The 72,089-nt window shown below is 42.3% G+C and overlaps 1 protein-coding gene across 5 annotated transcripts; it reads right to left on the bottom strand.

Moving 5' to 3' along the window:
* Positions 1–539: 539 nt before the first annotated feature.
* Positions 540–28,738, bottom strand: LOC140910424 (uncharacterized). Of its 5 annotated transcripts, none has more exons than XM_073341230.1 (8): positions 28,438–28,724; positions 17,781–18,203; positions 15,342–15,368; positions 12,526–12,702; positions 10,474–10,500; positions 4,071–4,150; positions 3,300–3,375; positions 540–2,854 (listed from the first exon to the last, which is right to left on the bottom strand). In XM_073341230.1, exons 1-7 carry the CDS (start codon positions 28,481–28,483, stop codon positions 3,301–3,303), a joined length of 855 nt encoding a protein of 284 aa, XP_073197331.1. In that variant the 5' UTR covers positions 28,484–28,724; the 3' UTR covers positions 540–2,854; position 3,300. The 5 variants fall into 5 exon arrangements, with proteins under 5 accessions (XP_073197331.1, XP_073197330.1, XP_073197332.1 ...); XM_073341229.1 differs by having other exon boundaries at positions 17,781–18,206; positions 28,438–28,721; XM_073341231.1 differs by lacking the exon at positions 3,300–3,375 and having other exon boundaries at positions 17,781–18,206; positions 28,438–28,730.
* Between the last annotated feature and the right edge of the window lie 43,351 nt (positions 28,739–72,089).

Consider the following 72,089-nt stretch of genomic DNA (forward strand, 5'->3'; position numbering starts at 1 on the left):
ATCACCAGCAGGAGAGTGAATTTGGGGGGGGGGGGGGGGGCGGAGGGTGAGAAAACCTGGATTTGTGCTGGAAATGGCCCACCTGATGATCACTTTAGATAAGCTATTACCAGCAGGACAGTGGGGTGGGAGGAGGTATTTTTTCATATTCTCTGTGTATAAATAAAGTCTGCTGCAGTTTCCACGGCATGCATCCGATGAAGTGAGCTGTAGCTCATGAAAGCTCATGCTCAAATAAATTGGTTAGTCTCTAAGGTGCCACAAGTACTCCTTTTCTTTTTACAAGTATTAATGAACAGCAAATAAAAAAAGGACAGAAATATGGCTGACCTGAACTGCTGGCGCATGAACAAATATCTTTGAGCCTGCTTCTGCAACATTCAACCAGCACTATAGAACCATACAGGGCAATAAAATGTAGTAAAGCATTTAAGCATATGCTTAACTTTCAATTAATCCAAATTAACTATGACATTTCTTTAACAAAATACCCTGAAATCTGCAGACTATGTCTATATCAAGCAAAACAAAATTATAGATTGCTCTTCCAAAATTCAGAGTTTATTATTCTTTTTGTGGAAATGAAAATATAATTATAATTGCAGTTTTTAGCAAGACTGGAATGAAACAGAATTCTTGTAATGAGCTCATCTTTAACTCAGATCATGTGTACACAAAAGCAAGATTTTAGCTCTCATTTGTTAAGCACATAGGAAAAAAAGTGGCCAGCATTTTCAATTACCTTTCTGTGTGATCAGTCTTATCCGGATCCACTGAAGTCAATGGCAAATTCCCTTTTCCCTTAATGGTGCTGAACTAGCTTTCATCTTCTCTTCCCCTCATGCAAGGAACTTCTATACTTAAGATTTTGCATCCTCATAGAATGTTGATTACTGGTTGAAGGCTAATATAACTCAATTCCGTATTATTATTAAGAAGGAAGATATCATGCCTGAGCAGATTTGGAAACAGGCCAAAACCTATGATTAGATTTTCTGGATAAGGTACTTGCAAAAGCACCTGTTACCTGAGCACCTCAATCTTTAATGTATTTATCCTCACAACATCCTTGTAAGGTAAGGAATTGCTATTACTCCTGTTTTACATACCGGGAACTGAGGCCTAGAGAGATTAAACTATAGCTTGACTATAGGCCACACAGGAAGTCTGTGGTAGAACAAGGAATTGAATCCAGGTCTCCCAAATGCTGGGTTAGTACCATACCCACTGGGTCATGCTGCCTCACCTTGCCACTTTATTAATATGCCAACTTTACATAGTATACTGAGACTTAAGTATGCGACTACTAAGTGCTGGATTCTGCACTCACATTGCATAGTACTTACTCACATGAGTTGTTCCATTGATATCAGTAAGTAAATAAGTGCTACCCACTCAGAGTAGAGTAGTGGAACAGGGCCCTTAGACTGTACTATGAAATTCAGGAAATGCAAGATTCCCAACCTTAACTGTCACCTTTTTATTGATTATAGTTATTGTTAAGCACAGGGGCTGAATGAGATAAAAGAAAACCACAATTTCTACTCTAAAGAGTCTCCAATTTAAAGCTTGCACATTTAGTGGTCTGATTATGCATTTATACTAGTTTTTGCACAGGTGTATCTTCATTAGCTCTGGTGAAGAAAATCTTGATTTATATTGGTGTGAGAGGAAAAGCAGACGGGCCTATATATTACAAAAGGGTTTTTCCGTCTAGGATCATACAACCCTGATTGCAGTAACACTAGTTAGCAAATAACTTCATACCACGGAAATAAGCTGCATTGTTTTCTTACATTGTGTTTGTAAAACTGTAAACATGGTATACAGGATCGTAGGCTTCCATGTTAAAACTACACATTATTTTATAACACTTGATGAACAAATATAATGTTTTGTGTTATTGCATATATAAGTGTTATGATTAGATGATAAAAATCCCTATTGTGCAAAAGTGTCTCTGGAAACCTGGGGCCAGATCTTCAGCTGGTGTTAATCAGTATGGCTCCAATGAAGCCAAGGAAGCTATGTCAGTTTGCACCAGCTGAGGCTCTGGTCCCTTAACTTTACATTTTCTGATTTTAGTGAGCATAACATTTCAATCTTAGCAGTACATTAGCATCATTTTTGCATTTAATAGCAATACATTGTGCTGAGACTCACTTTTACTTAGGTCATTTATTAAAAAACAAGCTATGTACAAATAATTAGGGACTAGATTGTCAGAGGCTTTTGGGCAGATGAATCGGTGGGAGCAGGGGGCGTAAGGAGTTTTCTCCGCACTCCTTAGGGGCTCCACATAAGGGCCCAGAAAGACCCCAGTTCCTATACTCAGGGAAGCACAAGGACTGCCCCCCTCTGTGTCTCCCTCCTGCTGTGCACCCTTAGGGCCACGAATCCCCTAAAGGAAGCAGGCAGGGGCAGGAAGAGAAGGGTCATGGCATGCTTCTTCTGCATGCTAGAGAACTGGGAGAGGGATTATGCCTCCCCCCGTTCCTCATATGCTGGTGCAGATTTGTACCTAAATGATGGAATTTGGCCCTTAGAGAACTATATTAAAGTAAGGTGAGCTTTTTTCCACAACCAAAAAGGAACAGGCAATGAATAAAGATTTGTAGCAGCCAGCACCAATGAACATCTGCTTATTACTGTGACTAGATTCAGGAACACACCAAAATGTGCCATTTAAAAAGAAGTTTACACTACTGAGAGTGCCATTTTCTGTGATTAAGTAGATTTCTTTGAATTTTTCCAATCCATTTTAATCTCTCTGAATATTCAGCCATATTAGTTCTCTTTGTGAGATGTTCTTGAATGGCTATTAAGTGAGAGTGCTTTCATTTCTTCTGCCCACCTGAAAATGATACAAAGAAAAACAGGAAACAGTAAAAATTCACATGAATTAAGAATAAGATGGTTAACACACCCCACTATAGTGTATAATATAGTCAAATACAAAATAAGGACCAGAAATCATGGTTCAGAAGTGAAGCTGAGTCCCACAGGCCATGGTATTGCATGGTTTTAATGCTGTAGCAAATGGCTTTGCATGAGTCTTGTTTGGAGATTGAGGGTTTTTTTCATAATGATACTTTTGGGGTGTGAAACTATATATTGGTTGAAACTGAAGAAAATGTTGGCATGGATTCCTGTGAAGCACACAGCTCTAGTGTGTAGGTTCACAGAATCCGAGTAAAGCCGCAAGTAGATTATATATGCTCAATCATAAAGAGTACTCTCCTACACCCTCCATTTTAATGGCCATTCAAAAGAACAGAACAAAACCAAGGACACTCTACCTTAGCTTGGTTCTTTTGTTTCAATGGGATTTAAGGGAATAGTTACTTCTACTGAGTTCAAGTCAAATGAGGTTTTCTGTACAGGAAATAGAAATATGTTAACATCACTGCTGTACACATTCAAGCTGTAGAAACCAAATGGAAATATTATAATAATAAATAATAATAAAAGATCTGCTGGTCTTATTTTTAATCTCTGTAATCTATTTTCCTCATACCGATCAGTTTCAATCATATCATTGCATGTTAAAATTGTTCATTCTTTAACATTTCAGTAAGCATTAATTTATTTTTTAATATTAAGGTTACAGATAGATGACTTGAAATGTTAATGTGCCAACATATTATTAACTTTCCATGCATCTTGCCTATAGTCCTCAGAGAACTAAAGAGCACAATCTAAACTGGATAGGCTATGTTCTCTTAGGGTCAGTGACATTTTCAGATGGACTGTCATCTGCTGGTGCTGAACCTCCTGGTGACAGAAAAGTATCTCAGAAAGAGATAGCATTGCAAACCAGGGACCATCATTACTCCAGAAGTGGCTGGCATTGGCCAGGACTGGAGTATAATCCAGGTATCAGGAAAATATGTATATCCTAAAAGGATTAAGGATGTCGTCCACTGGCAGAATCTCACGGGGAGATCTAACAGTGGGTGAAACCTCATTAAACGATCAGTGCAAATCTGAGAGATCACTGAAGAAATTTAAAAATAATAATATAATTACAAAAATATAAGAATAATAAATATAAAAAAGTTTACACTTACTCTTGACTTTTTCCATATACAGCAATAAATAATGACACCACAAATAAGGAGGATCCCAAAGGAAATGCTGAGTCCTATCACTGAATAAGCAAACAAATAGCATTAGTTACTGTGAGTCATCAATAAAGGGAACAAACAAGTACATCCTTTGGCAGGATATAATGGCACAAGAGATAACAGTTATATATTACAGTGAAATCTCGATCTTCAAAAATGAAACTTCAAAATTAAAAAAAAAATCTTGATGAGCACAAAAATGAACCATACATGGTGGCTATGACTGCCTTTTTCTGGACAATGTGACATAACCTAAACCTTAGCAAATCAGCTCAGGAGAACTAACCCCTAACCTCCCCTAAGTGTCTGTTGAACTTCATGAAGGACAGCACTAAGTTTAGAAACATTTTCCCAAACAATAGGTCTATGTTTTATATGAAGACACTCAATGGGATCCAAACTTTTTGACCTGCCCTTGGAAAATGTTTGGAATACAAATGATTTGTGCAGTTTTATTAGAAGTCTATGAACCCAATCTTGTGACATGGCTAGACTCCTTTTAGAGCAGGGGTCTTTTAGAAGTGGTGTGCCGAGTCTTCATTTATTCACTCTAATTTAAGGTTTTGCATGCCAATAATACATTTTAACATTTTTTAGAAGGTCTCTCTCTATAAGTCTATATATTATATACTAAACTACTGTTGTATGTAAACAAGGTTTTCAAAATGTTTAAGAAGCTTCATTTAAAATTAAATTAAAATGCTGATCTTACACCGCCAGCCCGCTCAGCCCGTTGCCGGCCTGGGGTTCCGTTCACCTAGGCCAGCAGCGGGCTGGGCAGGGCCCGCAGCCCGGACCCCAGCTGGCAAGGGGCAGGCAGGCAGGCAGCCAGAACCCCAGACCGGCAGTGGGCTGAGTGGGGGCGGCGGCCGGGATCCCAGACTGGCAGTGTCAGTCTGGAGTTCTGTTTGCTGGCTCCTGCCAGCCAGGGTCCTGGCTGCCAGCCCCGCTCAGCCCACTGCTGGTTTGGGGTCCCAGCCCTGTCCACACAGAGTAGGTACCTAACTTCTCCCTGGTTCTAGCCATTCTCTTCCTCTCTCTGCACTGAGATGAGGGTGGGAGTGTGCTGAGAACAGGGCTGGGGGTGAAGGAGCAGGTTGGGAGTTGGGGTGCAGGGTCTGGCCAGGAGCTAGAATGAGGGAGGGGGCTCAGGGTTGGGGCAGGAAGTTTGGGTAGTTCCCATTTGGTGCAAGGGGTGCAGGTGGGAATGAGGGTGTGTGTGTGGGCAGGAGCTCCCGTTTGGTGCTCAGGGTGGGGGTGGGGTGGTGGGGGGTGCAAGAGTCAGGGCATGAGGTGTGTGGGGGCTGGGTATGTGTGTGGGGTGCCGGAATCAGGGCTGGGGTTGTGGGGGGGTGCAGGTGTCAGGGCACAGGGTTGGGGTGTGGGGGGGTGCAGGGGTGAAGGCAGAGGGCTGTGTGTGTGTGAGGAGGGTTCAAGGGTCAGGGCAGAGGGCTGGGTGTGTGTGAGGAGGGTGAAGGGGTCAGGGCAGAGGGCTGGGGTCGTAGGGGTGCTCCCAGCCTCCTGCCCTGAGCAGTTCATGGCAGGGGGTTGGAGGGGATATGCCCTGATTCCACCCCTTTCCCCAAGGTCCCTGGAGCAGACAGCACACTGCGGCTCCACTTTTACCTCTGCCCCGCTTTTACCTCTCCCCCTCCATAGCAAGGGCCATCAGCTGATCGGCCCCAGGGAGTTAGAGAAGGAGGGGCAGGAACCCAGCACACTGGGGGAAGAGGTGGGGGGAGGGGGAAGCTTGCCTGCCCTGCAAGGAGAGAGCGGTGGGCGGGAGGCGGAAAAAAGCAGGCCGGGCCGGGCAAGATTTTTAGTGGCATGCTGCTGTCTGCCCAGGTCCAGCAGACAGAAGCGTGCCATTAAAAATTGGCTTGCGTGCCATGTTTGGCACATGTGCCATAGATTGCCCACCCCATTTTAGAGCAAGGTAGCCTTACCAGTACATGCCTTTTGCAGGATTTCAAGCATTAACTTCCTGCAATTTGTTTCATTCCATTTTTTCTTTCAGATTTACTTTCATTTTCACATTGTTTTCAGAAGATAGATGAGATACATGACCCAAGGTGAAGCCATTTAGTAGCCACAGCGTGGCTCTTCCATCCATAGAAAAAACAGGGTGTCATAAAGTTGAGGTGAACTGGTTAAAAATAAAGGTTTCAGAGTGGTAGCCGTGTTAGTCTGTCAGCAAAAACAACGAGGAGTCCTTGTGGCACCTCAGAGACTAACAAATTTATTTGGGCATAAGCTTTCGTGGACTAGAACCCACTTCATCAGATGCATACAGTGGAAAATACAGCAGCAAGTATAAATACATGAAAAGATGTGAATTGCCTTACCAAGTGTGAGGTTAGTCTAATGAGACAATTCAATTGACAGCAGAATACCAAGGGAAGAAAAATAACTTTTGAAGTGGTAATGAGAGTGGCCCATTTCAGACAGTTGACAAGAAGGTGTGAATAACAGTAGGGGAAAATTAGTATTGGGGAAATTAGGTTTAGGTTTTATAATGACCCAATCACTCCCAGTCTTTATTCAGGCCTAATCTGATGGTATCTAGTTTGCAAATTAATTCCAGTTCTGCAATTCCGGTTTTCACGTTGGAGTCTGTTTTTGAAGTTTTGTTGTTGAAGAATTGCCACTTTTAGGTCTGTTATTGAGTGACCAGGGAGATTGAAGTGTTCTCCTACTGGTTTTTGAATGTTATGATTCCTGATGTCAGATTTGTGTCCATTTATTCTTTTGCATAGAGACTGTCTGGTTTGGGCAATGTACATTGCAGAGGGGCATTGTTGGCACATATCACATTGGTAGATGTGCAGGTGAACAAGCCCCTGATGGTGTGGCTGATGTGGTTAGGTCCTATGATGGTGTCCCTTGAATAGATATTTGGATAGAGTTGGCACCGGGGTTTGTTGCAGGGTTTGGTTCCTGTGTTGGTTTTTTTGTGGTGTGGTGTGTAGTTGCTGGTGAGTTTTTGCTTCAGGGTGGTGGGCTGTCTGTAAGCGAGGACTGGCCTGTCCCCCAAGGTCTGTGAGAGTGAGGGATCATCCTTCAGGATATGATGTAGATCCTTGATGATGCGCTGGAGAGGTTTTAGTTGGGGGTTGTAGGTGACAGCTAGAATGTCACTTAAAGACTTAAAGTTACAGAGACGCCATCACTTACACTAGTTTAAATCTGCAAGTGGCCCATGCCCCATGCTGCAGAAGATGGCAAAAAATAACAAAACCCAAAAGCAAACAAAACAAAACAGGGTTTCTGCCAATCTGACCCAAGGGAAAATTTCTTCCCAACCCCAGATATGCTGGTCAGTTGGACCCTGAGCATTTTGGCAAGACCCAGTGGCCAGACACCTGGGAAAGAATTCTCTGTAGTAACTTAGATCCCTCCCAATCTAGTGCCTCGTCATCAGCCGTTGGGTATATTTGCTGCTAGCAGTCATAGACAGGCTACATACCATTGTAGGCAGTCTCATCACAGGATCCCCTCTACAAATTTATCAAACTCAGTCTCGAAGCCAGTTAGGTTTTTCTCCCCCACTGCTCCCCTTGGAAGGCTGTTCCAGAACTTCACTCCTCTGATAGTTAGAAACCTTCATCTAATTTCAAACTTAAACTTATTGATGGCCAGTTTATAGCCATTTGTTTTTGTGTCAACATTGGCCCTTAACTTAAATAACTCCCTCACGGTATTTATCCCCCTTGTGAAGTGCTGGGAGTGGAAGGTGCTTAGTACCACCTCATGGGATCTGACCCCCCCAAATCCATCAGAATAGATGTTTCTTTAAAAGCCAATAATTCAGGTCCTGTAATTAAATGGTATAATTTTGACTGAGTGTTTGTCTTTTCAATAAATTCCTGAATGTAACCACTTACAGAAGGTTTACAATTCAAGGCAGAGATTCCCTACTCTTGGACCATAGAGAGAGCTGGCTAGTCTCATATTGTTGGCTCCTCTTCCTCGCTTCAGCCAGAGTCCTGCACTTAGGATGGAAGAATCCCATGCACCGCTACAGACTAGGGACCGAATGGCTAGGCAGCAGTTCTGCAAAAAAGGACCTAGGGGTTACAGTGGACGAGAAGCTGAATATGAGTCAACAGTGTGCCCCTGTTGCCAAGAAGGCTAACGGCACTTTGGGCTGTATAAGTAGGGGCATTGCCAGCAGATCGAGGGACGTGATCGTTCCCCTCTATTCGACACTGGTGAGGCCTCATTGGAGTACTGTGTTCAGTTTTGGGCCCCACACTACAAGAAGGATGTGGAAAAATTGGAAAACATCCAGCGGAGGGCAACAAAAATAATTAGGGGACTGGAATACATGACTTATGAGAAGAGGCTGAGGGAACTGGGATTGTTTAGTCTGAGGAAGAGAAGAATGAGGGGGGATTTGATAGCTGCTTTCAACTACCTGAAAGAGGGTTCCAAAGAAGATGGAACTAGACTGTTCTCAATGGTAGCGGATGACAGAACGAGGAGTAATGGTCTCAAGTTGCAGTGGGGGAGGTTTAGGTTGGATATTAGGAAAAACTTTTTCACTAGGAGGGTGGTGAAGCACTGGAATGCGTTACCCAGGGAGGTGGTGGAATCTCCTTCCTTAGGAGTTTTTAAGGTCAGGCTTGACAAAGCCCTGGCTGGGATGATTTAGTTGGGGATTGGCCCTGCTTTGAGCAGGGGGTTGGACTATATGACCTCCTGAGGTCCTTTCTAACCCTGATATTCTATGATTCTATGATAAGACAACTACAATACATAAAACCCTTGTTTAATTTCTGTAGAAGCAACTGCTGTAGTAGCCACAGAGATGTTATGTAATTGTGGAGGGGAGAGGTTCCATGAAACAATTCCTCTGTTAAAAGGTGGTCCACACTATGAAAAAAGCTTATGAACCTTTGCTTAAGGCATCTGAGTACTGTAAAACCTCAGCAAAAAGTTCTGTTTAAGGAGTTAAATGAGAAAACATCACATAGTAGGGGAAAAACACACTAATAAGTGGTTTCTGAGGAGCAGCCGTGTTAGTCTGTATTCGCAAAAAGGAAAGGAGTACTTGTGGCACCTTAGAGACTAACCAATTTATTTGAGCATAAGCTTTCGTGAGCCATCCAATGAAGCGAGCTGTAGCTCACGAAAGCTTATGCTCAGATAAATTGGTTAGTCTCTAAGGTGCCACAAGACCTCCTTTTCTTTTTACACTAATAACTATAGCTAGTCACAAAACCAAAAAGTATGTTTGAAAAGTAATAGTAACATTTTCCTTTGTTTTGTCTCTCCTAGCCACTCACCACACTCTCCCATACTGAACCCCAGCCTTGGCATACAAGGAGTAATTGGAATTAGGGTAGTCAGTGAGAAAAAAAAGATACTGAAGTTATTATTAAAATAAAAATAAATCAATAGTACTTCAGTGGATACTAACTACTAATATAGCACAATGCATTATTATTAGTCAGATGAATATACAACAATAATATTAAGGTTTGCACTTAAAGAAAAAGTCCTCTAAAATTTCCTTTATAGATACAGTTCTTTTCAGGCTATTCTGGGCATGCAATATAATGTCTATTCTTCAAAACTTGCAATGGTAAATGACTTAGGCACCTAAAGAGGCAGATCAGTGCCTAAAGACCTTTGATCTGGACCTCTGGGATCAGATCCCCATCCCTGAACTGGGGAACTTTTTATCTTAGATACTATGGTGATAGGCAGCAGTATAAAAACTAAGTGCCTACCACGTGAAATCAATCGCCGTAACAAAGCCCCTATAGATTTCATGGAGTCATTGACACTTCTCGCTTTTGGGGTCAAAACTGCTTGGGACAGATTAAGAGTACATAAGGGGATTAGTGTCGTGAGCATTCTTATTCATAGATTCTAAGGCCAGAAGGGACCACTGTGAACATCTAGTCCAGGGGTTCTCAAACTGCGGGGTCAGGACCCCTCAGGGGGTCGTGAGGTTATTACATGGGGGGTCATGAGCTGTCAGCCTCCACCACGAACTCCGCTTTGGCTCCAGCATTTATAATGGTGTTTAAAATATAAAGAAGTGTTTTTAATTTATAAGGGGGTGGGTCTCACTCAGAGGCTTGCTATGTGAAAAGGGGTCACCAGTACAATAGTTTGAGAACCACTGATCTAGTCTGATCTCCTGTGTAACACAGGCCATAGAAATCCTCCCCGCTCCCGCCAAAAATCCTTTTGAACTAAAACATAACTTTTAAAAAACATCCAGTCTTAATGTCTGTTCTTCAAAACTTGCAATGGTAAAAGAAACCCAGCAGTGAGAAAGACATGGGAAGCCTATTGGAAAGTCGAAATATACATATTAAAGTTGTTGACATACCTAGTCCAGATAATTGCTGTTCTTTCTCTATGGAAAAAAAACAAAAAAAACAACAAATTTAATTTTGAGGGGAAAAATAGGCTCTTTGGAGGCAGGGGCCTCGCTTTCTTTTGTGCTTGTACAGCATCTAGCATGATGTGGGTGCTACCAGAAACAAATAATAACATGCAACTTCTCTGTCACAGTTAGTAAGTTCCCTTCCAGCTATTAATTACTGCGTGCTTATATTCACGCTGAGCACTTTGCTTGTATGCTGCATCCCATTTCACCCTCCCTACATCTTTCTTTTGTCTAGACTATAAGCTCTCTGGGGCAGGGACTGTTTCTCCTTACATGTTCATACAGCACTTAGTGCAATGAGGCCCCAATCCTGACAGTAGCCTTCAGCTCCACTGTAATACAAAAAACTATTAATAATACTCTGTTACTAATGAGGTAAGGTGGATCCTGACAATGGGGGTTCAGGTGGAGAGGAGCATGAGGGTGCGGCCTGATGTCACTTCTCCTTCCTGACTTTCTTCTGGTTATTCCACTCTCTGCCTCAGGTATGGTGCAGTGAGAAGCACAGAGCAGACAGCTGGGATGGGGGAAGGAAATCCAGCAGCCATCTGCAGGGCAAGCAGAACAGCTCTAATAGCTGCTGGAGGAGAATAATACACCTCAAAAAACCCATCTAACTCTGGCTTTGAGGCCCTACCATGACAAGAGCATAGCTCTCAAGCTTCGTGAAGCTCTGTGATTTTAGGTAAATTGTTACTTAAGTTAATTTGCATAGATATACATAGTTTGCATACAGGCACAAACTTCCATACAAATTGTGGCATTAGTGCTTGTGAAAGGCATTGGTTTGACACCAGATTTCCCTTACAAGATTCCCTCTAAAGCAGCAGGAGCAGGTTTGGGGAGGCAGGACTTTATTTCTTACATCACTCAGAAGACGGGGGAGGTCTTGTGGGGACCTCAGAAACAGCTTTGTGGAGAGCCAAGGATAACCAAGGGATCACAGTTCATTGGAAGGATGGAGTCTGTGAGTTATTGGAGTGAAGCTGGGGGAGAGGGGGTAACGACACAGTGACATTAGCCCCATTCCCCCATATTCTGTTCTCCCGTTAGGTCATTTCCCACACAGCAACTCCTACTCCTCCCGCAGCTCATATCCCCTCTGAGCTCACTTCATATCTCCTGTCCTCAATGGTTTCTGCTCCCCATCATTCCTGCTCCCTCTCAACAGCTCCTGCTTCCTCTCCTTAGTTCCCCTCAGTAACCCATCTGTTCCTCACAAATAGCTCCAGCTGCTTTCCATAGCTCCCCTGTCTCCTCCACTTACCCTGACAGTTGGGTTCTGCTGCTACCTCCTGCCTTCTGTGAGCCAGATTAAGGGCTAGACACAAGAGGCACAGGCTGAGGGCTCATTACTAAAATCCTGTGTTGTCTTAGAGTCTACATTTTTATTTTTAAAATTGATGATTGCAAAGAAAAGCTTGAAGATGTGACGAGAGTATAATCAATGTCTCAATGAGGTTTATAATACTGCAGTTACTTCCTCAAATCAAATCACTGAGGCATTATTAGCTCTTTGGCCAGCAAGTACACTCTGGCCAAAATTACCTTGATATAACAGAAGCTGCATCAGGCCGCAAAGGACTGCTTAGCTTAAACCTGGACTGAGCCCTGCACTTTCTGAAACTGGGGATAGCAAGATCTTTGCTGAATCTCTAAGACTGTAGTGCAGGCATTTTAAGGGCACCTTCACGGCACCTTCTTGAATGGTGATTTAAGGAGCAGGTCTTAACAGCAGTTAAGAAAAGGAGCCTTATACCATCTCATTGCACTAGGAAGGATGAATGGGCAAAGAAAACCCTTAGTTCTTTTCTGTCTATGCAATGTGACTTTGATGAAGAAATCTGATTTGAGGGGGAAATTTGAAAGAGTCCATCACTGCAGGAGTGGCAGGAAGAGCAGAAAATAGTGACTTAACAGGACTAGAGTGTGCATAGTGAGGGGAGAACGGATTCAACATTGTAAGGAAATAATGAGTTAAAAAAAACAGACCTGGCCCCAAAGGCAGGTTGACTAAATTGTTGTCCTTATGCACTATGGCCACCGTCGTTTCCCCCGTCGTGTCTGGGACGGTCACCTCCATGACGGGCGCTACCGTCGTCTTCCCCGTCGTGTCTGGGACGGTCGCCTCAATGATGTTCTCTTCCACTGCCATCACATCTCCTAAATCTTGTGCACACATAATATTAAAGGAAAAAAATTATCACTGGTGGGGCTGATAGCAGTGCCTTTTATTAACTCTATCAGACACTTTCCTTAGAAGACTCTGGTTTCAGCTGCTTATAACTTTGCCCAACTTTAATGATTCAGGCTGAGCTTTTTGGAAAGTTTCAGCTAAAGTGGTTTGCCCATTTAAGCAACATTTTACCCCTGTGAAAAATATTCTTACATCCTTTTCTTCTACATGGGCTAGCCCCCTATGCTTTGGAGCAAAGACTTGATATTTGAATAGAGTCACACTGGTACTGGGATTGTGCCTTTTGCCCTCGCTGTGAAAATCTGCCTAAATCTGGCTAAGTTATAAACCTCTGAAAAATCTCAGTTTGCACACATTCAGCAGCGTGCACTGAATGCCCAGGGATATAGGAACTGAGCAGGATTTGCGCTGCACTTGCTCCTCCTGCCCACTGAGAGCTGCTGTGGTGCCTGACGCCAAAACTAAGAGCAGAGAGACTGTCTGCAATTACTCAGTGCTGGCACTACTCCCCCTGCTGGCCCCCAGGAAAGGTGAAAGCTGCCTGACTCAAATCCTGAAGGGCCAGAGCTGGGCTGGGAAGAAGTCAGAACAGAGGAGCAGAGATGGGCTGTGGGAAGGGGTAGGGAATAAGATGAGGGTGGGGAGGAGACAAACTGTGGGATACATGCTAAAGGACAGGGACAGACAGAACTGCAGAAAGGCCTGTAACCACTGCAGCACACTCCCTTCCAGAACCTGGACTGCAACCCAGGATTTCCTTATGTCATCATTCCATCGCTGTCTAGCAAATAACTGCAAAACCCACTGGCAAAGTGCATGTCTGATCCCATCTAGTGGCTGGTTCACATAGCAGATAACAACCTATTACTGCTAGCAGTTATCCCATTAGTTCGTATTTTAGAGTTCTATGCTGTGGCCCTAAAGGTTACAATCCTGCTAATGACAAATAGGAGGGTCAGTATTGTTCCACATGATAGTTTTGTTGAGGTTTGTTTGTGCTTTTAAAAGTATAGGAAAGTACCTACAAAAATCTATGTTAAAAGAATGTTAAAGGTGCAAAGTCAAGCTTGTAAAAGTTAGGAAATACCAGAAGTCAGGTTGAATTCATCTTCCTTGCATGTAAGCAGCATTATACACACTTTAATCACACATTACTATTTCCACAAGACCTCTGCCTCATTCAGTGTATGCACAAGGGGGCTCCTCTTTATGAAGAACGGAAAGGGGATGAAAGAAGAGAGAAATTTAGATAAGTAGAAGGAAGGAAAAGTTAACCAGAGGGACAACAAACACTGGATTACACTGAAAGAGAGAGAGACAGAGACAGAACCCAAAATGTAATGAGGGAAAAGAAGTAGAAAAAGAATGTCATGGTAAATTATTATATTTTATTATTGAAATGGCAGTCAAATATAAATGATACTGTACAGGAAGACAAGTAAAACAATTCATATATAATGTACATCAAATACAATTTTATCTATAGCGTTATCTATAGTGAGTAATGCGATGAGAAAGATTCACCTGGCATCACTGCATGAAAAATTAAATCAATCTATGTTTGAAATAGTTAAATGTCTACCTTGGGTAAAATCCTGCCCCTAGTAAAGTCAACAGGAGTTTTGTCATTGATTATCTTCAACTGTCCCCATGTATTTTACTTATAAATATGAAAAAAATGTATTTGGCAATGTCTTCTTCCACCTTCTGCCACTACCAGCAGATCTGCATTGATAAAGGCAGAAGCACATGCTAGCCCCTTTCGAAGGCTGTAGCTGGAGCCAATCTGCCTTACTGTCTCCAAGGAGCATTGTGCCCCAGTGCTGCTAGACCCAGCTATATGCTATGGTGCCTACATGACTTAGGCACCTAAAGAGGCAGATCAGTGCCTAAAGACCTTTGATCTGGACCTCTGGGATCAGATCCCCATCCCTGAACTGGGGAACTTTTTATCTTAGATACTATGGTGATAGGCAGCAGTATAAAAACTAAGTGCCTACCACGTGAAATCAATCGCCGTAACAAAGCCCCTATAGATTTCATGGAGTCATTGACACTTCTCGCTTTTGGGGTCAAAACTGCTTGGGACAGATTAAGAGTACATAAGGGGATTAGTGTCGTGAGCATTCTTATTCATAGATTCTAAGGCCAGAAGGGACCACTGTGAACATCTAGTCCAGGGGTTCTCAAACTGCGGGGTCAGGACCCCTCAGGGGGTCGTGAGGTTATTACATGGGGGGTCATGAGCTGTCAGCCTCCACCACGAACTCCGCTTTGGCTCCAGCATTTATAATGGTGTTTAAAATATAAAGAAGTGTTTTTAATTTATAAGGGGGTGGGTCTCACTCAGAGGCTTGCTATGTGAAAAGGGGTCACCAGTACAATAGTTTGAGAACCACTGATCTAGTCTGATCTCCTGTGTAACACAGGCCATAGAAATCCTCCCCGCTCCCGCCAAAAATCCTTTTGAACTAAAACATAACTTTTAAAAAACATCCAGTCTTAATGTCTGTTCTTCAAAACTTGCAATGGTAAAAGAAACCCAGCAGTGAGAAAGACATGGGAAGCCTATTGGAAAGTCGAAATATACATATTAAAGTTGTTGACATACCTAGTCCAGATAATTGCTGTTCTTTCTCTATGGAAAAAAAACAAAAAAAACAACAAATTTAATTTTGAGGGGAAAAATAGGCTCTTTGGAGGCAGGGGCCTCGCTTTCTTTTGTGCTTGTACAGCATCTAGCATGATGTGGGTGCTACCAGAAACAAATAATAACATGCAACTTCTCTGTCACAGTTAGTAAATTCCCTTCCAGCTATTAATTACTGCGTGCTTATATTCACGCTGAGCATTTTGCTTGTATGCTGCATCCCATTTCACCCTCCCTACATCTTTCTTTTGTCTAGACTATAAGCTCTCTGGGGCAGGGACTGTTTCTCCTTACATGTTCATACAGCACTTAGCGCAATGAGGCCCCAATCCTGACAGTAGCCTTCAGCTCCACTGTAATACAAAAAACTATTAATAATACTCTGTTACTAATGAGGTAAGGTGGATCCTGACAGTGTGGGTTCAGGTGGAGAGGAGCACGAGGGTGCGGCCTGATGTCACTTCTCCTTCCTGACTTTCTTCTGGTTACTCCACTCTCTGCCTCAGGTATGGTGCAGTGAGAAGCACAGAGCAGACAGCTGGGATGGGGGAAGGAAATCCAGCAGCCATCTGCAGGGCAAGCAGAACAGCTCTAATAGCTGCTGGAGGAGAATAATACACCTCAAAAAACCCATCTAACTCTGGCTTTGAGGCCCTACCATGACAAGAGCATAGCTCTCAAGCTTCGTGAAGCTCTGTGATTTTAGGTAAATTGTTACTTAAGTTAATTTGCATAGATATACATAGTTTGCATACAGGCACAAACTTCCATACAAATTGTGGCATTAGTGCTTGTGAAAGGCATTGGTTTGACACCAGATTTCCCTTACAAGATTCCCTCTAAAGCAGCAGGAGCAGGTTTGGGGAGGCAGGACTTTATTTCTTACATCACTCAGAAGACGGGGGAGGTCTTGTGGGGACCTCAGAAACAGCTTTGTGGAGAGCCAAGGATAACCAAGGGATCACAGTTCATTGGAAGGATGGAGTCTGTGAGTTATTGGAGTGAAGCTGGGGGAGAGGGGGTAACGACACAGTGACATTAGCCCCATTCCCCCATATTCTGTTCTCCCGTTAGGTCATTTCCCACACAGCAACTCCTACTCCTCCCGCAGCTCATATCCCCTCTGAGCTCACTTCATATCTCCTGTCCTCAATGGTTTCTGCTCCCCATCATTCCTGCTCCCTCTCAACAGCTCCTGCTTCCTCTCCTTAGTTCCCCTCAGTAACCCATCTGTTCCTCACAAATAGCTCCAGCTGCTTTCCATAGCTCCCCTGTCTCCTCCACCTACCCTGACAGTTGGGTTCTGCTGCTACCTCCTGCCTTCTGTGAGCCAGATTAAGGGCTAGACACAAGAGGCACAGGCTGAGGGCTCATTACTAAAATCCTGTGTTGTCTTAGAGTCTACATTTTTATTTTTAAAATTGATGATTGCAAAGAAAAGCTTGAAGATGTGACAAGAGTATAATCAATGTCTCAATGAGGTTTATAATACTGCAGTTACTTCCTCAAATCAAATCACTGAGGCATTATTAGCTCTTTGGCCAGCAAGTACACTCTGGCCAAAATTACCTTGATATAACAGAAGCTGCATCAGGCCGCAAAGGACTGCTTAGCTTAAACCTGGACTGAGCCCTGCACTTTCTGAAACTGGGGATAGCAAGATCTTTGCTGAATCTCTAAGACTGTAGTGCAGGCATTTTAAGGGCACCTTCACGGCACCTTCTTGAATGGTGATTTAAGCAGCAGGTCTTAACAGAAGAGAAGAATGAGGGGGGATTTGATAGCTGCTTTCAACTACCTGAGAGGTAGTTCCAGAGAGGATGGTTCTAGACTATTCTCAGTAGTGGAAGAGGACAGGACAAGGAGTAATGGTCTCAAGTTGCAGTTGGGGAGGTTTAGGTTGGATATTAGGAAAAACTTTTTCACTAGGAGGGTGGTGAAACACTGGAATGCGTTGCCTAGGGACGTGGTGGAATCTCCTTCCTTAGAAGTTTTTAAGGTCAGGCTTGACAAAGCCCTGGCTGGGATGATTTAATTGGGTATGGGTCCTGCTTTTGAGCAGGGGGTTGGACTAGATGACCTCCTGAGGTCCCTTCCAACCCTGATATTCTATGATTCTATGATTCTATGATTCTATGAACAGCAGTTAAGAAAAGGAGCCTTGTACCATCTCATTGCACTAGGAAGGATGAATGGGCAAAGAAAACCCTTAGTTCTTTTCTGTCTAAGCAATGTGACTTTGAGGAAGAAATCTTATTTGAGGGGGAAATTTGCAAGAGTCCATCACTGCAGGAGTGGCAGGAAGAGCAGAAAATAGTGACTTAACAGGACTAGAGTGTGCATAGTGAGGGGAGAACGGATTCAACATTGTAAGGAAATAATGAGTTAAAAAAAACAGACCTGGCCCCAAAGGCAGGTTGACTAAATTGTTGTCCTTATGCACTATGGCCACCGTCGTCTCCCCCGTCGTGTCTGGGACGGTCGCCTCCGTGACGGGCGCCACCGTCGTCTCCCCCCTCGTGTCTGGGACGGTCGACTCCGTGACGGGCGCCACCGTCGTCTCCCCCCTCGTGTCTGGGACGGTCGACTCCATGACGGGCGCCACCGTCGTCTCCCCCCTCGTGTCTGGGACGGTCGACTCCATGACGGGCGCCACCGTCGTCTCCCCCCTCGTGTCTGGGACAGTCGACTCTGTGACGGGCGCCACCGTCGTCTCCCCCATCGTGTCTGGGACGGTCGTCTCCGTGACGGGCGCCACTGTCGTCTCCCCCGTCGTGTCTGGGACGGTCGCCGCAGTGATGTTCTCTGCCACTGCCATCATAACTACTAAATTTTGTGCATTCATAATATTAAAAGAAAAAAAATTATCACTGGTGGGGCTGATAGCAGTGCCTTTTATTAACTCTATCAGACACTTTCCTTAGAAGACTCTGGTTTCAGCTGCTTATAACTTTGCCCAACTTTAATGATTCAGGCTGAGCTTTTTGGAAAGTTTCAGATAAAGTGATTTGCCCATTTAAGCAACATTTTACCCCTGTGAAAAATATTCTTACATCCTTTTCTCCTACATGGGCTAGCCCCCTATGCTTTGGAGCAAAGACTTGATATTTGAATAGAGTCACACTGGTACTGGGATTGTGCCTTTTGCCCTCGCTGTGAAAATCTGCCTAAATCTGGCTAAGTTATAAACCTCTGAAAAATCTCAGTTTGCACACATTCAGCAGCGTGCACTGAATGCCCAGGGCTACAGGAACTGAGCAGGATTTGCGCTGCACTTGCTCCTCCTGCCCACTGACAGCTGCTGTGGTGCCAGACGCCAAAACTAAGAGCAGAGAGACTGTCTGCAATTACTCAGTGCTGGCACTACTCCCCCTGCTGGCCCCCAGGAAAGGTGAAAGCTGCCTGACTCAAATCCTGAAGGGCCAGAGCTGGGCTGGGAAGAAGTCAGAACAGAGGAGCAGAGATGGGCTGTGGGAAGGGGTAGGGAATAAGATGAGGGTGGGGAGGAGACAAACTGTGGGATACATGCTAAAGGACAGGGACAGACAGAACTGCAGAAAGGCCTGTAACCACTGCAGCACACTCCCTTCCAGAACCTGGACTGCAACCCAGGATTTCCTTATGTCATCATTCCATCGCTGTCTAGCAAATAACTGCAAAACCCACTGGCAAAGTGCATGTCTGATCCCATCTAGCGGCTGGTTCACATAGCAGATAACAACCTATTACTGCTAGCAGTTATCCCATTAGTTCGTATTTTAGAGTTCTATGCTGTGGCCCTAAAGGTTACAATCCTGCTAATGACAAATAGGAGGGTCAGTATTGTTCCACATGTTAGTTTTGCTGAGGTTTGTTTGTGCTTTTAAAAGTATAGGAAAGTACCTACAAAAATCTATGTTAAAAGAATGTTAAAGGTGCAAAGTCAAGTTTGTAAAAGTTAGGAAATACCAGAAGTCAGGTTGAATTCATCTTTCTTGTATGTAAGCAGCATTATACACACTTTAATCACACATTACTATTTCCACAAGACCTCTGCCTCATTCAGTGTATGCACAAGGGGGCTCCTCTTTATGAAGAACGGAAAGGGGATGAAAGAAGAGAGAAATTTAGATAAGTAGAAGGAAGGAAAAGTTAACCAGAGGGACAACAAACACTGGATTACACTGAAAGAGAGAGAGACAGAGACAGAACCCAAAATGTAATGAGGGAAAAGAAGTAGAAAAAGAATGTCATGGTAAATTATTATATTTTATTATTGAAATGGCAGTCAAATATAAATGATACTGTACAGGAAGACAAGTAAAACAATTCATATATAATGTACATCAAATACAATTTTATCTATAGCGTTGTCTATAGTGAGTAATGCGATGAGAAAGATTCACCTGGCATCACTGCATGAAAAATTAAATCAATCTATGTTTGAAATAGTTAAATGTCTACCTTGGGTAAAATCCTGCCCCTAGTAAAGTCAACAGGAGTTTTGTCATTGATTATCTTCAACTGTCCCCATGTATTTTACTTATAAATATGAAAAAAATGTATTTGGCAATGTCTTCCTCCACCTTCTGCCACTACCAGCAGATCTGCATTGATAAAGGCAGAAGCGCAGGCTGGCCCCTTTCGAAGGCTGTAGCTGGAACCAATCTGCCTTACTGTCTCCAAGGAGCATTGTGCCGTAGTGCTGCTAGACCCAGCTATATGCTACGGTGCTTACATGACTTAGGCACCTAAAGAGGCAGATCAGTGCCTAAAGACCTTTGATCTGGACCTCTGGGATCAGATCCCCATCCCTGAACTGGGGAACTTTTTATCTTAGATACTATGGTGATAGGCAGCAGTATAAAAGCTACGTGCCTACCACGTGAAATCAATCGCCATAACAAAGCCCCTGTAGATTTCATGAAGTCATTGACACTTCTCGCTTTTGGGGTCAAAACTGCTTGGGACAGATTAAGAGTACATAAGGGGATTAGTGTCGTGAGCATTCTTATTCATAGATTCTAAGGCCAGAAGGGACCACTGTGAACATCTAGTCCAGGGGTTCTCAAACTGCGGGGTCAGGACCCCTCAGGGGGTCGTGAGGTTATTACATGGGGGGTCATGAGCTGTCAGCCTCCACCACGAACTCCGCTTTGGCTCCAGCATTTATAATGGTGTTTAATATTTAAAGAAGTGTTTTTAATTTATAAGGGGGTGGGTCTCACTCAGAGGCTTGCTATGTGAAAGGGGTCACCAGTACAATAGTTTGAGAACCACTGATCTAGTCTGATCTCCTGTGTAACACAGGCCATAGAAATCCCCCCCGCTCCCACCAAAAATCCTTTTGAACTAAAACATAACTTTTAAAAAACATCCTGTCTTAATTTTAAAAATCGCCAGTGTTGGAGAATCCTCCACAGCCTTTGCAAAATTTTTCCAATGGTAAATTACACTCACTGCTAAAAATGTACACCTTATTCCAGTCTGAATTTTTCTAGCTTCGGCTTCCAGTTATTAGATTTTATTATACCTTTGTCTGCTACATTGAAGATCCCATTAGCAAGTATTTGTTCCCCACATATGTACTTATATACTATGATCAAGCACTTTCTTATGGTGGAAAGGCTTTTTCAAAGAGCAAGCATTTACTGTATTTCCTAAAGACAGACACTGGAGTTACCTGACCTCCCTGGGTAATGGCACTTCCCTACCTCACAGGAATATTGTGAGAAAAAACCAATAGATTCTGAGGTGCTCAGATACTATGGGAATAAGTGTCATACAAATACCATAGATTGATAGCTTAAACATACTGGGCTTTTTCCTTGCCTTCCTTTTTTCATTGTTTAGGAGTGGGCATGTCCTCTGTGACTTTGTTATAGTATGTTTAGTGGCATCCATGCTGAGTCTACAGATTTTAGTTTAATTTTAGACTTTAGAGTTTTTTTAATTAGTTTCTCCACTATTTTTTAAAATCCTCATTTCTAGTCTTTGATGTTACAGTGCTAGTTTCTGGTTGCATTCCTCCCCTGGAGGATATCAAACTGTTTCACTGGCTTCAGTTGTCATTTAGTTTTTGTTGTGCTGTCTTGTTTTAACATGGATTCTCTCAGACAAAACCCAGACTGAACCCAGGTGTCCCCATCTACAATTTAATTGCCTTTGCAGCTTTTGGAAGAAGCTTGTCTCCTGTGGAAATCTGTTCCAACGAATTTAACAACCAAATGCTCAAGAAACTTGCAGAAGCACTTCCCAAGTTCTTCCCAAGCCTGGGGTTGCATCCTTGACCATCTTGACCTATAGCTATTGATGGATCTATTTCTATGAACTTATCTAGTTCTTTTTTGAAGCCAGTTATACTTTTGGCCATCTCAACAACACATGGTAATGGGTTCCACAGGTTAATTGTGTGTTATGTGAAAAAGTACTTCCTCTTGTTTGTATTAAACCTGCTTATTAATTTCATCAGGTGACCCCTGGTTTTTGTATTGTGGGAAAGGGTAAATGACACTTCTCTTTTCACTTTTTCCACACCATTCATTATTTTATAGACCTCTGCCATATCCTGCGTTAGTCGTCTCTTTTCTAAGCTGAACGGCCCTAATTTTTCTAGTTTCTCCTCTTAAGCTATTCCATACTTTCAGTCATCTTTGTTGCCCTTCTCTGAACCTTTCTCAGTTCTGCTATGTCCTTTTTGAGATGGATTTATATAGTGGTGTTATATTTTCTGTCTTATTTTCTATCCCTTTCCTTTAAATGAAGACTAGATCCCTTCCTAAAAGTTATGCTATATATCCAGGAGAAGTTATGATTACTAGGTGAGGTTCTAGTCGTTAGCTCGACCTGCTAACATGTGTAAAAACAGCAAACACTTGTGTCTTCCCTAGAATTTTATCTGAAGTTAGTGAGCTCAAGTTAAGAACACATCTTTTTTCCTAATGAAAGCACAGCATTAATGCTTCCCCTGATGGTAAGCAAGCAGAGTGGAAGAGGAGGAGATGGACTTGACTGGAATAATGAAGAAGGGTGAGGAATGCTGTGGGGTCTGAAAAGCAGGATGCAGGGGCCATAGGTGGGAAGAAGAAGAGAAGCAGGTGGTCAGGAGCTGATGAGGGTAGACAGGAGGAGAGGGAATGGATCTGGAGGGGCATATATGCACCAAGAGGGAGGGGGTCAGGACTAGGGGGGTCAGATAGGAGCAGAGAGGGGAAGGGAGAAGGAGCTGGGAGGGGAGCAGATGATGAATCAGAGCTGTATAGTGAATGAAGCTGTTGTCTGTAAGACCTTGGCCTCTTGTTGCAGAATTGGGAAGGTGAATAAGGCAGGGGATTACCAGAAGAGAAAAGATGGTCTCATAGCTAAGGAATCTGAATACCACCCGAGATGATTGGATTCTATCCCTATCTTCCTATGTGATGCTGGAGAAGTCATATAAACTACATTTTTCACAGGTGGTCACTAATAGCGTGTTCCTCATTTTCTGGGTGCCCAATGTGACTCATGGGGTGTGATTTGCAGAAGTGCTGAGCACTTATGACTACAGCTGAAGTCAATGGGAGCTGTGCTTAGAACATATAAAGTGCTATCTAATGCTAAGTCTTTGAAAAATCAAGTCCTAGTTATCTCAAGCTGGGGACTCAAAATTAGAGAGAACTTGACAATTTTGGCCTTAATCGCTCAGTTCCCCGTGTGTAAACAGTAACAAGTCTCCAGGACCAGATGGTATTCACCCAAGAGTTCTGAAGAAACTCAAATGTGAAATTGCAGGACTACTAACTGTCATCTGTAACCTATCATTTAAATCAGCTTCTGTACCAAATGACTGGAGGATAGCTAATGTGATGCCAATTTTTAAAAAGGGCTCCAGAGGTGACCCTGGCAACTACAGTCCAGTAAGCCTCACTTCAGTACCGGGCAAATTGTTGAAACTATCGTAAAGAACAAAATTGTCAGACACGTAGATGAACATCATTTGTTGGGAAATAGTCAACATGGTTTTTGTAAAGGGAAATCATGCCTTACCAAGCTACTAGAATTCTTTGAGGGGGTCAACAAGCCTGCAGACAAAGGAGATCCGGTGGATATAGTGTATTTAGATTTTCAGAAAGTCTTTGACAAGGTCCCTCACCAAAGGCTCTTAAGCAAAATAAGCAGTCATGGGATAAGAGGGAAGGTTCTCTCATGGATTGGTAACTGGTTAAAAGATAGGAAACAAAGGGTAGGAATAAATGGTCAGTTTTCAGAATAGAGAGAGGTAAATAATGGTGTCCCCCAGGGATCTGTACTGGGCCCAGTCCTATTTAACATATTCATAAACAATCTGGAAAAAGGGGTAAACAGTGAGGTGGCAAAATTTGCAGATGATACAAAACTACTCAAGATAGTTAAGTCCCGGGTAGACTGCGAAGAATTACAAAAGGATCTCAGAAAACTGGGTTACTGGGCAACAAAATGGCAGATGAAATGTAATGTTGATAAATGCAAAGTAATGCACATTGGAAAACATAATCCTAACTATACATATACAATGATGGGGTCTAAATTAGCTATCACCACTCAGGAAAGAGATCTTGGAGTCATTGTGGATAGTTCTCTGAAATCATCCATTCAACGTGCAGCGGCAGTCAAAAAAGCAAACAGAATGTTGGGAATCATCAAGAAAGGGATAGATAATAAGATAGAAAATATCATATTGCCTCTATATAAATCCATGGCATGCCCACACCTTGAATACTGGGTGCAGATGTGGTCGCCCCATCTCAAAAAAGATATATTGGAATTGGAAAAGGTTCAGATAAGGGCAACAAAAATTATTAGGGGTTCCATATGAGGAGAGATTAATAAGACTGGGACTTTTCAGCTTGGAAAAGAGGCGACTAAAGGGGGATATGATAGAGGTCTATAAAATCATGAGTGGTATAGAGAAAGTAAATAAGGAAGTGTTATTTACTCCTTCTCATAATACAAGAACAAGAGGCCACCAAATGAAATTAATAGGTAGCAGGTTTAAATCAAACACAAGAAAGTATTTTTTCACACAACGCACTGTCAACCTCTGGAACTCCTTGCCAGAGGGTGTTGTGAAGGCCAATACTGTAACGGGGTTCAAAAGGGAGCAAGGTAAATTCTTGAAGGATAGGTCCATCAATGGCTATTAGCTAGGATGGGCAGCAATGGTGTCCCTAATCTCTGTTTGCCAGAAGCTGGGATTGGATGACAGGGCATGGATCACTTGATGAAAACCTGTCTGTTCATTCCCTTTGGGGCACCTGCCATTGGCCACAGTCAGAGGACAGGATACTGGGTTTGATGGACCTTTGGTCTGACCCCGTATGGCCGTTCTTATGTAAAATGGAGGTATTAATCTCACAGAGGTGTTGCGAAAATAAATTCATTAATGTTTGTGAAGCACTGATACTATAATGATGAGTACCACAGAAACGTCCCTAAGGAAATTCATTTTGTGCTCAGTGCAGGGTTTGGATGGTGTGAATTTAAACAATGGCCACACAATCAATGAAGACAATTAAAAGAAATATTCAGTAACTTCTCATTCACTGAATGAGGTAGGGGAAAAATAGAATGTTATCATGTAATTAAAGACTATATCACAATGCATACACATAAGGGGGCAAATTAAGCTTGTGCAGGTAACCTGAACTCTGGTATTTCCTCATTTTTGAGTGCTTGACTTTACAATTTTAATGCTCCTTTAATATAATTCTTTGGATGTAATTTAAAATATATTGATGTATATCACATATTGGCATCGCATTGATTTTAAATATTGGGGAGAGCTTTGTTACCTTTTAGCATGCTTCAGTCATGGCAATATCTCTGAATTATATGTGCAATGCATTATTACAAACCAATGGAAAATTAAGCAACAAGATAAAACAGTGTCTGGTATCTAGCCATCATTGTGGTGATATTACAAGTTGATACTGCAAGTTAACTTAGTTTACTTCCACTTTTTCTATAGAATAAATTACATGCTTTTCCACTTTTATTGTAAACATTGCAAACATTGGAGCTATTGAAAAGTATTGCCATGTTTGGGGAAATTCAGAGACCACAATCAGATTCCTGTTTTGGTGCATGTCACTCTAAAGCTAAGTACGTACTCAAAATATTTCTCACAACTTAATAATAATTTACATTCATCTAGTACTTTTCATCTGGAGAGTTACTTAAATACTGTAGTCATAGGCACTATAGAAACCTTTGAGACAGTTACAGCAGATTAGCTAGAACTTTTAAAAAGTTGGACAAACGTCATTACTCCATTTTATGATGGTGTAATTAAGGGAGAAGGTCTATGTGCCATGCTTATCACTGTGGTAGCTGAGAGATTGATTTTTCTCTAATTTACACCAGTTTAAATCTACATTGGAGTCAGTGGAGTTAAACTGGTGTAAGGCAGTTGATAATCAGGCCCAGACAGACCGTTTAAATGACTTGTCCAAGGCAACAAAGTCATTCAGTGGCAGAAGTTCAGAACGCAACTCTGCCAGTGACAGAATGAAATAACAAATATACATTTTTTTATAAAATCGTGGGCTCATTTAGGTTTACTTCTCAATATTCTGACATCAAAATTACTATTAGAGTGTAGCCAAGGTGTTATTTCCATGAATAAGGTTAGGTAACATACTTTTCACCTCTACTGGGGAAAATGTACAAGAAAAACAACATGGAAGTGTTTTCTAGAAGGAAAAATTCCTATTGGATAATACATTAGAGTCTTTTTGTGGTGCTGGGGTTTTCCATAAATCTTGTCAATGTGTCCATTTTAGTGTCACCCTCCAAAACCAGAAGCATTGACTCCAGTGTGGGAATCTGACAGAGGGTAGTGATTCCAATTAATGCACTCAACTTCTGAGATAAAGAGACTGATGAAATATACATGGGCCACAGAAGACAGTTTAGTTTATTTCTCACCCATTTGGTGGAATAGAGAACAATTATGTTAGTATTTGTACAATACAATTAGGAAACATTGGTTAATGTACAACACCCCAAATCTTTCTGCACTATTTAAATGTACTATTACATTCAGAACTGTCCTCCTTTGTCAATAAGTACGTCATGACAAAAACAAAACAAAAAGCCCCAAACCCATTAATATGACTTTTTAATGGATACCAGTGTGATGGAAGGGAATGAACTTTGTAAACTGCTGCAACATTATGTGGATGCATCTTAAAAATATTTAAGTCATGATATTAAAACCAAACCATGCTTTATGGTAATGAGTGAAGTCCCACACATGAATTATACATTCTGAAATGGCTTATGGGGCTAGGTTTTGCAGCAAAGTTTCTTGGATATACAGCTAAGTAAAAAAAATTGCATCCTCTAGTGTACATGCTAATCAGCTTCTATTGCCTTGCCCTCCAATTTGAAAGTTCTTCCTGGGCTATTTCAGGATCCTCAGATATCACACATAACTCACAGAGTTAATCAAAAGGGGATCATAGTGATATGTCTGTGAGATTGCAATAAGGGAAGGCAATTCAAGTAATGCAAGGACTCTACCTCCCTAGCTGAGATATCACATAACAGTTGTGGATCTCCAGATTCAGAATATGCTGCACCCATTTGCACTCTGTTGATGTTGTTCAGTAGTTAGAGCAAAATCTTGTCCTGTCAGTGCTGCAAAGGAGGGTAAGGGTGCTGGCACACACATCTTGTTTCGCAAGTATCCTGCTAGCCAGAGCACAATTCCATGGGGTAGTCCTGAGGGAGATGTAGTTGGGTACACCTGCCTACTCCTTTGAAAAGGAACAGCATGAACTCTCAGCTAGCACATGCTTGAGTGTAGTATGTGCACTAAAAAGGAGACCATGTTCCCATGTGGTAGTCCGGTGCATGGTCCGGACACCCTCACCTTCTAGCACCCATCAGAGGGATAAGTAGAGTTCCTGCAATACTACTGCATTTGTAGGGTGAGGGAAGAGGTGGAAAGTAAGCTCCCTTTCCCCCTCATATGCACCAACACCATATACAGCATATGGAAGGATCTTGCCCTATGTAATCAAGGAGGCAAAAACTTGATCAAAATTCAGGGGATAAAGGGTAATTAATTTTCAGTTGCACCAAAAGCAATCACGTTTCGAGCACTACATTTAAAAATCTTTCATTAGACATGGCTTAGAGCAGGGCCACTGCCCCCCTCCTTCCTCCACCAAATACTTCTTGCAAACTCCCAAATACCAAGTCCTAATAACACCAGTGGTAAGGGTGGTGGAAAACTCATGAAAGCTCACAAAGGGAGAGACCATGGTTTCTCACAGCAAGAGACTACAACTCCCACTACTGCAATCAACAGTACTTTGGGGTTTACAATTTAGTGGATACCGGTGTGGGGGACAAAGCTCTTGGAACATGAAGACAAGTGCTTCATATCTAAATAGCCTGCACTTACTTCCTGTTTTGTAGTAGCTCTGCGACACAGTGCTGATATTTGTCATCACAATGCTAACCGTATTAAGATTTAATTTAGTAATCAGTTAAACATTTACTTTTGACACATGCTAGTGAAAATAAAATGTTTAAAGTTGCAAAAAGATGTTGGTGATTGGTTCTCTTGTACCTTCAATAGATTTCTTTTTAAATAACATGACCATATACATATATTTTTAAGATTAGTAACTACAGTGGTGCCATTTACATTACATTTGCAACATATCTGTCTGTTTTGCCACGCCATTACATGAGTTGGATCATATGGATTACAAAACCATAATGATGGAGGTGTAATAAATGCAGCAATAGTTCTAGTAATACAATATATTAATACATAGCAGTTACACATCAGTATATTATTGATATTTAACTCATATGTAATAGGGATCTAGTTTCAGAGTAGCAGCCGTGTTAGTCTGTATTCGCAAAAAGAAAAGGAGTACTTGTGGCACCTTAGAGACTAACCAATTTATTTGAGCATAAGCTTTCATGAGCTACAGCTCACTTCATCAGATGAATGTCTACATAAAATCAGGAGATGAGTTGAAGCAAAAGCCATTTATAACTGACAAAAAAAGAAGTAAAACAAACAAAAATGTTCACTCACCGGACAGTAATAGAATACAAGGAAGTATAGTTTTGCACATCTTCATTTCTCCTGTAATATCTAACCACAGAGAAAAACACCCAGAAAACAAACCAAAACTCCTTGCTTTGTTCCCTCCAACCAGCAAGCTATGTGTGATTTCTATACCCTCAGGCAACAGACTAAACTCACTATCTCTCTGCCCCTGTGTCTTCCTGAAGTTCTAATCAGCCAATAAGAAGCAGGCCAAGTAATAAATTATCTGCTGAAAATGGCTAACACATCATGCAGCATATGAAACTTCAGGTGTTATCAGAAGTCAATTTCATACACTGAATTTCAAAGTGAACTGTGCAGAGCATATGAAAGTTATAAAACTACCAACTGAATGGCAAAATCACATGTAAAAACAGGTTCTGATCTGTGTAGTCATTTAGTAATGCTTAAATTATAAGGACCATATAATGATATTTAACACTTATTGAGTGATGTTTATCCATAGATCTCAAAGCACTTTATAATTATGGATATGTATCATTAGCCTAATTTTGCAGATGGGAAAACTGGGGCCCAAGGAGGTAAAATGTTTTGAAGATCATACAACAAAACAATTGCAGTCCCTTGAGCTAATCACTGGACCACAGTCCCTTCCAAAATATTCTGCATTTCATGAAAATAATTAATATATTTATCTATAAAGGGTTTAAAAATACCTCCTGCATCCACATTAGAAAGTTCAGCTCAGGTATAGCAGTTGATATTACTAATCTTTCTAATCTAACTATCTAGGGCCTTCTGTGGGTGGGACCTGAGTGCCTCCCAGAATTTTGGCCCAGTTTTCCAGCTGCGCTGATTTAGGGACATGGACTCAGTCTGGGTTAGAACAGCCCATGCAGTATCTTCAAATAAAACTGCGATAAACTCAGGGAGTAAAGCAAACCCTTTTATTGAGATGTGTGCATGTGCTGACAATACAACAAAAAATGTTTGGGATTAAATTTTCAAAAAATGCAAACATGCATGTGTACTCATATCCCCCAAGGTAGAACTCCCTAGGTGCATGGATATCCTGTGCAGAACAAACTGGAAGGGTCTAAATGTTTGAAAAACAGGAATTGCCTCTTCCAAAAAGTGTAGCTGTAGAAACTAATGATAGGCCCAAAGACAAGGCAGTAATTCTAGCCCAGCTATATGCTGCGTGTACAGAATGCTATTTGATTTTCAGTGAGTTGGGGTACATATCGGGGAGTGCAGGCAAATTCAGAGAATATGAAATTTGGCCATTAGCACACTTTCTCTTGCTTGCTTCTGAATTTGAGCTCAAATGCACCACATGTTCACCAGCCATGCCCAGGTAGGCGAAGGTGGGAGCTTGCCGTGCAAGAGCAATCTCAAGACCTCAGTACAGGAGATGTAGATCCTGCTGTCTTGGTGCACAGCTGTATGACTGTTTGTGTGGAAATTTGATCCCGGTACTCAAGGGATGAACAGTATCTCTCATGATTCAGGATACTTCTGTTGGAGGACTGTTCCCAGCAGCATCTCACAATAATCTACCATCAATGACCTCCATTAAATATACAGATCCTAAAAGGGTAATGGGCTATTGGACAAACCAGTCCCATTCCAAAGCATGTGCCCTTTAAGCACATGTAGATCTTGTAAAGATCACCTGACTAAAATGGGATGGGGCGGAAGGTCAGGTGCCTGAATCATTTGACTACCATTAAGGATTAAAAAGAAGTATTCTGAGCTCAGTCAATGAAAACCTAGAGTCAGAAGAAAAGCCTTCTTCTGATAAGATCAATGGCTGGGATTCAAACACAGCCCCAAGAAGGAGGGCTGTGGAGACCTTGTCCCAAGAGAAGCAGTCTGAGCCCAGGGAAAGGGGTAGGAATTATCCCAGGAGTAGGCCTCTCCAAGTGAGACCATCAGAGCTCCCTTGCTCAGAAGGAAGCGGGGAGCTGAGAGAGAGCCAGAGCCTGAAGCCAGGGTATATTGAAAGCACTGAAGTTGGGGAGGGGAAGGGGAAGGCTGGGGGAATTATATTTATTGTGTAAGGGCTCAATTATTCAGCCCACAAGAGAAGGAATGGGTGGCTAGGAAACCAAGAATGGGAGCAAATGAATTGGGGTGACTGCAGCGCCACATCATGGAGTGCCATGCTCTGGGACTGCACTGGGCTCTATGTTTGTATCTTTTAAATGTCAGAATTGAACATAGTTCAAGTCAACATAGTTGTTCAGAAAAAAACATCTGGGGGAGTTCACACATCTACCCAAACTTACAGCACTATGATTTTACTAGAATTAGAACATAAGAATGTCCCTACTGGGTCAGACCAAAGATCCATCTAGCCCAGTATCCTGTCTTCCGATAGTGGCTGGTGTCAGGTGCCTCAGAGAGAACAAAATGGGCAATCATCAAGTGATCCATCGCCTGTTGCTTACTCCCAGCTTATGGCAAACAGAGGCTAGGGACACCATTGCTGCCCATCCTGGCTAATAGCCATTGATGGACCTATCCTTCATGAATTTATCTCCTTCTTTTTTGAACTCTGTTATGATCTTGGCCTTCACAACATCCTCTGGCAAGGAGTTCCACAGGTTGACTGTGTGTTGTGTGAAGAAATACTTCCTTTTATTTGTTGTAAACCTGCTGCCTATTAATTTCATTTGGTGACCCCTAGTTCTTGTGTTATGAGAAGTAGTAAACAACACTTCCTTATCTACTTTCTCTACACCAGTCATGATCTTATAGACCTCAATCATATCTCCCCTTAGCCGTCTCTTTTCCAAGCTGAAAAGTCCAGTCTTATTAATCTCTCTTCATACAGAAGCTGTTCCATACCTCTAATAATTTTTGTTGCCCTTTTCTGAACCTTTTCCAATTCCAATATATCTTTTTTGAGATGGGGCGACCACATCTGCACACAGTGTTCAAGATGTGGGAGTACCATGGATTTATATAGAGGCAACATGATATTTTCTGTCCTATTATCTATCCCTTTCTTAATTATTCCCAGCATTCTGTTTGCTTTTTCACTGCTGCTGCACATTGAGTGGATGTTTTCACAGAACTATCCACAACTCCAAGATCTCTTGGAGGAAAGGATACAAAAAAGAGCAACTTCCCAGTATTCAGTGCCATTAGGAACAACTACGAGTAAAAATGTGTGATGCAGGATTAGATGTTCCAAGAAATGTTCCTTCACGTCATTTCTGAAAATTGCACGTGAACTGTGCTGGAGACTCTTACTTGTGAGCTCCTGTTTTGTACTGATAAAGTGAGAGTGGATGAAACCAAACAGCTACAAAATGCAGAATAGAAAAGCAACTGTGTCTCAGTGATTATTTGGTGTCTCATAAAATGCTACCTCTACAGTATGTGATACTATTTAAGGGCCTTCAAGTAATAATTACCACTTACTAATGTGCAAAGTCCCGCTGAAGTCAGAACACAAACTAGGAGTCTCCTCTTCCCCAAGATTACTTTGCAGGATCTCATTCTTTACATCTACAATTTCATGAGAGATTCATGTATCAGAGTTATATGGAAAATCAGTGAAAAAATGCTAATGTTCATTAAATTTCTTACTCATAAAACTTTCAAATATATAAACTTCTATTGAGCAGTTACAAATCCTTATGCAAATAACTGGTCACCAGTGCAAGATGAATTAGAGGGTGTGTCTGACCTTGTATTCCTGACACTTAGGCCCCTATGCAGTAAAGCACTTGAGCATGTGCTTAACTTTAAGCACATAAGCAGTCCCATTGTAATCAACTGGGCTAATTATGGGTCAGACTGCAAGCCCCTTATTTCCACTGGTAAGAAGTTAGTCACACAAATAGCATCCATTGTCTTCACTGGTACTATTCATGAGAGTAAATATTCACCAGTGGGAATAACAGGGTCACAAATTGATCTGTGTGCCCAAAATTAAACACATGCTGAAGTGATTTGTAGAATTTAGGGCCTTAGAGCTCCCTCTGACATCACCGGGCATTTGTGATGGGCAGGGGATTCAGCAGGAGGAGACTTGGTTTATAATAATCATAAAACTGGAAGCAAACCACATGACTGAAATGTGGACTTCATCCTGACACCAGTGTTGTCCCATGTAAAGAACACGTGACCCCTGTACATGAGTGTATTGTCTAAGCTAAAAGCAGGCACTGATTCTGAAAAGAAATCTATGTGGAAAGACCCCCGTGTTCCTATGAATCTCTTGGCAGAAACGGGATAAATAAGGAGTTCATTAATGCGTAAATCCACCTCATGTCTTTATTCCTATTCTTTCCTCACAAAGGACCCATGCCACTGAATAGTGGAAAGTGTCACCTTTGTCTGCATTGTTCCAGTGTAATTCTGGTTCATGAACAAACCTAGGTAACATGAATCTGGGCAGGTCTGTGAATCCCAGAAGGCTTTGTGATTCCAGTACTAACACATGATCAGAACCTTTTAATGGGAGAACAAGCTTCTCTAGCATCCAGAATAACTATTGGTGCTCAACTGCTCTTTTTGTGATAAGATCACTTCTTTATCAGGTCAGAACACCAACTCTGCAGTAAGACATCCTGGCACATGTCTATATTTTTTAAAATAAAATGGAAAAAATAACTCAACTACCTGCCTTCAGAGTCCTTGCATCTACAGCATTATAAGTAATTATCTCCTTTTAAATAGCAGCAGCAGATTTTTCAGACTAAGGAATGTAACACTGGGAACAAAGTTTGAAAATTTCAGCCATAATTTAGTATATTGAGGTTAAATTTTTAAGTGCTAACATAACACGGATCTAGTTAGTATTTTTAAAATACCTTCATTGAAAATTTCTGTTTAGACATAAGACAACAGCTAAGACATGAATGTACAAATAACTCAGTACATAAATTAGAAACCACTTTCATTTTAGTTTATAATTTATTTATGCTTGATTCTAGATAATGACTGGGAAGCCAGTGCACAAGACCACTCTTATTAGGTAACCTCCTGTCTTAAGAGACAGCTCCAAAGAGTTTGCAGATATAATGGAATACGTGCTGCTCAGGTTTTATTAGAAGACCACCACAAGCTATTTCTTGTTGCCTGAGTGGTCCCTTAAAAAGGTTTTACTATAATTAAAATAAATGGCAAGCAAATCATCCAGAAAATTTCCAGTATGCACTAAATCTATAGTTAATTAGTCTTCAACAAGTTAGGGTTTTTTAACTTTATTACATCTTAACAATTTCTGTTTTATGAACTTAGAAAACATCCAAATATAAATGAAGAAAGAAAAAACAGGGATAAAATAGGTATCCAAACACAGGGGAATACAGAAAAAGTGCAGGAAGACACAAAGAAGTAGGCTGTTCACTCAAGTTCAAATACAATAGAATCCCCAGTTACAGTGCTACGAAAGCCCTGGTATCCACAAAGATCAAACCTGTTTGTTGAGATAGTCTCTAGTGTAAGATGTTCATGCCCACGGTTCCACAACAAAAATTTCTCGCAAAAATTGGACACCATGGCCATGAGCAGACATTAATGGACATATGCTCCCTTTTTTGAGCCAGATTCCTTGGTGGGTCTGATGGCCTGCGTGAAATGAAACACTGATCCATATCACTGCATGGTCTTTTTTGAGTCATTGCTTGTCACATCATCCCCTCCAGGAAAGTTTGGGGGCAGAATGGAATGCTCAACAGGGGCATAGACATCTCTTCTTGCAGAGGCTGAGGATCCATGAGGGAAAATAAAGGGGGATCTCAGTTTTTGTGGATCTCAGCATATGTTTCCTCTAAACTACCCCTACAACACAGATAGAACAGCAGTCTACCCTGGCATGCTGCCACTGGTTTTTCTTTCACCTGCTGCCCACCATACCTCCTGCATAGTTTGTCAAGCTATGGTGTTATCTCTGCTCGGAGCTGCCCCAAGAACAGAAAAAACCCATAGAAACTGTCTTGTGACTACACCCCCTACCCACTTAGCTAGCACCTAGTTCCGTGGAGCTCAGATTCCATGTCGGAGCCACAGAGGGGTGGGGCTAGTGCTTATGCCGTGGGATGCTAACGTATAAACCTTCCTCCACATGTGCAGGACCCTTCTGCATCTCCTTTCTTACAAAGTGGTTTTTATTTTGTTTTGTTTACTCATAATTTTCCTCCATTTTGGAGCAATATATTTAAAAGGAATAGAACACTGCTGTATTTCTAGCACTCCTGCTTCAAGGAACACATATCCAAACACATTATCTCATAGTGCAAAGTACCATAGACTCACATCGCAGTGAGCAATACACACAATACGTGAGAGTCACTGGCCAGAAGTCTTCCTTCATGTTTGGCAGACTTCACACAGCTATGAGAAACACACCATCCCACATCCAGCCACACTGAGTGCCCCCTTCAGGTATCCCTTGCCGCTGGCACCAGCCTCTACAACCCTTGCTTTGGCAACCTTCCTCCGCTCCTTCAACCCGCATGTCCCACAAACTGAAGTTTTCTTTGTTTGATCATCTTGATGTCAGGTGTCCAGTTATGCTGTAAATTCAGGCGATTATCTCTTTGTTTGTCCTGTGGGAGATATAGCTAACATGCATTGCCTGCAGCATTTCAATTCAAAGGCAGAAAGCCTCTTAATGTCCTGTTTGCTTAACTTCCATGTCTCCCATGCATACAGCAAGAGGCTAACAACAAAAGACTGCAGCAATTTCAGTTTACACTACATGGTAATACCTTTGTTTCTCCAGATGTGGCTGAATGTCACGAGAGCAGCAGTAGCTAGTCCAGTTCTATGTTGGATCTCTCACTGATATTTAAAGTCCCTTGCAGTGATACTAGTCGCGTATTTGAAGTGTACAATGCACACCAATGCCATTTTAGGGGGTTCAGCCACCACTACCCCAGCCGTGTTGTTTGACTCCTTCAATGGAGATGGAGGGAACACGGAAGCAGGTTTTGGGGACGAAGAAGATGATGATGATGAGGTTGTAGATAGCTCACAGCAAGCAAGCGGAGAAACCGGTTTTCCCGACAGCCAGGAACTGTTTCTCACCCTGGATCTGGAGCCAGTACCCCCCGAACCCACCCAAGGCTGCCTCCTGGACCCGGCAGGCGGAGAAGGGACTTCCGGTGAGCGTACCTTTTAAAATACTATACATGGTTTAAAAGCAATCATGTGAAAGGATTACTTTGCCCTGGCATTCGCGGCTCTCCTGGATGTACTCCCAAAGCCTTTGCAAAAGGTTTCTGGAGAGGGCAGCCTTATTGCGTCCTTCATGGTAGGACACTTTACCACTCCAGGCCAGTAACACATACTCAGGAATCATTGTACAACAAAGCATCGCAGTGTATGTTTGCTGGCGTTCAAACAACATCCGTTCTTTATCTCTCTGTGTTATCCTCAGGAGAGTGAGATATCATTCATGGTCACCTGGTTGAAATAGGGTGCTTTTCTTCAGGGGACACTCAGAGGAGCTGAACAGAAATGTTCCCCGCTGTTAGCCACGGGGAGGGGGGAGACTTGAGGGGGTAGCCACGCGGTGGGGGGAGGCAAAATGCGACCTTGTAATGAAAGCACATGTGCTATGTATGTAATGTTAATTGCAAGGTTTACCCTGAAAGACTGTAGCCACTGTTTTATAAAATGTGTCTTTTTAAATACCGCTGTCCCTTTTTTTTTCTCCACCAGCTGCATGTGTTTCAATGATCACAGGATCTTCTCCTTCCCAGAGGCTAGTGAAGATTAGAAAGAAAAAAAATGCACTTGTGATGAAATGTTCTCTGAGCTCATGCTGTCCTCCCACACTGACAGAGCACAGACGAATGCGTGGACGCAAATAATGTCAGAGTGCAGGAAAGCACAAAATGACCGGGAGGAGAGGTGGAGGGATGAAGAGAGTAAGTGGCAGGCTGAAGAGAGTAAGTGGCGGGCTGAAGACAGGGCTGAAGCTCAAATGTGGCGGCAGCATGATGAGAGGAGGCAGGATTCAATGCTGAGGCTGCTGAAGGATCAAACCAGTATGCTCCAGTGTATGGCTGAGCTGCAGCAAAGGCAGCTGGAGCACAGATTGTCACTACAGCCCCTGTGTAACCAACCACCCTCCTCCCCAAGTTCCATAGCCTCCACACCCAGACGCCCAAGAACGCGGTGGGGGGCCACCGGCCAACCAGCCATTCCACCACAGAGGATTGCCCAAAAAAAAGAAGGCTGGCATTCAATAAATTTTAAAGTTGTAAACTTTTAAAGTGCTGTGCTTAAAGTGCTGTGTGGCATTTTCCTTTCCTCCTCCACCACCCCTCCTGGGCTACCTTGGTAGTCATCCCCCTATTTGTGTGATGAATGAATAAAGAATGCATGAATGTGAAGCAACAATGACTTTATTGCCTCTGCAAGCAGTGATCGAAGGGAAGAGGGGAGGGTGGTTAGCTTACAGGGAAGTAGAGTGAACCAAGGGGTGGGGGGTTTCATCAAGGAGAAACAAAGAGAACTTTCACACCGTAGCCTGGCCAGTCATGAAACTGGGTTTCAAAGCTTCTCTGATGCGTACCACGTCCTCCTGTGCTCTTCTAACTGCCCTGGTGTCTGGCTGCATGTAACCAGCGGCCAGGCGATTTGCCTCAACCTCCCATCCCGCCATAAACGTCTCCCCCTTACTCTCACAGATATTGTGGAGCACATAGCAAACAGTAATAACAGTGGGAATATTGGTTTCGCTGAGGTCTAAGCGAGTCAGCAAACTGCGCCAGCGCACCTTTAAATGTCCAAATGCACCATTCTACCACCATTCTGCACTTGCTCAGCCTGTAGTTGAACAGCTCCTGACTACTGTCCAGGCTGCCTGTGTACGGCTTCATGAGCCATGGCATTAAGGGGTGGGCTGGGTCCCCAAGGATAACTATAGGCATTTCAAAATCCCCAACAGTTATTTTCTGGTCTGGGAATAAAGTCCCTTCCTGCAGCTTTTGAAACAGACCAGAGTTCCTGAAGATGCGAGCGTCATGTACCCCGCCATCCCACGTTGATGTTGGTGAAACGTCCCTTGTGATCCACCAGAGCTTGCAGCACTATTGAAAAGTACCCCTTGCGGTTCATGTACTCGCTGGCTTGGTGCTCTGGTGCCAAGATAGGGATATGGGTTCGGTCTATGGCCCCACCACAGTTAGGGAATCCCATTGCAGCAAAGCCATCCACTATGACCTGCACATTTCCCAGGGTCACTACCTTTGATATCAGCAGATCTTTGATTGCGTGGGCTACTTGCATCACAGCAGCCCCCACAGTAGATTTGCCCACTCCAAATTGATTCCCAACTGACCGGTAGCTATCTGGCGTTGCAAGCTTCCACAGGGCTATCACCACTCGCTTCTCAACTGTGAGGACTGCTCTCATCTTGGTATTCATGCGCCTCAGGACAGGGGAAAACAAGTCACAAAGTTCCATGAAAGTGCCCTTACGCATGCGAAAGTTTTGCAGCCACTGGGAATCGTCCCAGACCTGCAACACTATGAGGTCCCACCAGTCTGTGCTTGTTTCCCGAGCCCAGAATCAGCGTTCCACAGCATGAACCTGCCCCATTAGCACCATGATGCATGCACTGGCAGGGCCCATGCTTTCAGAGAAATCTGTGTTCATGTCCTGATCACTCACGTGACCGCGCTGACATCGCCTACTTGCCCGGTATCGCTCTGCCAGGTTCTGGTGCTGCATATACTGCTGGATAATGCGTGTGGTGTTTAATGTGCTCCTAATTGCCAAAGTGAGCTGAGCGGCTTCCATGCTTGCCTTGGTATGGCGTCCGCTCAGAAAAAAGGCGTGGAACGATTGTCTGCCGTTGCTCTGACGAAGGGAGGGGCGACTGACGACACGGCTTACAGGGTTAGCTTCAGTGAGCTAAAATCAACAAAGGAGGTGGCTTTACATCAAGGAGTATTTCAGGCAGGACTTCACGGAGGGTTCCAATAAGAAATGGTGCACCTAAGTTATTGTTCTTATTGGAACAAGGAGGTTAGTCTGGCCTCTGATTGATACGTGGCTAGATTTACCTCGCTGCACCTTCCCTGTGAGTGACTGCAGTGTGACCTAGAGGAATGAGTCCCCTAGATGGGGGAAGGGGGGGAAGCAAATGAGTACAAAACAAATCTGGTCTATTTCTTGTTTTGATCCACTCCATCTATCTTTTACATCTTTGGCTGGCAGCAGATGGTGCAGAAGGACTGCATGCCATCCACATCTCTTGCCTGCCTGGCAGAAGATGGTACAATACGACTGCTAGCCATCCTCATCTCTTGCCTGCCTGGCAGAAGATGGTACAATACGACTGCTAGCAATCCATATCGCCTGCCTGCTCACCATAAGATGGTTCAATAGGACTGACTGCAGGACTAAAGAGAATGACTTGATCAAGTCACTCCAAATTTAGTCCCTGTGCCCATGTCTGTCCAGGCGCTCCTGGCCGACGCGGCCAGGAGCTCCTTGGACATGACGATGACGGCTACCAGTCCTATTGCACCATCTGCTGCCACAAGGCAATGGGTTGCTGCTACTGTGTAGCAATGCAGTACCGCGTCTGCCAGCACCCAGGAGACATACAGTGACGGTTACCTGAGCGGGCTCCATACTTGCCGTGGTATGGCATCTGCACAGGTAACTCAGGAAAAAAGGCACGAAATGATTGTCTGCCCTTGCTTTCATGGAGGGAGGGAGGGAACGGGGGCCTGAGGATATGTACCCAGAGCCCCATCAGGCATTGGGATCTCAACCCAGAATTCCAATGGGTGGTGGAGACTGCGGGAACTGTGGGATAGCTACCCACAGTGCAGCACTCCGGAAGTCGACTCTAGCTCGGTACTGTGGAAGCGCTCCGCCGAGTTAATTCACTTAATGCACTTAGAGCATTTTCTATGGGGACACACACACTCGAATATATAAAACTGGTTTCTAAAAAACTGACTTCTATAAATTCGACCTAATTTCATAGTGGAGACGTACCCTAAGACACTGCAAACCAGAAGTAAATACAAAGCTGCCTAGCTCAGTAGCTTTTAGATCACCTGACCTAAACTTAGTTTTGATTCAGAAGTAATTTTGGCCACAAGCCCAGATCCAGAGCCTGGGAACTGGCTGTATTGAAATCAATAAGAATTTTGCTATGGACTTCAATGATGTCACTATTTCATCCTAGGAGTCCATCCCTGAAGCCTGAGCTGCCAGTGCAAGCCAGTCAAAGAAAAACATCCAACCACAAGGAGCCTAGGCCATAGGATTCAGTCCCTGCTGTGTGGTTTGTTCCCAGTCCCTACAAGTAGCCTTCTTTGCTCCTAAAACTTCAGAGGTCTCATGCAGCCAGTACTAAAACATTTTTGGAATTGTTAAACATTATAGATAACAATTTCCTAACTCAAAAAAGTGTTGCAGCCAACACAGGGGAATTCTTTATTAGGTCCTGTACTAACAGATAGAGAGGAACTGATCACTGAACTAAAAAAATGGTAGCTTAGATATAAATGATCTTGATCACATTTATAACATGCAAGCAGAATAAAGTTCAGACCAGTAATATATATATCTGGTACTTTAATCGAGCCAATTTCACAAAGCTGAAAACAATTATGAGTTTGGATCTTCTTCCAGAAGATCTGCTCTAGGAATTGTTCGGGGGAAGTTCTCTGGCCTGCATTATGCAGGAGGTCTGACTAGGTGATCACAATGGTCTCTTTTGACCTTGGAATCTATGAATATATAATGTAATCTTGTTTGGGGAGATGTGGTGCCGCCAGGGTACCTTAGGTTGTGGGATATGATATACTGCTGAATGTTCAGTGGTTATTGTATGGACAATAGGATGTTATAAAGCAGACACCAAATAATTGAGTCCTCCTCCTCTCTAACTCGAAAGAAATATCTTCAGAAATTGGACCATAGTGAAGGGAAATCTGTGCAATAAGTAACTGAATTTGTTATTGAATTTGTTAATGAATTTACTATTAATGATTAATACTGGAACTCCTTTGCTTAGCAACAAACTCCTGAAAATAAATGTGTCTATTTAACTACAAAGCAGGTAGGTATCCCCAGGGTGCTCCAAAAACTTGCCTCAAAGGTGACCCGTGGAGGGCCCCCTCCAAGATCATTTCCATCAAACAGTCATCATATAAAGACTTTCAGTCACTCACAACCTGGACTAGATATACATCAGTGACAGTGGGGGAAGAAAATAGTACATCATCAATCATGTGAGCCAGTTAGCCCCCTTTAGCAAAATTTGTGATTGCAATTTATGACAACTGAAGAATGATTGCCTGGCTCTGTAACAAAATGAGATTGTTCAGACAGATCTGTGAACCCCTTTTGGACGCATACAAAGGAAAACACACATGCATTGCTACACCTACGTTACTGTATGTGATTTGGAGTTGGAGAATGACCTCTAGTGGCAGATTGGTAATGAGACATTTATTACTGAGAAAAGTGTCAACCATTCAACTTTGAAACTGTACTGTATGTAGTTATGTAATTGTAAGACGGATTTCTATGTACCACATCTTTAAGAGTAAAGTGAGCCCCTCACACCCATCCCTGCCAACTGCCTTTGCACTAGAATACTCCCAGTGGGGCAGGTTAAGATGGCTTCTATTACAGATTGAGTCATACAAACTGTGCTCTTTTACACTCTCTCCTTCATAAGACTTTACACAGTTTTTTTTCCCCATAGTTGGCTACAAACGTTCATGGATATCTACACTGAGTTTCCTCAGAATCATTCCGCTAGAAGAGCAGGGTTTGCCCCACTGTGGAACTAGCAGTGGTATTTAGCAGAAATAACAGATATTGGGACACCTACGGAAGTCACTACAGAGAAGCTAAGGCTTTCTGCACTGTTCCCTAAGCTTCCCTCTTCCCTTTGTGTGGGAGGTTGGCTGCAGCATGTAGAGGGAGTTATGTCTAGTTTGACTAGCAATGACTCCTAGGTGGATTCTCACTCAGAAATCCACCCAGAACTGAGTGGGATCAGGAAGTGGAAAGAAGTGGTTCCTTGCCCTCTTTGCTGGCCTCAAGTCATGAAATCCAGATTAAACAAAAGGGCCTTCAAGAGAGCTGGAGGCAAATAAAGGTCCCATCTCAGATTTGGGGACTGTTGCCATGTATTTTAACACCCTCTACTTTTTGTACCAGAGAATAACCCCACGTGTAGCTCCATGTATTTTAGGTCTCTCTGTACCATTGCTTTAACCAACATGCAAGGAAATGGAAGATGGTAAAGGGTGAACCAAGGTAAGTTCCTATCTGAGAATTATTTCAAAAAGAACTAGAATACTGAACAATAGTAAGTACAGTCACACCATTGTAAATCAGGAATGACTCCAGTGAAGTCAATGGAGTTTCATTCATGTGAAACTAGCATAAAAGAGAGGAGTATCAGGTCCCCAGAGTACCTCTCACACATGTGCCTGTACATTAAGTAATTTCTACATGAAGAGCATGAGGCTATTATTTAAGAAATTGTTTTAATGTATGCTATGAAAGCACCACTCAAACTCTTCTAAAAATACTTTATTAATTTAAAACTCTGGGTCACGTATCAGGTCTGGAGCTTTTCCTGCTGGGCTCTGCCTGACTTCTCTAGTCAAATCTCATGTTCATGAGTTCTCTGGGTCGGTGTATCCCAGAACGCATTGCTACTCTTCTGACTCAAGTGAAGTAACAGATTCAGGAGACCTAAGGACAAGAGTTGATCAAGCAGAAATTGACAGGTCCACTGAGACCGTAAGAGGGATTTCAGCAAAATTATTGGAGGAAGATTTTTGGGAAGAACAAAGGAGTTTCAACAAATGGTTGGAAACTTAGCCAAGAGCTTAGATGTGGCTCTTCTTTCAGTTTGGAATGAGGGATGGACAAGTTTTTATTCTTTATGAGCCATATTAAGCATACATAAGCAGTTTTTGCTTTTCCTGGAAACACAGACTGTCCATGTTGCACTTTGAAGAAAAGGACTGAGCCCTAACTGGAGCCATATAAAATTCACTCCTGTGGTTCACAATGGGTTTGAATCTTTTATGCTTTGTTTGGTTTGTTTGTTTGTTTCTTTTAACCTGGGTTTATTCCTGAGGAGTTTCACTCTGAATTTTGCATTCAAATTCACCCCAAACTCAAAGCCAAACTTAGCTGAAGCCAACGATTTGGTGTGGTTTCATGTAGAAATCATTATTATTTATTTTATTGTGGTAGGCCCACTCAAGGATCTGGGCCCAATAGTTCTAGACACTGCTAACAAATGTAATGAAAAAACAGTTGCTGGCTCGCAGAGTTCATAAGTAATGTGAGACTGTCTAATTTCTCATGCCTGCCACCCAAAATGATAGATCCTGCTCAACTGCCCATGGAAAGGGAAGGTTTGAAAATAGGCCCAGATATAATCAAAACTAAGCCTGAAATATAGCTCAAGTTATTCAAAAGGTTTGCCAAGCTGGTTTCAGTAAAACAATGCCAAATTTTGTGTTCAAAACAAACCCCCAAACCTGGTGACAATTTTGGCTGATGTAACAAAAGTCTCACACAGATCGTGCCCTAATGATTATCTTAAACTGGCCCAACTCATCTCAGTTCACAAACTGAATGTAGTAGTTTGAATTTATTGCCAAGCCTAATTTGCAAAAGGAGAAATGTCAGATTTTTATATGTACCCATTTCATCCCCAGGCTGTGATATGCTTCAATCACTATTGACTGCAAGTTAAGGAGAGGCTGACAGCTAGCATGTCAGTTATTTTAAGATATCTGTTGCTGTCAAATTCAAAACTCAAGAGAAAACAAACAAAATACAGGATTTCAAACACATGTGAAATCAGAACTGACATCTCCCTCAAGGATTTTCCATTGTGCCTGCTGTACTATTTTAAAGCTAAGATTTCCCAGATGTTTAGAAGAAATGTTTGAGGGATATTTTCTCATGATGACTGCAACACTCTTGGATTTAACCTTTTCCTAATGTATTTTAATTAATTTAAACCCTAGCAGTTATTCTGCAGTCCCTGTTCTGTTACCATAAGAACATAACAATGGCCATACTGGATCAGACCAAAGGTCCATCTAACCCAGTATCCTGTCTTCCGACAGTGGCCAATGCCAGGTAACCCAGAGGGAATGAACAGAACAGGTAATCATCAAGTGATCCGTCCCCTGTCACCCATTCCCAGCTTCTGGCACCAAGGTAACCATAATACAATAATGAAAATGGGGCTTAGCAAGTTTGGATGTCTCGGACTGGTTCTGAAAGCTGCTCGTTTCAAATTTGGGGACATACTCTGCTATTTAGAACAACAAAATATGGCAGAGAAAACTTGAAAACTGTGGAAGGGGTAGAGCAGCATCTCCGCTGAGTATTCCCTCCTGCCTTCAGAAGCCATGAAGATACCAGTGCTCTAACTTTGTCAAGGCCAGGCCTCTACTGCTTTGAGCCATGGTCGAGCAGAGAAGCAGCCACTCTCAATGGCATGCTAGATAACTGGTGCTTTATTGAGTGAAAATCCACTTGTAATTTACTGCTGATGGGACTAACAGTAATTCTAACAGTAATTCTCACTTTGTGCCCCTCACAGGGAATGGGGGTTAGGGTGCCGATAAATAGGCAAAAACAACATGGCTCCCTTTTGAGCTGTTCGGTCATGGTAATGGAAGGAGGCCAGTTAGCGGGTTGGGTGGGAGGATGCATCATAGGGATCCATGGGAATCTGTGGATCCACTTCTACTGCAAGTCCGCTTCCCTCACATCCCACACCCTACCCTTCCATGCCCCTCTCCAAACCCTTCACTTAGGGGAGAATTAGGCAAAAGCTTCTCGAGTTCAAGGTTTTAACACTGTCTAGACTCCTTGGAAGGATAGCAGTTGGCTCCTGGGTCAGAAGTGCCAGAGAATGTACTGTTTTTCTGATGCCAAAGAACCACTAAAGCTCATAATATTAAAAGATAACAACAAGTTCAATCTCCCCGGAGACTTACTATCCCATGAGCCCAGCACAAACTGTATGAGATCTCTATGTAGCAGAGAAGCCAAATAGGGCACAACATTCATGGATCAAGTAGGGCACCAAGCTATTTATCTTAAGGTTTCTGAGCCTTGCAAATTGTTCTGGTTTGTGTTTGGCTAAGATTCTAGCTGGTCATATTCCTTTAAAATAAAACCAGTTCACTCATCCAATACTATATAGTCTCTTTATTAAACTATTGAAAATTACTTTATTTTGTCTCTCTTGCTAAACCCATACATAAACTGCACACTGATTTAAATGCTGTGGCTAGATTGCTTACATTCACTGCCCATAATCACCATATTACATCAGAAATCAAGTCATATAATTGGCTTGGACTTGCCTGACATTGATTTTAACCTAGCATTTATGGTCTGCAAGGGTGCAAATGGATTGGGCCTGGTGTACACTGCTGGCAGAAGGTTTCTTGTCACCCTCTCGCCACACTCCCTTGCTCTGACACATGCTCAGATGTTTTTCAGCAAGCTAAGAGCTGTTTGTTCTTCCATCAGTAACGGTAACATTAAAGTCCTTTGAAGCTAGGCCATTAGTCTCTTAGGGCACTAGTTTAAAAATGTTCTATTACTGTTTTAAAAACAGCAGTTTTGCCTAGTCTACACTGACTCAGCCAATTGTTTAGCCCACATGGGCAGAAAGCGTTCGCAGACCTCTGTTGTAATAAAGTAATTTCCTAGCAAAGATAAAACTTCCAATGTAGACAGGACCATACCCACCCAAACTCATCATGAATCCATGTCAAAACCTTACGTTAACACTGTTTTTTTATGTGGGTAGCTGACGTTTGCCACAAAATGATGGCGGCTGTTTTCCTATAACCCTCTGAGAGGTTACTGAAATGAGAGGCACTGTAGAATTAGAGCTCAGTTTGTCTTTTTTTGTGGAAAAAATGTGGAGTATATTATACTCATACCACATTATGCACATATACCTATTTTCAAAATAAAAGACAAACAATTATGGCACAGAAGATCTATAAAATATGGTTTATAGGGCCAGTTACTGTGTGGACAGAAGAGGACTAATTAATGTAATTTTAAAATGGCTCATTTTTCTGCTAACTTAAAAAAATATGGTTTCAGAGTAGCAGCCGTGTTAGTCTGTATTCGCAAAAAGAAAAGGAAAGCTTATGCTCAAATAAATTGGTTAGTCTCTAAGGTGCCACAAGTACTCCTTTTCTTTTTAAAAAATATGCGGCTAATTCACTAGCTTAATAATGTAAGTGGGCAGATGTCACCACATTTGTTCAAAAGGATCTAAAATGAGACATATCTGAACAATCCCATGTTCAAAATAAAAGTGGGAAAATATTCCATGTCATAAGAACTTCTTCTATATGCTGCACTGTTTCTTGGCTGCAATGATGAGAGTAATACATTATAAGGGTAATATTTATTGCAGTTTTAATTGGAGATGGAATGGAATACAAAACTAGAAGGGCTCTGTTTCCCAAATTAAAGTTTAATACAGCTCAAAATAATAGCAATCTCATCAGAACAACTGGTTTCCATCATTTGGGAACAAAATCTTGCAAGATTTGTAGTACCAAATATCAAAATCCTAGTTGTAGTTTGGCCTTGAATTTGAACTCTAGCCTAAACCAAATATAGATCCAAACATCTTTCTACTTGGGCTCACGCAGTGTAAAATACTTTCATCTCCTACATCAATATAAAATGTATATTTTCAGTATCTAGAATATATCTCATTCTTCATCTTATGCCACGGGATTTATTTTATCACTCCAGACTATGTCCCACTTCCTTTATCATTACTTACAGATAAGTTTTAAATCCCAAATAGTAGAGCTGGTAAATATTTTCCACAAAATAATTCAAAAGAAACAAAAATAATATTCTCAAAACTTTTCACAGATATCCCCTAGTTTTTGAACAAAAAACTGAACATCTATTTTATTTATTACTATTTATTTATTTGGCATTTTGGTAACATTTATAGGTTTTTTGGGGATGGAGGGCGGGGCTTTTGTCCCCCAAATTGAAAAATTTTGAATTAATCAAAAATTTCCTGCAAATTTGTTTTTTAAAAGAACAAGGTTTTATTAGAAAAAAAGCTTTGATAGAACATTTTCAACCAGCTTTACTGAATGGTGGGTTGGTTATTAACTAGTGGCCGACCTTGGAAGCTTTGCAAATGCATTAACCCTTGTCTTGGGGAATTGTTTTCCTTACCCTTTGTTCATTTCTTCCTTAAAAAGACAAAAAAACAATCTTGGAAATTATGGGCCAAAAAAGTATTAACACAGTGCAAAGGTTGCACAGTTAAAAATCAGAAAGTCAAAAAACAACTGTAAGGGCTGAAATCCTGACTTCATTGACGTGAATGGCAAAACTCCTATTGACTATAATAGGAGTCATGATTTCCTTCAAGATCCCAACAACTATATTAATTTAGCAGCATTCCCCATGTGTACCATTTTCTATCCCTCTTTTTCTTGTTAAAGTGAGTTAGCATACTTCTGTTGAGGCTGACGGATGTGTATTATGCATGACAGCTAAGTTAACATTGCAGTTGGAACCTTGGGCCGGATCCTCAACTGGTATAAAAGTTGTTGTAGCTTGGTTGTAATTCATAGAGCTGTGATATTTTACCCCAGCCGAGGATCTGGCCCCTTACCTTTGTTGATGCCTGGCTTTTTGTTATTTTAACTGTACAATTGTCAGACTGTCCATCTAGTGCAGAATCCTTTCTCCAAGGGTGGACAGCGGCAGATGCTTCCGAGGGAAGTGCCAGAAACAATGCAGCAGGAAGTTATGGGATGACCTGCACATAAGGAAAGTTCATTGCTATTAAAGTTTTACTGAATTTGGGAGCCCCATTTTAAGGAGGATTCCAGGGGTCTCTTCATGAGGGGGTCCAGTAGAGTCATGTTGCTGAAGTGTTTGCGGGTTCCAGGGCCAGCATAGATGGTCCTTACCTCTAGTCATGTCAGAGAATCTGTGGGTTTTGGAGGTAGAACTTCAGTTTGATCCAGTGAGGCTCCCCCTATTTGATTAAACAATTTGGAAGGAAATCCATGAGGTGAGAGTTTTCCTCTCTATGTCTCTATCCATAGGAAAGGTCAATCTGGTCCTAAGTTGGGAACTATTATGCAGCTGGAGGTGTCATAATGCCTAAAATATTGAATTCTTGACCACTGGATATTTTTGCAACAGAAAAGACTTAACCTCTCCCCACTTTCCTGGCTAAATTCGAACTGGCTAACAACAATGTGGCCTACCTAGATTCCCACTGTAGTTTCGAATCCATCTTGAATTGTTGTATAGTGTTGCTGTGCATTGGTCGTGAAAGCATCTCTCTGCTACTGCAGAAGTGGCTCCCTTTCACTGGTAAGGGAAGTGACCCAGGTATGTAAAGCTTGGGGAGCGCTTTGCGTTGCGTAGATGAAAGAGACAATATAAACGTGAGTACCATTATATGTAAACAAGTGTCACTGTCTAATTTGTTTTCTGCTACATGCTTCAGGAGGATATGGCAACATTTTGAATTAGATTTTATAGAAATCCATGATTTTTTATTTTCATAAAAGATGACTTTATATTTTCCCAAACATATATCTTTCCTCTGTTCCATAAAAAGCCCTCCTTACAACAGCAAACTAAAATAAGTAAACCAAAATACAAATATAATATATGTAGGCTGTAGTGTGAAATTACTGAAGTTCATGTAAAGATTTATGTTCTGTGTAGTAGTTAATGTATTTTGCATACCAAATATAGTGAGATGAAAATGTATTTTAGGATTTATGGCACTGTAATCAGAAAATATTATGTTACTATACAGACAAGGTGGGTGAGGTAATATCTTTTATTGGACCTACTTCTGTTGGTGAGAGAGACAAGCTTTCGAGCTTACACAGAGCTCTCCTTCCAGTCTGGAAAACTAACTCAGAGTGTACCTCACCCACCTTGTGTCTCTAATATACTGGGGCCAACACAGACACAGCACTACTGCATGTTACTATATCTCATTTTGATGAGAAGAAAAACTCGGGAATTGAGACCTTGAACTAGTATTCTCTTCATCGAACACTAGAGGTCACCAAAGCCACAGACACAATTAAAGGGTTTGATTCTGATGCTTTTGAGCATTTCAGACAGATGCTTCAACCTCACTCCTGTGACTTTGATTTAGCTCTTACTGGAAGCCCTTTGGCTTCTCATTTTTAAGAAGAGTGAACCGCTTAGACTACTTCTTCCAAGCATTAAATGTCTAAATGTATGGTTATGTAGCTAGTTGAAAGAGAAGGGTGTTTCATGGAAATATGATTTATTTGTCCCTCAGATACTTGAGAGCTCCTTGGCTGATACCTGATGTATTTGAGTTCTGAGTAATGTTGTTGAGACAGAACCACAGAACACCCAGCAGAAACACATGTCGTTTCAAATGAAACAGCATGGCCCATTTCAGGGAAGAAACAGTACTCCTTTACTGGTTCCATATGTGGTGTCTGAAGGGTTCAGTGAAGCAGAACATTCAAGAGCACCGATTGCATTTTTGATTAAGCGAAAACACTACCTTTTAATACATTCACGATTTTGAATTTCTAGAACCAGTGCTTATGACAAAATACCCCAGGCCCCATGAGTGTGGAAGAGCCAGGAAATGTTCAGATATCTGTATATATTATACACCAGAAAACAAACACTCCTTAAAGAAATTATATTCATTCTTCAACTATAAAAGATGGAAATCAATTTGAAGAAAATGTTTTCTACCTTTCACATTGACAGTTTAAACTAGTGATCAGTTTGTATGCAAAAATCAATTAACTGTATTTATGTAACACATGAGACGGATGCAACTCTAGAATAGGCTTTTTAGCAATGATTCATTTCATAGCAATATACAACTAGTGGAGTGTAATAAAAATACTATTGTACTTGCGGGCTTCTGACTAGACTCAGACGGTACTAGCTAACAAAATGTCTTCTCAGTAAGTAGAAAGTTACTCCTTCTTTAAGAAGCTACTCAAACCTTGCTTTGTCACTAGAATTGACAGTCCTTGGACACTAAAGCGATCCAAGATTGAAATTTTGGTACACCCATAAACCCTAAAAATCAAGCAAGTAGCTATACCACACAGTTTTTATTCATGCTTGTTTTCATCATGTAGCCTTCATCTGACTTTGAACTTCATTTCACTTTGAGGTAGAGTACACAGGGATTTTTTTTTTTAAGTTATGCAAAGTTAAAAGTTAAATCAGACAGGGGAAATCTTACCCTTGAAAGAAATCAAAACAACTGGACACTGTAAGTTATATATTTTCACTACGTTGTTTAAAGTAGCCCATTGCTGTACTTAAAACACTTCACATCAGTGTGTTATTTATGCTGCTGTAAACATATAGAAAAGCATGAAAGTCACTTTTTCCACTGCATTCAAGGAGACAAATTTAATACTACAGCTATTGGAAATCTGTTTTATGATTCATGTGAAAGGTGTAGTTAAATGCAATGCTAGCTGCAGTCTGTAACAGCCTAAACACTGCAAGTACTAGACAGTTGTTAGCTGAAAGAAAACATATTGGACTAGATTCATTGGCATGCTCAAACTTTTTTGCACCTCTCCACAAAGCATTTGGAATGTACTTAGGAATCTGGCCCAGTATATTTAATAAATACATTCTAATACTGAGACAGTCCATGAATGAAGAGTATCGGTTATATAAAGATAGATATAGTGTGGTCTAATGTGATCTAATATTAACAAGGGAGGAATCTCAGAACAGCAGGGCCATCAGGGAACTGGTTACAGTTCCTTGATTCTAAAGGGGCAGAGATCATACACTGGCTCTTGGAACAGGCTGGAGCATCTTGGAGGCTCCTTTAACTTCTGCCTGATAATCCCCTTTAGGGGCCGTGTGCCAGTTGAGCATAACCAGAACGCAGCGTGCTGTGACTACATCACTTCCCTTCTCATACCCAACCTCAGCCTATCCCCTGAGCTGAGACAAAGTGTGAGAGAGGGAGGTGAAGGGGCCTGCTCCACACCAGCTGAGAGCTCCCAAGCTAGGGCATTCAGTTGTGCTTGCTTTCTGCCCCCATCTGTGCCACTCAAGCAGTGCAAAGAAGCTGGAACACAAACCAGAATCTGGCCCCATATGCCTGAAGACCTACAAAGTGAGTCAGAGCCAGTTTCTTTTAAACAATTGTTATACTTTAGCTTAACCCCACTGTCATCATTTAAAGCCCAGTATCTCTGCAGAACTAACAATTTGAAAGTCAGAATAACTCATTATGAATTAAGGACCTGATCCAAAGCCAACTGAAGACAATACGAGGCTTCAAAAGGCATTGGATCAGGCCCTAATGATTATTTGGTCTTTAGCACCCAGTTTTGTTGATGTTCAGGGCATGCTGCAAAGCCCATCTCTTTTCTCAGGCTTTTGCAGATGGAGGGCTGAGCTGAGGGGTGGAATGCGGGATTGTGAATGTGGAGTCAGGGGCATTGCACACTGGTTTCAGGGAAGGTGCTGACTTTTTTATTGTATTAGTTTATCGTAGTCTTACTATTTGGTGAATGTGTCTAGAGGCCTGGAAAAGCCTTGTGAGTGTATATATAATTCTACAGTAAATAAAGCTTCTTTCCTTCATATAGCCATCATGTGGCTCTGGAACAAGAAGTCAGTGTCAGATCTGACAAATGTAATATCTCATGCACATAACCATTTTGCTCATCTTTTTGCTCTTCAATTTCACCTTCATCATGTTGTAAAAGCACTTTGGATTTTAATTATTTTTTTCCTAAAAATAACCATTCTGTCAGAAAGATCTGACTCCTACAACTGAAAAATGTGGGAAACACCATCTGGAGGAAGAAAAGGAGGACTTGTGGCACCTTAGAGACTAACAAATTTATTTGAGCATAAGCTTTCGTGAGCTACAGCTCACTTCATACTCCAAGGAAGGGGGAATCCAGCACAGTCTGAAGTTTTTCATTGACTTTTGTGAATCCTTTTTTCTTCATAGATGAAACCCAAGTGATTTTCAAGAGAAAAATCAGTTTTTAAAAAATTAACTGGCAAGATCCTCATCCCTACTCTAGCTGCTTTCCACTGGTCTGGCAGTACAAAGCTGCCCTAAAGCAGGTTTCCTCAGCCACTTGAGATTCCCTGTGTGCTGTAGCAGTATGTATGTATGTATGTATGTATTATGCATGCAACTTCCCACCCAGTCCCTGGCTCAGGATGTATGTTCAAGAAAAAGGGGACTTAGCCAAGGCACTCTATGTTTGGAAGTCCCTGGCTACTAGAATAACTTTTTGGGGACCCTGTTCAGCCTGCAAAAGTCAGGACAACCCTGAGGCACCACACCATGCAGCTGGGCCCCCAATTTGGGGAAAGCGGTCACAAAGGTGGCGTAAAGACCCCTCTGAACCTTTCAAATCAGGGACTTCTGACCATGTACTGAGTGCAGCATGGCAGGTCCAGAGGATGTGGCCCCATGTTTTTTCCTATCAAGTCTGTGTTATGCCTGCAATGAAGATAACGATGAAAGATAACTTTGTGTTCTGATAGCAAGGTAGGGACATTCTCCCAGACTAGAGACCAGTTGCCCAGAGACAATGTAGCTGCTAGATAGCAATGGAAATCAATGTGCCAAACAGAGAATATAGCGTGTGTGTTGCGGGGGAAATGCACAAAATTTATGGCTACCCATTGCATAAGAAAGTCTGGGTGCTATTTTTGTTTCACTGGTGATCATGGAACTGTAAGTAGACTTTATCCTAATTTAATTCATATTTCTGATCCAAAGTCCTTTTATGTGGCTCTGCATGGAAAAGGGCTGTGATATTTGTCACAGAAAGTTGAAACTGATTAATCTGCTTTTAGAATTTTTAATGTTTTATAAATTAGAACGGTTAATAAGACATAGTTGTGAGTGCAAGCTCTTGGTACAGACAGGAGCCACAGAATCACAGCGGAACAACTTTTCCACCCACTTCAAATTCTCATGGAGCAACGGAAACAACAGAACAACATGGGCAAAACCAGAAGAGAGCATGAACACAATTAACCCCTGACATGCAGTGAAACATATCTCAGTCATTGTTCAGTTTTTTAGACAGTTATGCAGCCTCTCCAACAAAAGTAAACTTGTTGTGCTATTAAATCTTGGCAGGTCACATTTAAAAATGCCAGATGCTCTGCACATTCTGGTAGCAATCTGGATCTTGGGTTTGTTATATTTTCTTCCATGCTAAAATTATATTCAGAACATCCATGTGTCATGGGTAGTTTAGCAACTCAAAGGTTACACAGGCAACATTAGGTCAGTATGATTTTTCTTTCCTATATTCAAAAGATAGGATAGGCTATGATACCCTTAAGTGGTTCACTGAGGCAGCAGGACACCATTTCTGGTATGGATTGCTCAACCTGCATCTAGATTAACAAAGAAATTACCTGTGACAGATTTCTTCTAAAGCTATCTGTGAAATCCCCAGTCAAAGAAATTCTGCTCTTGCCACAATTTTGAAATACTGAATACAATAAGGAAGGGCTTGAGATACTATTGTGCCAGAACTCTTTTGCCCTTTCTTTGTACTCTAAATTCCCTGCTTAACCAATCACTGTGAGGGTTTTTTGCCAAGTCCTATGGAAGCTATGGATCTAAGCCATAACCTTTGGATCCATTAACATGGCAAGCATATGTCAATTTGCACATGCCTTGTAATCTTTCATCATTTCGCCAATGGTCAATGATTTTCTGAGCCACACTGCTGCATAACCAGTGTGATCCTTCTTCAACTACATCTAAACCATTAAAATGCTCTGTGAAAAATAAAGCGGTTTGAACAAGACAACATTCTGTCAAACTTGTTTTTGACATTTATTTCTTGTTCCCGTCCCTCCCCAAAATGCAAAATTTGAAAGTCAGAAATTGGAAATTTCATCAAATATTGAAAACATTTGACCATTTCTTATGAGAACCATTTCATGTGCCAGAAGCCCTAGTGGCGTTATGACTGGACTTGTGGAAACTGTCTCGAATTAGACAAGGATCTTGTATAATTGCTGTATCTATAGCTGTGCCTGTTCATTAATATATATATACATACACACACACACACAAAGCAGAATTGCATCTTTTTGTAATATACAGTATCGGTTCTTCTCTGGGTCGAATTTATTCAATGAACAATATAGTCATGACTTTGGGAGAACGACTAAAATGACCCATAAGTTTTCTGGCTGTGGTAATCAAATTCTGTACTTTCCAATCATTTTCCAGAAACTCCAATGATAAAATTAATACAATGTGCAAAACAAAGGACATACCTTAGGATCATGAGCAAAAAGCTTCTGTATATGGCAATGCAATGGTTAGCACCAGTGGTAGCAATGCACAGCAGTAGAAGAAAAGCTTTCCTCCTTACACACATACTTTGCTTCATTTAGGTACCAACTGCATATATTTGCTTCAGTCTCTGTTTTTAGCCAAAGGATTTTACTCCCTTTTGCTGCTATGTTGCAGCCTGAAATATATATTTAATCTTTGTTTTCCAAATAGTATTACCAATTATTAGACATTTTTATGACTAAAAATATAATCCACAGTTACATTATACAGGGTAAAAATGTACAAGGAATATCACTGCTTCAGGACATATGACAACCACTAACTGCCTGGAGTTAGGAAGGAAAAAAAATTCCAAAACCAAAACAAAAAACTTTGCCTATGAGCAGATTATTATGTTAAATTAAAGACAGAATAAGGCTTGGAATTGGCGTAAAAGGCAAAAGGCAAGGGGTACAGCTAAATAAATCAAGGGGCACAGCTAAATGAACAGATTAAACTCACAACAATTAGATTCTCTCCAAATAAAAATATCCCTTCTAACAAAAGTAATCAAAACCTCACACAGTCAGGGGTGCTGGAACAATTTATATAGTGGGGGTGCTGAGAACCATTGAACTAAACTCTAACCTTCTCTATAATGGAAACCACTTCAAGCCGGGGGTGCACCAGCACCCCGATCACTCCTAGTTCCAGCACCTATGCTCACAGATTTAAAACAAGCACAAGCCAAGAGCTTACCGGCAGGTCTCAGGTGACTGAAGTATATACATTGTCCCATATCTGGATCTCTTTAGGTATGACCAAAAATTAAATACAGTTTCAGGTACTTAAAAATCACAGGCCTGACAATTGCTTGTGTGCAGTGTGATACCTATACAAACTTTCAGCTCTGCGTGAACACTCACCAGGCTGTGCACCTACTGTCACTGAACCAGACTTTTCTCAGCCTGGAGACCTTTCCTAACTAAGAAGGTGCAGAGAGCAAACAATGGATGAGGAACTGGTTGTGTCATCTTGCTATGAAACAGGCAGACTTCTCACTGAGCAGAGCAGGTTCCAGATGGCTCAAACCCTAGCCTTTCCTTGGCCTCCAGAGCAATGGAATGGAAGCCTAACTAGTGAGGGACTTCTGCTAGTTATGGAGTCTGCAAGCTTTATCCCTTTGCAGGTGACTGCTAGACTGGGAGAACTGGCTTCTCTCTCTTTATCTGATACTTTCAATAGCCAAGGCACTTCAGGGGTGTGTGAAGAGTCACCCCTTATGATCTGGGTAGCATCTGGGCAGTGGGGTATCTCTGACTGAGAGGTAATATGAAATTCTCTCCCATACTGAGCAGAGAACAAGCCAGGAGCTACACTTCTTTCTGTGGCTGGAAGCTGACACCCAGCAACCAGCTCCTTTCCCCCCATGTCTGTCCACGATGTTCAGTGGAAATTTTTGGGCAGGTCTCAGCCATGTGTAGGCTGTCAGAGTTCAACTTCTGCAGTTGGTTGCCCTAGCATGTCAGTCAGGCCTCTGGTCTGGTAACTCCTCCTCCTTTTCTCTGTCTCAGCCCCCACAGCCGGGCTGCATCTCAAACACAGGTTACACAGGTAGTTCCAGTTCCTCATCTTTTGCCTCTGTGCTGCTCATTGTCTGTGTGAGCTGCTGGAAGCTTGTCTCTCTAGCCCTCAATAGGGCCAGGGGCTACATAAAGAATCTACAACTGGATCATAATTAACAGTTCCGGTGATGTAAGAGCCAGGCTAGACGCTCACTCATACTTTCCCAGTTGTGTTGATTTCATAGGGCTAACCTGATTAAAAAGTAGTAAAACTTTATAGTAGTCATTATTGCAAGCAGTTGTGATTGTGAATGAATGCAGATAACAGATTGGCTCAGCAAGAAACTGCCACTTTTACACAGTCACTCTTGTTGGGCTTGGTAATTCAGTTTATTAGCACTCTAGCTTTTCACCTCTGGAAACATGTCTAAGGACACCAGTGACAGTGAATTTGATGGATTTATTTTATTCTGTCTTTGTGTGCACCACAAATCCACTACATAATTTAACACCACTTGAGTTCCTTGTTTAGGAGAAGCTCTGGGGTGGAATAGCAAGGGGGCAAGAGATTAGAACTGAGATGCACTGTCAGTGGTATGTGAAGAAATAATGCAGTAGCACCCGCACTCTGCTGGAATAGCAGTAGTATCTGATATCTTTGTGAGAACAATATCTTATATTGTGTTCTCTCTCTAGATTGTAAGCTTCTCAGGCCCAGGAGGATGATTTCTTAGACAAATTATAATGTATATACACACAGGGTATATATAACATTCCCTTTCTCTTCTGGATGCTCAAAGCAGAATAATGAGACAGTCCTACTGGACCTTCCTCCAAGGCCCTTCTGCCCCAAAAGTATTTAAAGAAGAAAACAATACATCTTTTTCACATGTGTTCTCCACCTCCCAAGCAGCCTGTCACTTGGTTCCTGGAGAGGAGACACTGAGCCTCAATATTCATGATACAACTGCTCTGAGCATCAGTTAGGACACTGAAGCATCAATAAACTCTACGGTGTCATGCGGCCCCTAGCCTAACACAGAGGGTACTCTAGCTATAGGCAAACTGGGCAGCTGCCTAGAGTAGCATATTTCTGAGGGCAGCAGATTGGTGGCTGCAGGGAATGAGACCGGCACGGCTGCCTGGAGAAAGAGATAACCAGCCAGGGCTCCGAGGCACAGGAAGTGGCCCACACCTGGGCTGCCAGGCAAGTGCTCCCTCTCCCTCCTCAAACACTCTCCCCCCACCCCACCCCCAGCACAAGTTAGATTGTGGGCATGGCCATAGCTCGGAGGCCGAGCAGCTCGGGGCTGCATCTGGTGGCACCGTGAGCACTGCCAAGGCTTTGCACACAAGCGCAGTGACCCATCTGGCTCCATGTTGTCACCCCAGCCACCCCACACCCAGCTCCTGTCGGCCCTGCTGCCTAAGCAGCCTCCAGCCCCTGGCACTGCTGCTTCAACTTGACTGTTTCTGGGTTCAGGAGGCTGGGTTCACTGCACAGGCTCTGAGCTCAACAGCAGGAAGCTCATCTGGAAAGGTACAGGGCTTGCTGGGACCCAGGAAGAGGGTATTGGCTAAGGTTGTGAAGTGCAGGGGAGAGAGGTTGGGTGGAGGGTGTGGGCTTGGAGGGCAGGGGGTGTATAGTGTGAGGGGGGTGAGGTAGGGGCCTGGTAGTGCAGGGCCTGAGATGCAGGTTTGGCTAGGTGTGGGAGGTGAGACACAGAGACACCCCCACACACACACACTCTGTCCAGCTCCTATGAGAGGGAGATCAGTGCTTCAAACTCGGGTGGCTTCATGCTAGGCAGGGGATCTGCACTGCCCATTAACTGAGGCACTAGGAGCTGTTGCCTGCCAGGACCTGCATGTCATACTATTTCCATCCAGCAGTGTCATGTATTTCTTGTACATGATAGGTTGCAGGGCTGCTGCTAGCAGGTCATAAGAACATAATAAGAACAGCCATACTGGGTCAGATCAAAGGTCCATTAAGCCCAGTATCCTGTCCTCTGACAGAGGCCAATGGCAAGTTCCCAAAGGGAATGAACAGAAAGGTTATCATCAAGTGATCCATGCCCTAACACCCAATCCCAGCTTCTGGCAAACAGAGGCTAGGGACACCATTGCTGCCCATCCTGGCTAATAGCCATTGATGGACCTATCCCCCAAGAATTTATCTAGCTCCCTTTTGAACCCTGTTATAGTATTGGCCTTCACAACATCCTGTGGCAAGGAGTTCCAGAGGTTGACAGTGTGTTAAGTAAAAAAATACTTTATTGCATTTGTTTTAAACCTGCTACCTATTAATGTCATTTGGTGGCCTCTTGTTCTTGTATTATGAGAAGGAGTAAATAACAACTTTCTCTATACCACTCATGATTTTATAGACCTCTGTCATATCCCCCATTAGTCACCTCTTTTTCAAGCTGAAAAGTCCCAGTCTTATTAATCTCTCCTCAGATGGAAGCCGTTCTATACCCCTAATAATTTTTGTTGCCCTTTTCTGAATCTTTTCCAATTCCAATATATCTTTTTTGAGATGGGGCAACCACATCTGCACCCAGTATTCAAGGTGTGGGTGTACCATGGATTTATATAGAGGCAATATGATATTTACTGTCTTATTATCTATCCCTTTCTTGATGATTCCCAACATTCTGTTTGCTTTTTTGACTGCTGCTGCACACTGAGTGGATGATTTCAGAGAACTATCCACAATGACGCCAAGATCTTTCTTGAGTGGTGATAGCTAATTTAGAACTCATCATTGTATATGTATAGTTAGGATTATGTTTTCCAATGTGCATTACTTTGTATTTATCAACATTAAATTTCATCTGCCATTTTGTTGCCCAGTCACCCAGTTTTGTGAGGTCCTTTTGTAACTCTTTGCAGTCTGTCTGGGACTTAACTATCTTGAGTAGTTTTGTATCATCTGCAAATTTTGCCACCTCACTGTTTACCCCTTTTTCCAGATTGTTTATGAATATGTTAAATAGGACTGGGCCCAGTACAGATCCCTGGGGGACACCACTATTTACCTCTCTCTATTCTGAAAACTGACCATTTATTCCTACCCTTTGTTTCCTATCTTTTAACCAGTTACCAATCCATGAGAGAACCTTCCCTCTTATCCCATGACTGCTTATTTTGCTTAAGAGCCTTTGGTGAGGGACCTTGTCAAAGGCTTTCTGAAAATCTAAATACACTATATCCACCGGATCTCCTTTGTCCGCAGGCTTGTTGACCCCCTCAAAGAATTCTAGTAGACTGGTAAGGCATGATTTCCCTTTACAAAAACCATGTTGACTATTTCCCAACAAATGATGTTCATCTACGTGTCTGACAATTTTGTTCTTTACGATAGTTTCAACCAATTTGCCCAGTACTGAAGTGAGGCTTACTGGACTATAGTTGCCAGGGTCACCTCTGGAGCCCTTTTTAAAAACTGGCATCACATTAGCTATCCTCCAGTCATTTGGTACAGAATCTGATTTAAATGATAGGTTACAGATGACAGTTAGTAGCTCTGCAATTTCACATTTGAGTTCCTTCAGAACTCTTGAGTGAATACCATCAGGTCCTGGAGACTTACTACTGTTTAATTTATCAATTTGTTCCAAAACCTCCTCTAATGACATCTCAATTTCGGACAGTTCCTCAGATCTGTCACCCAAAAATAATGGGTCAGGTTTGGGAATCTCCCTCACAGCCTCAACAGTGAAGACCGATGCAAAGAATTCATTTAGTTTCTCCGCAATGGCCTTATCGTTTTTGAGTGCTCCTTTAGCATCTCGATCATCCAGTGGCCCCACTGGTTGTTTAGCAAGCTTTCTGCTTCTCCTATATTTAAAACAAATTTTGCTATTACTTTTGGAGTCTTTGGCTAGCTGTTCTTCAAATTCTTTTTTGCTCTTTCTAATTATATTTTTACACTTCATTTGCCAGAGTTTATGCTCTTTTCTATTTTCCTCATTAGGCTTTATCTTCCAATTTTTAAAGGATGCCTTTTTGCCTCTCACTGCTTCTTTTACTTTGTTGTTTAACCACAGTAGCTCTTTTTTGGTTCTCTTCCTATGCTTTTTAAATTGGGGTATACATTTAAGTTGAGCCTCTATTATGGTGTCTTTAAAAAGTTTCCACGCAGCTTGCAGGGATTTTACTTTTGGTCATGTTTCTGCACCAGATATGGACTGGCTACAGAGCTTCCTTCCCAGAGAGAGAAAGCAGTTATGTCTTCCATTAGATCCTTTAATGCTCTGCCGGGTATGGCTGAGGTTAGCTTAAATAAGGTCTGTTACACACAACGGCACCTAATGGCTGAACAGTATACTGCAGTTTAGCACTCCATTACAAGCAGCATCTGCAGCCCCAAAGCAGGGTTTGCCCTGCCAGCCTCCGACCCAGCAGTATAAAGTTCAGGGAAAGGGGTGGCAGCGGTGAGAGAAGCTCTTGGGATCTGCTATAAACTTCTAAGCAAGTAGGATGGGGGGATGGAAGACTGAAATTTTGCATATGGCAGCAGATTGGTTTGAGTGGTCTCTGGTCGTACTTTTTGACAGTATGTAATGGTTCTTTGCTCAGGTGGGTGTAGCTTGTTGGACCACACCTAATGAAATTGGTGTAATCAGAGAGAAACTCAGGCAAAGGGACTGTAGTGGGGATAGGCTCAACTTCTAAAGTGACAATGGGTATTTATCCAAATGCATATGCATTCAGATAAACCTAACTAACATGACCAACTGCAATAGTGCCATCTGGTGAGTTCCAATAACATTACAGGTTCCTTGTAACCAATACTAAGGGCTAGAAGAATCACCCATTGTAACAATGGGTGTTAGCAGTGGGTGAAGCTGAGCCATAGACCGATTACAAATGTAGAAAAACACAAACTGTATTCCTACTTAACCACAGTCTCCAAAACTGTGCTAAACATGTTTTATCCTTGTCTACTTTTACAGCTAAATGATGCTCAGCACCAGTTCATCTACATCTATTACTGGCCCATTGTCAGCTATGGGTCATTTTCAGAGTGTAGAGTAGGGGCAAGCCTGGAAGTTTTTAGCCCCAAAGAATTTTTTCCCTGTGAAAGCCATGACCCTGTGAAACCAGAGATTTCTAAAGGGAGGGTAAATTTAAACTTACAGTCAACACAACTCTGACTGTCATAAAAGCTGTAATCTAAAATAATGTGCTATATATACTCCTGTAAGACCAAGGCGACAAGCCTGGAAGAGCTGAAGTGACAGAGTGGGATATGTCTTTATCAAATTGTGAACGCCATTTTGGTTTGTGGCTTTGTACCATCTTCCATTTTGAATAGTAACTGTCATTTTGTTTCTCCGTTGAAGAAGTAGCCTGACCTGGACAAAGTCAGTATATTGCAGACACTGTCCTGCCTAGGAGGGTTTGGGGCACCTCAAAGGGGACTATCAATAAAACAGCCAAAGGTCATCAGCTTTGAATGACTCTCAATGACTGGCCAACCTTAGGTCAGGTTTTCTTCACATGTGACTCCGTGTGGCTGGGGGTTTGAATTTATCAGCTTGGGCCCATGGCAAAACAGGGTCAGAGACTGGATTTACTGGGAAGGCTACTCTGATAACGGGGACTGTGTTCTGTTGCAAAGATCTGTAACTCTCCAGTGCTTTCTTAAAAGTAAAAAGACTGTGGTTAAGAATTCCTTTGCTAAGCCTGTGTTCCTTGCTTGCCTGATTTATTGTCCCTGAAGGGGTTAATTGAGATGCTCAGACTACCCATGCTGAGTTGGAACTCTGAGGGAATGTGTATAAGCTTGTGAGGGCTGAAGCACTGGTTTGGAAGTCTAAGGCAGCCAGGCTGCAGAGCCCCAAGTTCCACAGAAGGTGGCAGACATGAAGTCTGCACCTAGAGTGTGCAATTGGGTATGTCTACACTGCAATTAAAAACACACTGCTGGCCCATGTCAGCTGACATGGGCAAAGGAACTGTTTAATTGCAGTGTAGACATTTGGGCTTGGGCTGGAGCTTTAGGACCCTGTGAGGTGGGGCAGTACCAGAGCTGAGGCTGCGGCCCAAGCCCGAATGTCTACACTGCAGTTAAACAGCCCTGAAAGCCTGAGTCAGCTGGCACAGGCCAGCCATGGATGTTTAATTGCAATGTAGACATACCTCTGGAGGCCCAGAATGAGGAACAGTGACCTGGCTCTGGAACTTTCTCTAAAAAAGTAAGTGGAACAACAAGCCATATAAGGAATGGTTGGAGAAAAAGCCTGTCAGCAAAGCATAAGTCTCACTCGATAATCCTCCACTTGTGTAGAAAATAGCATACAAGAATACTGCACTGATAAGCAATAAACGATGTGCTACCATTTCAGAAAGTCTTGAAGCTTCATGCTTTTTGTTGTTCTATGCCAAGTCATGATTTCTTCTTTTGTTCATACAGTTCTGTTTTGGGAGAATCTCTAAGCAGCAGGTTAGCTTACCTTGTCTAGAGAGAAAGAAAGGGGAGTTTGTTGGTGACTGCACAGTTAGGATGAGTCTATATTACAGGAACTATTGTGTCTGACATCAGTTGTCAATCGCTGGTGTCCCCATTGGCCCAACCATGGTTGAACAGAGTTCACAGGACAAAAAGTCAAACAGTGGTTAGTACCAGATGTAGAAAGCACTAGTGGTCCCTGTTAGAATGAGGGATGAGCACGCCTCTTGCAATGGGTGTTGGGCAGGGTGAATGCTGCCCACTGGTGAGCGCTGTTTGCAACTACCTATTTTAGATTTTTATACCATGCCTATCATTGTGGTATCTAAGTACAAACACTGCCTTCAGCTGTCAATAGCAGCTGCCCCTCTACAGGTCAATAACAGCAGTTTCTGTACTGTTGATAGTGCCAGACAGCTCTCTATATAGCCAGATACCACAAATTTGTTTGTAAGGGAATTTAGTGCTGTTTGAAAGGTGCCTCTGTTTACCCATAGAAAAGATACAGCACGGGCAGTAGAAGTGCATGCTTCCTCAGTTTACCACACCCCTGATCTGGAGAAACCATCTTCAGATTTCCAGTCATCATACCAAACTGGACTATGATTCAGCAAATCAATGGGATTCAAGCACATGCTTAAAAGTAGAGTTAAAGTCATAGGTATTTCCAAACCTCTGAGAAGCTGCTTATCTCTGGTCTCTTTCTCCTCCACCTTATCTAAACATTAATCTTTGATATTGTTTAGTGCGATATATAGCAAATCACGTATCTTAACCTTGATGTGCGTGCTAGCAGACTGATGGACTGGTGTAAAGAAAGTTTAGCAATGCAGAATGTCAATGAACTGTCCTTCGGAAATGATAATGAGGAATAAACTATAACACAGTCAGGCATAAACAAACACAGTCAGTGTTTTTCAAGGGTCCATCCTCCATTAGCAGAAGAGAGGGAATTTATGCATAGGGGCCTGATCCTGAAAGGCCTCTACATGCAGAATTCTCATTGACTTCAACAGGAGTTCTGAACAAAGCGTTAAAAGTTTGAGGAGTTAAAACTTTAGTAATTAATGTCCTTAAAACCCACAATGTTATTAGTTTTATCTATTACTTCATGAAGAAACTCTATGAATATCATAATAGATATTGCATATCCATTAACTGCAAAAACCAACCCACCTAAGATGGCTCAAAACAAACTTGACATTTGCCAGTAACTGGTTTCCATGGTGAACAAAGTTATTTAGTAATTCTGAAAATTATACCAACACGAGCCTCAGTGCTATCAATTATTAAGATTAACTAAGCCAATAAGCATCTATATTGTTTTTAAAAAAATCAACATGAATTTTATTTTATTAGAATGAGAACTGCATAGGATTTACTTATCCTAAGTTTGTCATTTTAAAATGTAGCTTGTACCGGGCTAAATCTGGAATAGAGTCCTATTAAAATGTCTCAGTCTCTGAAAAAGCAGCAGAGAGTCCTGTGGCACCTCATAGACCAACAGATGTATTGGAGCATAAGTTTTTGTGGGTGAATACCCATTTTCTCGGATGCATATAGTGGAAATTTCCAGAGGCAGGTATAAATATGCAAGCAAGAATCAGGCTAGGGATAACGAGGTTAGTTCAATCAGGGAGGATGAGGCCCCCTTCTAGCAGTTGAGGTGTGAACACCAAGGGAGGAGAAACTGCTTTTGTAGCTGATGAGCCATTCACAGTCTTTGTTTAATCCTGAGCTGATGGTGTCAAATTTGCAAATGAACTGAAGCTCAACACCAACACTCAACACCTCTACACCAACATTCCACACAAAGATGGACTACAAGCCGTCAAGAACACTATCCCCGATAATGTCACGGCTAACCTGGTGGCTGAACTTTGTGACTTTGTCCTTACCCATAACTACTTCACATTTGGGGACAATGTATACCTTCAGATCAGCGGCACTGCTATGGGTACCCGCATGGCCCCACAGTATGCCAACATTTTTATGGCTGATTTAGAACAACGCTTCCTCAGCTCTCGTCCCCTAAAGCCCCTACTCTACTTGCGCTATATTGATGACATCTTCATCATCTGGACCCATGGAAAAGAAGCCCTTGAGGAATTCCACCATGATTTCAACAATTTCCATCCCACCACCAACCTCAGCCTCGTCCAGTCCACACAAGAGATCCACTTTCTGGACACTACAGTGCTAATAAACAATGGTCACATAAACACCACCCTATACCGGAAACCTACTGACCGCTATTCCTACCTGCATGCCTCCAGCTTTCACCCTGACCACACCACACGATCCATCGTCTACAGCCAAGCTCTGCGATACAACCGCATTTGCTCCAACCCCTCAGACAGAGACAAACACCTACAAGATCTCTGTCAAGCTTTCTTACAACTACAATACCCACCTGCAGAAGTAAAGAAACAGATTGATAGAGCCAGAAGAGTTCCCAGAAGTTACCTACTACAGGACAGGCCTAACAAAGAAAATAACAGAACGCCACTAGCCGTCACCTTCAGCCCCCAACTAAAACCCCTCCAACGCATTATTAAGGATCTACAACCTATCCTAAAGGATGACCCAACACTCTCACAAATCTTGGGAGACAGGCCAGTCCTTGCCTACAGACAGCCCCGCAACCTGAAGCAAATACTCACCAACAACCACATACCACACAACAGAACCACTAACCCAGGAACTTATCCTTGCAACAAAGCCCGTTGCCAACTGTGCCCACATATCTATTCAGGGGACACCATCACAGGGCCTAATAACATCAGCCACACTATCAGAGGCTCGTTCACCTGCACATCCACCAATGTGATATATGCCATCATGTGCCAGCAATGCCCCTCTGCCATGTACATTGGTCAAACTGGACAGTCTCTACGTAAAAGAATAAATGGACACAAATCAGATGTCAAGAATTAAAACATTCATAAACCAGTCGGAGAACACTTCAATCTCTCTGGTCACGCAATCACAGACATGAAGGTCGCTATCTTAAAACAAAAAAACTTCAAATCCAGACTCCAGCGAGAAACTGCTGAATTGGAATTCATTTGCAAATTGGATACTATTAATTTAGGCTTAAATAGAGACTTGGAGTGGCTAAGTCATTATGCAAGGTAGCCTGTTTCCTCTTGTTTTTTCCTACCCCCCCCCCCCCAGATGTTCTGGTTTAACTTGGATTTTAACTTGAAGAGTGGTCAGTTTGGATGAGCTATTACCAGCAGGAGAGTGAGTTTGTGTGTGTATGGGGGTGGGGGGGATGTGAGAACCTGGATTTATGCAGGAAATAGCCCAGCTTGATTGTCATGCACATTGTGTAAAGAGTTGTCACTTTGGATGGGCTATCACCAGCAGGAGAGTGAATTTGTGTGGGGGGGTGGAGGGTGAGAAAACCTGGATTTGTGCTGGAAATCACTTTAGATAAGCTATTACCAGCAGGACAGTGGGGTGGGAATAGGTATTGTTTCATATTCTCTGTGTATATATAAAGCCTGCTGCAGTTTCCACGATATGCATCTGAGGAAGTGAGCTGTAGCTCACGAAAGCTTATGCTCTAATAAATTGGTTAGTCTCTAAGGTGCCACAAGTCCTCCTTTTCTTGAAGCTCAACAGTTTCTCTTTGAAGTCTGGTCCTGAAGTTTTTTTGCTGCAGGATGGCTACTCTTAAATCTGCTATTGTGTGTCCAGGGAGGTTGAAGTGTTCTCCTACAGGTTTTAGTATATTGCCGTTCCTAATATCTGATTTTTGTCCATTTATCCTTTTACGTAGGGACTGCCCAGTTTGGTTGATGTACATAGCAGAGAGGCATTGCTGGCACATGATGGCGGGTATTACATTGGTGGAGGTGCAGGTGAATGAACCGGTGATGCTGTGGCTGATCTGGTTAGGTCCTGTGATGGTGTCACTGATGTAGATACGTAGGCAGAGTTGGCATCGCGGTTTGTTGCATGGATTGGTTCCTGAGTTAGAGTTACTATGGTGCGTTGTGTTGTTGCTGGTGAGAACATGCTTCAGGTTGGCGGGTTGTCTGTGGGCAAGGACTGGCCTGCCTCCCAAGGCCTGTGAAAGTGAGGGATTGTTGTCCAGGATGGGTTGTAGATCACTGACGATGCATTGGAGAGGTTTTAGCTGAGGACTGTATGTAATGGCCAGTGGAGTTCTGTTGGTTTCTTTCTTGGGCTTGTCTTGCAGCAGGAGGCTTCTGGGTACACATATGGCTCTCTTGATCTGTTTCCTTATTTCCTCATGTGGGTATCGTAGTTTTGAGAATGTTTGGTGAAGATCTTGTAGGTGTTGGTCTCTGTCTGAGGGGTTGGAGCAAATGCGGTTGTACCTTAGCACTTGGCTGTAGACAATGGATTGTGTGGTGTGTCTGGGATGGAAGCTGGAGGCATGAAGGTAGGCATAGCGGTCGGTGGGTTTTCGGTATAGGGTGGTGTTAACGTGACCATCACTTATGGGCACCATAGTGTCTAGGAAGTGGACCTTCCATGTAGATTGGTCCAGGCTGAGGTTGATGGTGGGGTGGAAGCTATTGAAATCGGGGTGGAATTCTTCCAGGGTTTCCAGGATGTCATCAATGTAGCGTAGGTAGAGAAGGGGCGTGAGTGGATGAGAGCTAGGAAGCGTTGTTCCAGGTCAGCCATAAAAATGTTGGCATATTGTGGGGCCATGTGGGTACCCATAGCGGTGCCACTGGTCTGGAGGTGTATATATTGACACCAAATTTTAAATAATTGTGCGTGAGGATAAAGTCACAGAGCTCAGCAACCAGTTGTGCTGTGTCTCTGAAGTGATTTGGTGAAATGGATACAATTCCTTCAAGAGGTGAATGTTGTCTTGCCAGATCATCAAAATCTTTGCATCTTTAAACTATACTTTTCCACTGTGCTATGGCAAACTGGACTTTTAGCCTATCATAATTAAGAGAGGGGGTTTAGACACTGTGACTTTTCTATCTCAGCCAGACTGTCAAGGTTTGTTCAGATACCTTGGTGTACCATTACTATTTTTCTTAGTAGCCAAATGTCTCTCTTTTCTCCTGGGAAGAGTACTCAGTCAGCCCTGGACACTGAGATTCTGCCTTTAATACCACCATCAAAATGGTATAAAGGAGGCATTTTTGATGAGACAGCAATATATATTAGTTTAGCACAGTAGGTATTCACTTTTGAAGCCTTTTAATATGTTTCTAACTCATCCTCCATATCAATAAAATAAAAACCACACAAGAAAATATCTTTTTTCTTATTAGACTGCTAAAAATCCCCAAATTTAGTGATATCTGTTTCCAATTTGTCTTTATGGAATAGAGGCCAAATAGTTGCTTTTCTTCCTACATTCAGAACTCAGCCAAACTATAGTTTAACCTGGGTGCACCCACACACATTCACCAGCGTGTGCCTTTTAGTCATGATTCTACTCAATAAATTTGATTAGGTTTTATAGCATTCCAAACCAGCAGCCCACAAGGCTGGTTCAACCAATACCTTTGCTTTAGTCTCGGTTCTCGGCAGGCCACCATGACGCTTGTTTGTATTTTTAAACCTGGGTTAAATTGTGGCATAACCACAAGCCATTGTATGCTATTAACAGTGGGGTTACAATGAATGACTGATAAACAAAATCTTAGCACACTGAGCCTCCTTCTCCCAGTAGTAAACATATGTTGTTAATAAAATGGTTCTAACAGGCTAAGAAATTGGAAGCTTTTTCTTGATTGACAAGACTATAGTTTCTAAGTGGGCTAAACAAACAGCATAAAAGTTTTTGTTTTACTTTGTTAGAACACGTTTAAATAAGACACAAAAGTATATGTTACAGATTCAAATACTTCAATGAATCTTTCTTCCCCAGTCTTGTAGCCTAATGTAACATTTCTACCTCAGTATTCACTGTATATAGTTCTGAACATAGAGGACTAAAAGCAAAAGAGGGCAAAATGTGCTTCCTCTGTCATCCTTCTAAAGGTACAAAATGGAAGGACAGACCTATGGCTTGTGTCCCACTGCTGCTCCATCACATTATCACTGGCATAGCTCAGCAGAGTAGCAAGCTGATAAGAAAAGGTAACAGCATGCATGTTGCATGGGACATAACACAGACACCCAGAACTACTGCATGCTACTATCATTCGGTTGTCAGCTGCTCAAACCACTGTTTCTTGGGCTGGCCTGGGTAGTATGCAGTGGGATGGAAAAGACGGATTTGCTCATATATGGATACTGTAGTTTGCATGCTTGAATAAGTCTATCTGTGGAGAACAGGGAGAGCCAGAAAACACAATTGCCGAACAGTGTCTCATTCTACCACCCACTTTTACGTTAGGAACATAAACTCCAATTCAGCATGACAACTTTCATGCTGCAATATCCTATCACAACTTTCAGGGCTACTGCACTTGACCTGTGACATTCTGATCTAAACTGGTGAAGCCAGATTGGTTTAGTAGGTTTATATTCTGAACCCAACCCTAATAACCATTGCACTGGAATGGAGGGAGCTGCCAACCAGTAACTTGTGATAGGCCAATGTGTTCTGATTACAAACTAATCTGTGTGCTCACAGGAACCGTGGAGTCCTCCTACACAATCTCTTGTGGCCTGACCACCTACACAGTGGAGCTTTGGTTGTTACACTGCATAAGGGGGCTTCTGTGCCCATAAGGGAGAAAATGAGGAGATGGGTTTGTCTTTCAGGCTAGAAGTACTTAAGTCAGCAAAAGAAATTACATGCTCAGCACGCTCATATTCTTCTAGTTTCAATGCCTTATCAAACCATGCCTTGCTCACCGACTCTGTGTAGAGACCAAGAATGAGACATGGCTTTGGATAGATGAGGGAGAAGAGGGGGAGATGAGGTGAAATGCCTGATAGAGGGATCATGTGCCAATCAGACAGGTTCACAGCATAACCCCTTTAAACTGCAGCCAGGTAGGGGGGAAAAAAGGTTTCCCTGTCAACCTTTTAGGCTGAAGAAGTTAAGGACAGACCCTGGGCTCCTGGCCTGCTGCCACTCTGCTACATCATCCCTTCTTGAAGATTCAGCCAGGGAAGGACTAGATTTTGTAGCCAGGGTTCTATGAAAAGTTGAAGCTAGGGATCTGCAGTTCCTTGGGCTTTTTGTGCAGCTGGATCTCTCAGCTCCATGACACTGCTGCATGTGTCGTCCCATTCCCAGTATGTGCATACCCTATCATCGGCTCTGAAAAATAGCTAGGGTGGTCACTGCTGGCTCTAGCAACAGTGATTTATGATACAGCATACTTTGCTCTGATTGCCTACAAAGGATACATGCACTGTACAGGCCATGTAGAGTGACGGTGTCCCTGATTCCTCCTATTTTGGCAGAGGAAAACATCTACATTACAGTGACTTGAGTGAGGAGAGGTATACATGCAACTATAGAGGGAAAGTATGCAATTCCTCTGCATATCATCCCCTTCCAGCTTCCACCCTCCTCAAAAAGCATTAGGCCATTTCATTCTCCTATCTTTCAAGCTATGGCCTTGAGCACAATAGCCCTGGAAAACCTCTAAACACAGCATAGAGAAAGATAAAACTGGAAACTTCAAAGCATGTACTAATTTGGATTATAGGTCCAGGCTGTATCCATCTGTATCCATCCATGTCTGATCACAGTGTATACTTGTCAATGTAAGTAGAACAAATGCTCAGTTGTCCATGAAATTTATGAACCAAACAAGTTCAGCTCCTCTTAAAGAGAAGAAACAAAGATGAAGTTGATGTTAATTTGAGAAAGCAGCTGTAGTAGCAGAAGCAGCAACTTCTGACTCCATCTGTACATGGATTTCCCCACACCCTGTTCACTGTTACCCTTGTGTAAAGTCAATGAAGTTACTTTAAATGCACATTAATGTAATGGAGAGTAGGATCTGGCATTGTACAGCCATTTTTTCCTCTTCCACTATTATGTATACTAGTAGGAATAAAGCTGCAACTTAAGTCAAAGAGCTAAACAGATATGTCAGGGGTTTAAGTTATAGTCACAAAGATTAACAAAAAACTTTATTACTACATTTGGCAGAATCAAATTGCTTCACTTATATATTTTTTAAAAAGTGGTTATTAGAAATCGATCTGTAGATATGTTATACACATATGGATGATATTATTGCTGTAGAAAAATATTTTCACGAGATTGACTGTTTTCATCTTATAGAATCAGGCTGTGGAAGTAGGAGAGAGATCTAGGCCCCCTAAAAGGCCAGAGTGCATGTCAGACCCATCCCCAGCAGAAGAAATGAGTCACTGGCATTCAAAAGACTGTTGTGTGTTGTCCTCCTCCCAGGGACTGGTCCCTGCTGAGCTGCATGAATTGTGATAGTTTGGGCTTGGAGAGGGTTTGGCCAGCCCCCTTTGTTTTCCTTTACACCTTCTTAGAGTTTGGCTTCACATCTCTCAACTTTTACAGGCTATGTGGGGGCAGAGAAGTGTGTATGTGGGTGAGGGAATGGAGTCCTAGGAGAGGAGGGTCTGGGGGGAACACAACAAGCTTCAGGCAAGGTAGTGGGGGGGAATATCCCGTGGCTTCAGATTCCTCTCAAAGTCCATCAAGGAAATGGCCTGCTTGCCCTGCCACCTACTGCTGGAGACTTTACTTACGGATCCTTATGCTATGGAACCTATTGCATGTTCCTTCATCCAAGCCTCTCCTCAATCCTTCCTGCACACACAGTGGGAATGAAACACTCCTTCCTCTGAAGCTTTTGAGAAGGGACTAGAGCCAATAGCTTGGCTGTTAGCAACTCCCCATCTTCTCCTGCTCATGGCTTGCAGTAGCCACAATGACAGGTTTCAGAGTAACAGCCGTGTTAGTCTGTATTCGCAAAAAGAAAAGGAGTACCTGTGGCACCTTAGAGACTAACCAATTTATTTGAGCATGAGCTTTCGTGAGCTACAGCTCACTTCATTAGTCTCTAAGGTGCCACAAGTACTCCTTTTCCAGTAGCCACAATCTCATCCTAAAAGCCCCCTGCAGATTTTTGGTCCCGAGGACTCTTTCCTCTCGAGAAGTGAGCAAGCCCTCTTCAAATAGGCAGGGACTCATACAAAAGCTGGGATTCTGCCAGACTGGTCAATTAGCATTGCTATTATCTTCTGTCTCCCTCATAATTGGAGCAGCAGCACCCCAGTCCCATCCTTTACTTGGAAGCTGAGACAAGGCAAGATGATAGAAAATAACCTATATTTAAACAGTTTTAAAAACAAGTTTTTATAATCCAATTTTGTCAGGGCATTTCAGATCATGGCGTATTCTAAAATAAAGTGACATCCACACTGTAAGCCCTAGCAATTAACAGGGAATTGTCCTAAAGCTTACATTTATTGAAAGTAGCTTCAATGGGATTAATGGCTTAAATGCATTAGTATAAATGTTGATCCTAATTTTCATTATCCTATATTAGATAACAGGCAAAAGGTAATCTGAGCTGTTGCTAACTAGGGATTTTTCCTTCTTCAAGGGAGAGAGAATCTGGAGTCCAATTTTTATGGCTCCAGGTTTGCTGGCTGGAACCACAGACTGATTCTCCCATCACATAGTACAAGGAGTTCTCACTGATGGCAGTTAGACTCACTTGTATTGTGTGACAGAAGAATTGGGCTGGGTCTGGGAATGCTATATAGTTTGTGTTGCTGTGTAAACACCATGAAATTCATCGAGAAAGACAAGAACACGGATGAAACAGGCAATTTGCCGCATATTAGGTAATGGCATAAACGTCTGTGAGTGAGACACAGAAAACAAAGAACATGTCTGCAACAGAGAAAAATTGACTAGTCTGGCCTCCTCAGTAATGCATGTAAGAAACTAGAGGAGCCAATGTTATATTCACAGCATGCACACAGAGAAGCTGAATACAAACATAAAATATCTTCCTGGAAGATTGTGACTTAACACTACTTTATTTCTTATCATTCAAAATGATATGCACAAGAACCCCAAAATACAGACAGACACCAAGCAGGCTTCTCCCTAAAACGGAGAGGCACAACTCACCACCTTACTCTAGGGTAGCTCTCTGCAGAATGGATTCTTATCACATAATTTCCTACAATGCCCCATAGCTGACAAGCAGGACCAGGAAATCTCATACAAATGAAAGAGAGAGCTTTTAATTTAAATACAGTGTCAATATACCAGAACCAATTAGAATAAAATAGAACTATTCCTCTCTTTCAAAGGATACAGAGAGAGTCAGATGGAATTAATGCAACAGAAGCCACTTGTTGATTGATTTATAACAGGGCAAATATTGCTTTC

This window comes from Lepidochelys kempii, chromosome 4, assembly GCF_965140265.1.
Source record: "Lepidochelys kempii isolate rLepKem1 chromosome 4, rLepKem1.hap2, whole genome shotgun sequence".
In the NCBI taxonomy this organism is placed as follows: domain Eukaryota; kingdom Metazoa; phylum Chordata; order Testudines; family Cheloniidae; genus Lepidochelys; species Lepidochelys kempii.

Coding starts and splice junctions, on each gene's coding strand:
- LOC140910424 (XM_073341229.1), bottom strand. CDS start 28,483: ATGAAGATGTGCAAAACTATACTTCCTTGTATTCTATTACTGTCCG. Junction 18,207..28,437: donor TTGTATTCTATTACTGTCCG/GTGAGTGAACAT, acceptor CACAAAATTTAG/TAGTTATGATGGCAGTGGCA. Junction 4,151..10,473: donor ACAGCAATTATCTGGACTAG/GTATGTCAACAA, acceptor TTGCTTATTCAG/TGATAGGACTCAGCATTTCC.